General features: G+C 25.8%; 3 protein-coding genes across 3 annotated transcripts; 2 read left to right on the forward strand and 1 right to left on the reverse strand.

Annotated features, from left to right (window-relative positions):
- The first annotated feature begins 9,751 nt into the window (after positions 1 to 9,751).
- On the forward strand, positions 9,752 to 12,752 carry LOC145843003 (uncharacterized). Its single transcript, XM_082950473.1, has 8 exons — positions 9,752 to 9,835; positions 10,000 to 10,042; positions 10,256 to 10,469; positions 10,642 to 10,790; positions 11,143 to 11,326; positions 11,385 to 11,452; positions 11,625 to 11,808; positions 12,627 to 12,752. The coding sequence occupies exons 1-8, from the start codon at positions 9,778 to 9,780 to the stop codon at positions 12,750 to 12,752; spliced, it is 1,026 nt and encodes a 341-aa protein (XP_082806599.1). The 5' UTR covers positions 9,752 to 9,777.
- A 4,513-nt stretch (positions 12,753 to 17,265) lies between these two features.
- Positions 17,266 to 20,131, reverse strand: LOC145843004 (uncharacterized). Its single transcript, XM_082950474.1, has 8 exons — positions 20,048 to 20,131; positions 19,841 to 19,883; positions 19,414 to 19,627; positions 19,093 to 19,241; positions 18,557 to 18,740; positions 18,431 to 18,498; positions 18,075 to 18,258; positions 17,266 to 17,391 (listed from the first exon to the last, which is right to left on the reverse strand). The coding sequence occupies exons 1-8, from the start codon at positions 20,103 to 20,105 to the stop codon at positions 17,266 to 17,268; spliced, it is 1,026 nt and encodes a 341-aa protein (XP_082806600.1). The 5' UTR covers positions 20,106 to 20,131.
- Positions 20,132 to 30,257: 10,126 nt separating this feature from the next.
- On the forward strand, positions 30,258 to 57,908 carry LOC145842177 (uncharacterized). The gene is made up of 18 exons (XM_082949576.1): positions 30,258 to 30,380; positions 30,659 to 30,833; positions 32,519 to 32,549; positions 35,468 to 35,560; positions 36,595 to 36,681; positions 37,578 to 37,663; positions 38,274 to 38,333; positions 40,212 to 40,338; positions 40,542 to 40,629; positions 41,511 to 42,040; positions 44,464 to 44,570; positions 50,906 to 51,002; positions 52,014 to 52,205; positions 53,032 to 53,193; positions 53,752 to 53,883; positions 54,076 to 54,220; positions 54,950 to 55,097; positions 57,417 to 57,908. The coding sequence occupies exons 1-18, from the start codon at positions 30,277 to 30,279 to the stop codon at positions 57,663 to 57,665; spliced, it is 2,613 nt and encodes an 870-aa protein (XP_082805702.1). The 5' UTR covers positions 30,258 to 30,276; the 3' UTR covers positions 57,666 to 57,908.
- The last annotated feature ends 14,181 nt before the right edge of the window (positions 57,909 to 72,089 follow it).

Below are 72,089 nucleotides of genomic sequence, written 5' to 3' on the forward strand. Positions count from 1 at the left end.
AAATACTCCTGGTAGTGTTAAGGCATCACCAAACTTAATATATAACAAAACCATTGAAAATGAAGATAAGTAATGCAAAGTAAACAAAAGTAAAAGTTTAAGTAAAACTACTATAAAAATTAGTAAAATAATTAAACAATAAACGAACAAGCATATGGTTAATATAATCAGTTTCTTACTCACGCTGATGACTTTTATAGCCAATCTTAAATAAATTATACTGTAAGAGTAAAGAAAACAAAGTTATTTTTCTTCTTTAAAATTTGAGTTTTAAGTCCTTCCTAATCAAAATTTTTATAACAACGCGATAAATACTATTAGACAAAAATGAGCTTGGTTTGTTTTTAATCTCCAAACTGCACAATCTAAAGAAATTTTTGGAAGTTTGTTATCGTAGATACTTGATACTTCAGAGAATGTACGTCAAAACTTCTTCGCAACTATTTTTAGGTTTTCCTAGTTTACAGCGAACACCAAATACATTATGTCATGTTCGTTCTGTCCTGGACAAGACGTTAAAAGATGTCCGTGGTTTGCGACTCGATAACCGAAAGGTTCTTCGTGCACCAGGTTGTAGGACCAAATATTTTGAGCGTCTTTTTTGTAGTTCAACCAGCTCTATATATATATTATATAAGTAAAAATTTTGGTTAAGCCGTAGTCTTGCATCCTCTCAACATGACCAATAAAGCAAAACTTAACTTCTAAACGAATGCTTCTATGCACTATCATTATTTGTCTATGCAATGATGTTAGAACTTATCATATAACTTTAAACAATTAACACCTGGTGTTGTTAAAGACAGCATTTGTAGAAATTTATAAAGTATTTATTTACAGTTGTCAAAATATGTATGGTGTTTCAATACAAACTTAACTTGTAATGCTACCTTCAGAACTGATTAAAATTTAATGCAAGTTTCTAAAGATAAATACGAGTGTTGAAACTCTGAGATATTTTCTGCTAAGAAACAAAAGAAAGCAAGTTTCTTCGAAAACTTAAAAAATGCGTGTTTACTGACCTTTTAATTAAAACTTTTTTATCTAGCAAAAAAAATCATATCATGTACTAATTAATGATATTCCATATTTAAAAATTAGATGGATCTGATTTTGTTTTATATGGCATTTTTTTATTTAAAAAGCTACTAAGTTATATGATTACCTTTTTTTTTAAGATAAACTTATGAAATTGTTAAATTTTTTAGTTGTATTTTTGACAACAAAAACTACCTAATTTACGTTTTTAGACGTATAATCTGTAAAAATTATTGAACCTTGCGCATCTTATTTTCATAACAAAATTCGGCAAAATCTGGATCTTAGCGAAAAATAAAAGGTTATGATACATTACTAGTTTTGTTTTAAATTGTTAATTTATTTGTTTTACTATTAGTTATTCAAGTACTTATGCTTAATTTATATTTTTAATATTAATTTACGCTGTACTCTTACGAGCTAATAAAAGATACCTTAATGAGAAATTAAACCTTATGTTGAAAAAATTACCCAAAAACAATCAGCTTGTCATTTTGGGTGATTTTAGTACAAGGGTTGGATCACGGTCAACGCCTTTTAGACTTTTGTCATAAACAGAATCTCTGTAGACAGTTGGTGAAATTTTAAAAACTAAATTGCAGCATAAAGTATCTTTGAAACACCCCTGTTCTAAATACTGGCACCAACTAGACCTTATCATCATAACAAACTTCGGCAAAATCCGAACCTTAGCAAAATAAAAGAAAATGTTATAATAAATTACAAGTTTTTTTTGAATTGTTAAATGTATTTGTTTGTATATAAGTTATTCAAAAACTTTAATTTAATTTTCACTTTTAAAATTTCTACAGGTGTTGTAAACTTAAAGTTATGTTTTTGTTGTTGTAATTTATTTTCTAAAATACATATAAGTAGTAATGCTTATAAAACTTAAACAAAAATATATATCACATAATATATATTACAGTAACCTCTCGCTTATTTACGCACATTGTGTCCACAGAAAATGTGCATAAATATACGAGAGATCGTAAAGATACGAGAGGTACCAAGTATACTTACTATAATGGCTTTTTTTTTTATATTGCTTCTAGTTAAAAGCAGACTGGGGACTTTCCCACTTTTAACAATTTGTTTACTTCATTTATAAATATGAAAACAAAAGATAAAGCTATACATATAATTAAAAAAAAAGATTTAAATTTGTATAAATTAACAATATTTTTAAAAAGAATTTACTAGTTTTAATAATAAGTATATTTTATCTTTATTTATATGTGACTTGTTTGATACTTAACATTTATATTCTATTCTACTTGGCAAATTCAATTTATAATTAAGCATTTGTTTACAATTAAGAAATGGTGTGGTGTCTGTATTAAAATTTGTTTCCATAGCCTTTTACAAAAATATGAATTTGGTGCTGTAATGAATTTCTTCTTTTGAAAAAAAATGTATAAAGTATAAAAAAATGTTTAATAAAACTGTTTATGTTACTACAACTTTTTTTAATTTGACCTTTGCCCACATAAGGATAAACTTGTCTTGCATTGTATTAAAGATATATTAATGAATTTTTTGAGTAAGAATGAAATTTTATGCCATAAGAAATTTAGGAGTTGAAAATTTTATTTATTAAAAGTTATAAAAGGAGGGGTGTTAAGACACTTAAGCTATAAAGGTTAAAGCCTTTTCATTAACTAGCAAATTGAATTACACTTTCATTATTTAACACAGTCATATTTCTTTCAGAATTTTAATCTAATCTCTTATTCTTAACAAAATTTCTGATATAATGAGGTATAACTAAATGTTTATCAATTAGTCAAGAAACATAAGTTTACAAATTAAAAAGATATAGAGAGGTGAGCTAGCATTTAAAACAAATTTTAAATAAAAAATATACAATAAACCTAATTTGTGCAATATTAAAATTTTAGTTTTTGAATTTTTTAGAATTCTAAAATGCGTAACAAAACGAGAGTGCATAACGTCATAAGTGCGTAAAGATGTGAGAGATTACTGTATCTAAATGGAACCATATTTAATAAAAACAAACAAAAGTTTAAGAAGTAATTTTAAAAAAAGTTATTTCATAACAAATATTTTTCAAACAATGCTATATTTTACCTTGTTTAATATAATTACGCTAAAATTGAATGCCTTACAAACAAAACACAAATTAACAAAAAAATAAATTAGACATTTCATAATTTAATTTTTTACAAAAAAAAAAGCTTTGCACAGTAAAAAGCATTAGGATTGAGAAAATTCTAGTTTAAAGATTTATATATTAATGCTTGCTGAGTGTAGCTGAGTTTGCTTTCACTATGTGAACATAACCGGAAGACTTCTGTATTTAGCTTCACTGGGATTTTGTTTGAATTACTTAAACTTAAAAACACTTTATTAAAAAAAAAAAAAGACTAGCGTTAGACATTATTAACAATTTTTATAAAAACTATAGTTACGACTCTCAGGAATAAGTTAATTTTGGTAAATTAGAACTGCACGAACTTAGCTTAATTCAATTAAAGTATTACGTTTTGTTTTGTAAAGTTCAAGTTTTCTAATTTATAGTCAAAATTTTATAATACTTGTTATTATTTTTATAAAAAGCTCTTAACTTTTAGAAAAAATTATAATGAACGTTTAGTTTTGCTCTTTTAAATAGTTTTAAATGTATATATGTCATTTTTTTGTTTTTTGATTCTCAATTGTGAATGTTATCAAATACTAAAAAGATAAAAACAATTTATTAGTTACTAGAATAAAAATTTAACTCAACTTACACTAACCTACTACTCTTAATTTTCTATTTAAATGATTTAATTCTAGTACCAATAGTTTACACTTAAATATACAAACTTTTTTGCACAAAATGTTATCGTTAGCAGAATTGCCAATGTTTTAATTTGACTAGCAGAAAATACTTGAGCTTGACTTTTTATTTTCTGTTAAGTAAAAGTGATTTGTAAGATTTTTTAACGGAACCTCATTTAATAATATATTGTTCAATTTTAAAATTGGAAACACTATGTTGTTGGGAAAACTTGTAAACAACAAATAAACTGTTTACAAGTTTTACTAAAGGAAATTTTAAATTGGTTGCTATAATGACATGTCATCAGCTAGCTTAGTCATTTAAGCTGAAGGACTGGAGAGTGTAAACTTACTTGTTGCAGGTGGAATTGAAAAGTGAGAGTCGATTGCCATCCAGTAAACTCATCTACCTTTGTGAACAGTGTGTTGATAGTTAAAACTTTATAATAGTTTATATAAAATGTTGTTGCTTTTCTTTGAGCCTAAGTTTCGTTAGTGTAATATTTGACCAACTTCATTACTTTATCTATTTTTGATAACACTAATTTAAAATTTTATAAGAGTTTATACAAATTAATTGATTTTTAAAACCTGAGTCTTTTAGCATAATATTGGTCTAAATCAGGGGTCGGCAAACTGCGGCCCGCGGGCCAATTGTGGCCCGCGAAGGGTAAATCTGCGGCCCGTGAGCATGTTATTTTTTTGAATGGAATGCGGCCCGCAAAAGAAAATTTTGTGGCCCGCGCGCATGTAAATGTAGCCCGCTGAGCAAAATTATATTTCTACTTAAATTTTTTCGGTAGTTCGACTTAATTTGATTAGTTTGATTTCAAGTTTCTCTATAACATTCTAAAATAATTTCAAGTAATTACTGCTTTAGTTTAAAAATGTGAAAAAGACAGATTAGCGTTCTAACAGGATATGTTTCTCAGTTTCATAATTACTTCTTTTTTACAACAGTAAGTAATTATCTGGAAAAAGAGTGTCAAGAGTGCTTGGATTTAATAAGTTGGTTATATAATACCTAATGCAAATGATTTCCATTTTGTACAAAATTAATGCACAGTAATTAAGTAAAATCAACAAAATCGGCGAAAGTCTGCAGAACAAGTCCGGACTTCCGTTTGCCGTGAGACAAGCTCAAATTTAACAAAAGGGTTGATCATGCCAATTCGATCATCAGACCACAAGTTTCGGTAGACTGAGACCGGTTTCGTCCTTATTAGGACTCATCAGTCAGTCACAACCGAAAAACTTGTAGTCGTCAATCTACAAACGGTTTATCATGCTTTCGCATGAAGCAACCATTTGCTGGCAATGATTAGTGACGTCAGCATTGTCTTTGCCGTGCAACGTTTAAAACATTGTCCACTAGGCAAGACATCTGGTACGCTCGTTTTAGTACAATCAACAAAATCGGCGAAAGTCTGCAGAACAAGTCCGGACTTCCGTTTGCCGTGAGACAAGCTCAAATTTAACAAAAGGGTTGATCATGCCAATTCGATCATACGAATTGGCATGATCAACCCTTTTGTTATATTTTGTTATAGTTTTTGTTTTGTATACATTCCATTTTTCAAACATTGTTTATTTCAAGCTAAGTTAATTTTTATGCCTTGCATATCAATACACACAATTGCTGTTTTTTCGAGCTACCTATTTAATATAAACTAGATATAGGGATGGTAAATTTATAAAGTTTGTACATTGTTAATCAAAATAGTTAAATTCAAGCAAATAAACAACTAAACATTGCCACACACTCAGACTATCACTATTTGAAGACTTCAAATCTCAGGCCAACTAAGCCATTTTTTAAGTTTTTGGCTAGAATTGCTTTTTGTATACAAAAATATCAGGAATGTTTTTGTTGACTCAGACTGGCTTTTTTGCTTGAAAGAGTGGCAAATTAAACTTATGATGTATGTTTTGCTCAATCCACAGTGTTAGTTTGAGTTTTAATATATGTTAAATTTTAAGTCTTGCAGCTGAAATTAAAATATTATTTGAATTATTTTGTACATTAAAGAATGAACAATCAGTCTTGCCAAAAAAGTTGAATCCCGAAAAAGCTTTGAATTTGTGAATTTACGGTAAAAAATTCTGGAAAAAAACTTGAGTTTGAGAATTTTTGAAAAAAACCTGGAATTTCAAACAATTTTTACATTTAAAGTAATGAAATTTCGATTTGACTCAAAAAAAATTACCAAATAAATGTTTTTTTATTAAAAAATATACTATAGTAGCTTTACAGTATTTTTTATTATTGATAAATGTTTTAAGACATTTTTTTAAACTTTAACTAAACTATATACTAAAAATAAAAGAAGGAATTGTACTTCCAAAAACTCCGTATTGGTACATTGCACCTTTACTTGAAAAAATTCAACGATTGTTGTGCTTCGCGTTTGAACTAAACCAAGAAATTCTACTAATATGTCAAAGTTAGTAAAAACATCTCTAATAAAAATTCTCAGATGAGCAATAGTTTTTCTATCAGTGCTCTCATGTTAACAGTTTGATTAAAGTCCTAATTTGATTTATGAGACTTTATAACCTTAATGCATTTCCTAAACGCGACTTCATGTTGTCATTTAAGAAATAAACAAAAGTTTTTCATTACCACCAACATTAATTCTTTATAAAAGTTTTCAATTATAAACGATAACTCATTTTAGGTAATAAATTTTGCTATTCAAACTTGCCTTAACAATTTTTTCTGATTATTCTGTAGTTACTGAAGATAATAATGGGCTTTGTAGGAAATGACTTTGGTGATTTTTCTTTATTGTTTCTGGCAATAACTCCTAACTAACGTTTATTCTTGTAGCTCGTCTTCTATTTTACAATTAACTTTTTAAATGCAATATTCTTATTGCAAATAAAAAATTGCTATCATGCTTAATAAAAAAAAATTCTACTCTGCTAATGACTTAATAAAATTTTATAATTTTGTTAAACTTGTTTAAGAAACTCAATTGTACATTCCAGCTGACTTATATATTTTTGGCATGTAATTTACTTACTGTTAATAACCTTTGTTATTTCTTAATGTAGTGAACTTTATTTAAACTGGATTGCTACACAAACAGGCTATTTTAAAAGCTTGAAAACTCAGGTGTGTGTGAAGCTTATATTTCAAACACTTTAAAAAAAACTTCCAATTCTCGGAATAGTTTTTATGACTGTTGTGTAGCTTACTAATTGTATTTTTTTCTTGTTTTCTTACACTTTTTGTACTTTTTGATAATGATGATATTTTAAATAGGTATTTAAGCTTGATTAACAACTATTTATAAGCTTTTTCAAATTTTAATAAATTTTAGCTGGTTTGATACATCTCAGACATTTTTGCTTTTTAGTGGCAACCATTTAAAAGTCTAATTACTAATAAAATATTTTATTAAAGTATATGAGAATTAGTTATGTTAAATCATTTGTTTTAGCTTTTTGGAATACAAACAGGTATTAATTTTATTATGTTAACTAATTACTAAATTTCTTAATGAGTGTAAATTATTTAACTCGCAAAAACTTTTTTCGAAGTAAATATTCTTAGAAATATGAAAAAGTGTTGATGATATAACAAATGTATAAAAGTAACCCATAAATTGTCTTTCAAGTTAGGTTGTTATAGAGAGTTAGGTTGTAAGTAAAATTAAAAAAGTATTAAGTTTAACTTATTAAGTGCTTATGAAAGTACATATTTTATTAAAAATATTAGTACATAATTATTAAAGTATATTAGTCAATGTAAATCATAATCTAATGAATATTAATCTGAATAGGCATTCTATGTATAGCTAAAAGTCATTTTAAATGATAAGGTGAATAAAAGTAAAACTTTTCTCTAGTGTGACTAAAACTAAAACCATAAGATTATTCAAATGTCACTAAAACTAAAACTGCGGCCCGCGAAGACTTTGGAAACTAGAAATTTGGCCCGCGACTACCAACTACTTGCCGACCCCTGGTCTAAATCTACTATTTTATTCATTTTAAGTATTTATATTTATTTTGAGTTGGTTTACTTTTGAATTTATAGTATCTATAGTTTTCATAAACAGCATATACATTTATCCCAACTATTTTGTATTCTATACTAAACCTAATCATACTTATTATATAGTTTTTATTCAACTAAATTTTCAACTATAACAAAATAATATATCTCGTTTCGTTAGTTCAAACCTAGACAATATGATACAAACTCTAGCAAAGAGTACTCGCATTTAGGGCCAAAGATTTCTTAGCAAACGCTTAAGCCCCCTCCCCTTCTTAATAATCGTTGGAAGTTGGCGTGCCAACAACCTCTGGTTTCAATTTCTTTTTTTAGGCAACCTTATTGTCATAACTGCGCAAGGTTTGAGAAAAAAATAATTTACAGAGTTATATTTTATGAAATAACAAAACTAAAACCAAGATTAGAGTTTATATTTTTTGTTACTGCATCAAGCCTTGAAAAAATAAAAGGTTGGCTAGTTTAGTCAATACTACTATGAAAATTACTACGTGGAATAATTGACGAAACATTTTAGAGAATAGCAGTAGCCTGGTATTGAAAATTACTTTTACTTATTTCTTATGAAGCATTTTATTAAACAGAGCTTTAAGATGTTTGATGGCTAAGTCAAAGCAGTTTACTTTTTTATTTGTAACTAAAGAAAATAAACTAAGAAAAATCTAGAGGCTGCTGCAAATGATAAATCGTTTAAGATGTTTTTTGTTTTAATAAAAATTGTAAGCTCCATTAATTTTTTTTACGCAAACTTGTTTATAGCGAATAAGTGTTCAAAAATGCGAATATCTGATTATGAATATCTGCAAAACTTCAACTTACTGCTGCAAATATATATTCAAAAATATTTATAAAAACTACAAATTGTTTTTTTATTCTAAAAGAAAATATTGAAATTTTTTGGTTGATATGTTAATTGATTAAATCTTATTTTTTAATAACATTCAAGTTTTTTGAAATTTTCACTCTAGTTTTTTTCATGATAAAAATTTTTACAAGTACTTAATTTCGTATATCTATATCTTATATTTAGTGAGTTTGCTTTAAAATATAAATTTATAAAAAACACATATGAACTTAAAGACTAAAAAACCTATGTTGATAACTATTAGTCGGTTAGAAAATTATAATTGCATAAGTTTAATATAAGAAGTGTAAGAAAAAAAAATAATAGTTCTTGATTTTGATAAAAGTCAAGGTATCAAAATAAAAGTATAAAAAAAAAAATTAATGTTCTAAAAACATAGTTTAACTAGTGTTAACGTATAACGCAAACAAAAGATTCCTCAGCGTATCAAACTTGTTAATAGCCTTTGAAAAATATATTACACAGTTTAAACTTTTTTAAAGCATAAAAATTTATAAACAACAGCAAATTTTAAGCGTTAAGCTTGTATACTGTTTGTGTTTAAAGCAGGAAGTCCGGATGTATAAATCACTTTACCGGAATTGTTTTAGAGCTTAAAACGTTAAATTTTAAACTGACAGAATCAATTTCAACAACATCTGTGAGATGTTTTTAGTGTGAAGTAAAATTTAAACTTGAAGTTTTGTATTTTACTTTTACATATTAATCGTGTATGAAATTTTAGTGGTAGAAGTTTAAGGTGTCAAGTTATGTTTTACAAATATATAAATATTTTTATAACTTATAGTTTAATAAATTGTCTAATCTAATGATGTTTGACAAAAACAAAATATTTATACTTTAGAGGACTAAAAATTATGTGGATCTAGTGCTTTTTATGAGTGTTAAGCAAAATATGTTCTTGAGATTTAAAACAAGTTTGGTTGAACATTAAGTAGAGCTTTCAATATAAGTATAAAATAATTCACAAGAACAAAATTTAAAAACCTAGTTTTTTACCAATAAAATATAATAGAACCCGTTTAACAAAAACTTTTTATGCAGTATTGATAAAAATAATTAAGATACAATGTGCAACTATTTAGTGCTTATTTGTTTACTTCTGTTTACAATTTCTAATTGTCATGGTAAGTAACAAAAATTTTTAAGTATTTGAGTTTAATGAAAATTTAGACATAGTAAAATAAAGAGTGACGTTTTTGTTAAAATAGTTAGTATGATAGCTTATAAAAATTTATTATGTAAGGCTAAATTCTTACTGTTGTATTATTACAAAAAAAAATTTCTAAAGGTCAAACGATCACTGCAACTTGTGGAAACAACATCACTATAAGGTAAGCTTAGATATTTTTTGAAATAATGAGAAAAAGAACAATATATCTTTAGTACTTTTAAAATTTTGTTTATTTTAACAAAGCTAGCAGCATAACAATTCTAACACACATAGAATTACTTTTCAAAGTATGGAAGTTTATCAAAAAAGTCTTATAATTTAATAACTTAGCCTTATTATTACTTTGAAAATAATGCCTACGACAAAATTGCAGTGTGGTACCTGATGCAGATTTCCCTGTTGGAAGCATTGATGCATGGGCTAATGCATCGGGTTTAGTATTAGGGACTACACAGTATTGCGATCCCAGCGGAGTGGCACCTGCTACAGAATGCGAGTTCACTGAAAACTCAGGGACTTATGAAATTGAAATTGAGGATTTTGACTCTTGCGGTATTTCATCAGTGTATAAAAGTTCTGAAGATTATGTCAGTACAAATTAAAAATAAAACTTTTTTTATTGTAAATGTGCTATATGTACTTTTATATCAACATATATTTAAATTTAAAAATTGGTTATTATGCATTTTACTTTTAAGTTATACATTTTCTTTAGTTATTTTAAAAACTTAAAACTTGATACCATAAAAAATCTTACAGACTGAAATAACCATGCTTGTTTCAAGAGTTCCACATATGAACTCAACCGTAATTAGAAGATCAGAATGTGGAACATTTTCAGTGATTTGTCGATATAACAAGACATTAGAAAATGTCACTTACGACACTTCTGTGAATATAACTACACAGTAAGTTTACAATTAGCATAGCAAATGTTCAGTCAGAAGTTTTAGAAAAAGTTGCAAAAATGTTTTTTTCTTAAAAAGGATAGTTTTATAATTGTACTTATTCAATAACTCTTGTTTAAAATACTTATATTGTTATATTAATAACTTATAAAATTAAAATTAACGATAAGATCAATACTTTTGCTAAACATACTACATATTCATCTAATTAAGTCACAAGGTATTGTTCTTGTAGTAATATATGCTTAAGATAATTCCATTTTGTTCAAATATAGCTGCTTAAGATAAACTTTAGTACATATCTTAATACACAATGCAAAATGATCAACATATGTTTTTTTAAATTCAACAGTCCTTACGTAGGAACAAATCTAACTGAAAACGCAACAGCTGTTATTGAACTTCATTTAGTTTCTACTGCACCAGATGGTACTACCGCAACTAGCGATGTAGCTACTGGTACAGTTTACAATTTGACAGATACAATTTACGTTGAAGCAAATATAGTAAATAATACAGATAAATTTGTGGCAACGGTTAGTTTATAAAAATTAAAAAAAATTTTCAACAATATCATATTTATCCTTTTTTTAGTTGTACAACTGCTATGCATCTAAAACCGACGATTACGACGATGATTACGAGCTGATTGACAGTGCTGGGTTAGAAATAATTTTATATTTAGTTATCTTAAGTACACAAAGTCAAATTTTATTTTGAAAATGTGTTCGTGTAGTTTTGTTTTTGGTTAAAACAAAATGTTTTTTTTAAACATGATTTTAAATCTTAACTCTGTTTTCATAATCTGTAAATAACATTAATAAAAAACAACAGCTGTGCCAACGCCGCAGATGGTACAGTAGAAATTGGTGATGGTAACCTTCCAGTTACTCCTTACTCGTTTCCCTATTTTGAATTTGAGGCTTTTGTGTGGACGAGTTTGGAGCATACAATTTACCTCCAATGTGATATCGATATGTGTTTAGATGATGACACGGACTGTGAGAATGATATGACAGTAAGTTATTACTTTCAATGTGATAGACTATAGTTTTATTAAGTTCTGTACACTGCCTAACTAACTATCGGACACTAAACTGAACTTCTTTAAGATGTACCGAAAAAGAAGCAAAACATAATAAAAACTCTTAGAATAATTAATGACGTTTTTATTTAATCATTTATAACATAGTAAGAAATCTAAATTAAAACTAATATAATATTTACTTAACTTTAGCATCTTTATGTTTACAATTGACCTAAATGCGACTATCAATTGTTAAACTTGGGTCCGTTTTTGAAGCAAAAGTGTTTGCCCTAATATTTGCTAAACCATCAAATAATTTACTTTTTTTTATACTTATACCCTTAACCCTAGCCCATCTTACCCAAAATACTTTTATTTTATTTAGTTATACCCTTATTAACCCTAACATATTAAAAGCTAATTAAAACATGAAGTCTGTATAATATTTTTATGCTGACTCAGCAAATACTTTTGGATTTCTGTCACATCGACAAAAGGACTTGTAAATTTTGTCCTTTTTTGTTTAAAAATAAATTTGCAAAACTAATAAAAATATATTTTTAGTTGAAAAGTGCTTCTAATTAGGTTTTTTAAACTAGTGCTTACTAAACGGTTATCATTAAAACTAAGCTTTTATGTTTTTATTAATTTTAAATAATTTTAAAAATTTTGTTTTTGCAAATCCTTTTTTTAAATCGGACTCGCCGAATAGAGAACATGCCTACCCCAAGTAGGATTATAATTAAAATGATATTTTTAGAAACTAGGCTTTAAAAAGATCGTTAAAATATTTTTTTTTAATCTTTCAGATATGTCAGAGTAAAAAGAGGAACCGATTTAGAAGAAGAAGTAGCAGTTTAAAAACACGCACAGTAAAATCCGGACCAATCAATGTACAAAATGTGCTATCAAAAGTACAGTTTTCGGAAGAATAGATCTTGATTTTAATTACTAAGTCGCAAATATTGAAGTTATATGACAGTACTTCTAATAAACTATATATAAATCTGTTTGAACTTATGGTTTTAAAGTTATAAAATAAAAACTTTTATAAAGTTAGATAATAAATTTAACTATTTTAAGCCAACTGCATTGAGTAATCCGTACGAAAATTATTTAAACTACCGGAACAAAAAGAAGAAAAAGTTAAACGATTTATTATAAATATTTTTCAGCAAAACAAGTTATGCTTATCCGTTTTTGAAAAAAGCACAACATAGTGAGGTGTAAAGTTTAAAACAATTTGTTTTTTATAAAAGTTTTCATTCAAAGAAAAAACATAGTTTGTTTGTGAAAATAAATTTTTGAACTTAACAAGATATCATCAAAAGTATTAATTGTTTTTACGGGATCACCTACATATGCATTACAAAATATTAATAATAAATTAAATAAAAGTTTTTCACTACTTTCATAATTAAGCTCAATAAGTCGTCAGTTTTAGTTTCAATTCATGTCTTTAAGCTATATAATTTATAACATTGAAAATTTTTGGTTTAAAACTAAGCTCTATCTTTTGTGTATGTTTTGTAGCTCAAACTAAATGTACAAAAATAATGTATTTTTTTGTACATTAATTAATTTATTCTATTAAAAAACTATACTCTTAACGTTTTTTAACTTTAAAAAATTTTGTACGAATGATCACTACATCTTACGTTTTGGGCAAAGCAGTTTATTAACTTTATCTGGTAAAGTTTCGATAAATAAAGTTGAGTTAAGTATAGTAAGCTTTTCTTACTAATAAAAAAGACAATTTGAAATTTAACTTAGCATTAATATTATCATCGATAAAGTATTTCTGTGCACAAGTTTTAATAAGAAATAAATAGAAATGTACATTTTAATGTAAATACCATTTCTAAAACTTTTTTCAATAAACTTTTGTTTCATTAAAGCATTGTAATGAAACATAATATAAGTATAACAGTTTTTTGTGTTTTGAAATAAAAAGAACTAATCGTTTCTTAGTAGTTTATTCTTTTACAGAAGTAGTAAGAAAATATTTAGCAAGATTTTATTTAACAAACTTCAAAACAAAAAATATTTTTTTTAGTAAAATTTCATAAGATTTTATTCGTTATCTTAAAATTTATAAGTTATAAAACACATGAAGGCTTATTTTAAATATAAACGCTAAAAAAAGCTTGTAAATAATTTATTTTTGTTTTTAAGTTTTTAATAATTAATATGCGTATTTTTTGTTTTATAAACTAATAAGTCACAAATATGTTTAATAAATATTTGTCTCTGACATAGTTGCCGAATTTTTTAGCTATCTATTGCCTTCCCAACAACTTTATAAGGAAGTTTACGTTTAAAATATATTAACTGTTGAGTGTCGCCCAGGAACTAAGTTTAACAGTTATAGAATTTTAATGAATGATCTAGCTTACAGTTAAACAGCTACAGTATAACGCTTTTCTCACAAATTTTTACTTAATGGAAGTTAACTTTTTCATAACAAAATACTTAAAGAATAATTTTTACAACCCAGCAGAAAAAATTCTGATATTGTATTTTAGGTATTTTGATACTTAATTGAAAGTTTTTATTTTTATTTGTAAAAGTAATTTTGATTTATAAATCAATTACCGATTGGTGTACCGAATGGGTTCGCATCTATAACTTATTTCAATTTTAAGTTAAGTAAACTTTAGTTAAAGATAAGTTTGAAATTTAGTAACTGTTTTTAATTTACTGACTCTATTTTATAAACTTGAACGAAGTAAAAATAAAATACAATGTAAAAATTTTAATCATATTGAATTGTCTAATCAACAAAAAATATTCGTTAGTTCACAACTTTAGTTATATATTAATCTACAAACGTATGTAATAAATTTTAAATTTTAAAACAACAAGTAAATTACATAATTGTTTTTGAACCTTTTTTAAAAGCCTACCCCATTAAAAAATATAAAAGATAGTGTACTTAATTTTTAAAGTATAATTAATATTTTGAACTATTTTACACTAACTTTAACATGTAAAACTTTTTAATTAGTCTGCCTCTTTTGATTTTTAAAACTGGACAGTTTTTGAAAATTTGACTAACTAAAAATAGAAATTAGTTAGAAACCATTATTTTTTATTAAGCTGTTTTTAATTTTTTATTAAATATATATGGAATGTAATAACTTTTACTCAAACCAAAAAGATATTTTACTGTTTGATAAAACAGTGTATAAATCAAAACCTTTTAAAGTAATTTATTGTTATATATTCTTGTATTTATTATATAATTTTTTGTACTAACTTGAATAAACAAATGATAATAGTTTAAATAACTTAGGCTTTTATGGCTTGGATGCATTTTGGGTAATAAGGTACAGAAAATTTTTAAATTAATAAAAAAAATTCATTAGTACAAAATTTTTTAGTAGTAATGGCATATGATACATCTATTGAACAACATCGATTATTGTTTAAACCAGTGGTCGTCAAGCTAATCAAATTCTGTGTACACCAAGCTGCAAAAAATAAATCTGTGCATCCCAAGATCGAATATTAATAAGCGCCACTAGTGGTGGGACTACGTAAACACTTTTATTAGTGCATTTCTCCCTAAAAGTCATGACTCTGTTTGTATTTACATGCAAACCACTTAACAAATGAAGCTGAAACTTTTTATTAGATACTTTTTTTAATTGACCTCTTTATTTGTTTTACCTTATTTTCACAATGATATTTTAGTTATATGGCTTTGTCTTACAGACTCATTAATTGAACACTTCTTCACAATTACTAAATAATCCCCAGCTCAGTATTATTTAAGTACTTTATTTAATAATAACTACATACTTAATCTAACTCAATGTTTTTTTTTTGAAATCTCAAAATTTCGCGCACCCAAAAATGTTTTGTGTACACTAGTGTGCACCAGTGTACACCTTGACGACCACTGGATTAGACTATTCAATATGATTAAAATTTTTACATTGTATTTTGTTTTTTATTTTGTTCAAGTTTATAAAATAGAGTCAGTAAATTAAAAACCGTTACTAAATTTCAAACTTATCTTCAACTAAAGTTTACTTAACTTAAAATCGAAAGAAGTTATAGATGCGAACCCAATCAGTAAACCAATCGGTAATTGATTTATAATCAAAATTACTTTTACTTTTACAGACAAATATTTATTAAACATATTTGTGACTTATTAGTTTATAAAACAAAAAAATACGCATATTAACTATTAAAAGCTTAAAAACAAAAATAACATTATTTACAAGCTTTTTTTTAGCGTTTATATTTAAAATAAGCCTTCATGTGTTTTATAACTTATAAATTTTAAGATAACGAATAAAATCTTATGAAATTTTACTAAAAAAAATATTTTTTGCTTTGAAGTTTGTTAAATAAAATCTTGCTAAATATTTTCTTACTACTTCTGTAAAAGAATAAGCTACTAAGAAACAATTAGTTCTTTTTATTTCAAAACACAAAAAACTGTTATACTTATATTATGTTTCATTACAATGCTTTAATGAAACAAAAGTTTATTGAAAAAAGTTTTAGAAATGGTATTTACATTAAAATGTACATTTCTGTTTATTTCTTATTAAAAACTTGTGCACAGAAATACTTTATTGATGATAATATTAATGCTAAGTTAAATTTCAAATTGTCTTTTTTATTAGTAAGAAAAGCTTACTATACTCAACTCAACTTTATTTATCTAAACTTTACCAGCTAAAGTTAATAAACTGATTTGCCCAAAACGTAAGCTGTAGTGATCATTCGTACAAAATGTTTTAAAGTTAAAAAAAGTTAAGAGTATAGTATTTAATAGAATAAATTAATTAATGTACAAAAAAATACATTATTTTTGTACATTTAGTTTGAGCTACAAAACATACACAAATGATAGAGCTTAGTTTTAAACCAAAAATTTTCAATGTTATAAATTATATAGCTTAAAGACATGAATTGAAACTAAAACTGACGACTTATTGAGCTTAATTATGAAAGTAATGAAAAACTTTTATTTAATTTATTATTAATATTTTGTAATGCATATGTAGGTGATCCCGTAAAAATAGTTAATACTTTTGATGATATCTTGTTAAGTTCAAAAATTTATTTTCACAAAACAAACTATGTTTTTTCTTTGAATGAAAACTTTTATAAAAAACAAATTGTTTTAAACTTTACACCTCACTATGTTGTGCTTTTTTCAAAAACGGATAAGCATAACTTGTTTTGCTGAAAAATATTTATAATAAATCGTTTAACTTTTTCTTCTTTTTGTTCCGGTAGTTTAAATAATTTTCGTACGGATTACTCAATGCAGTTAGCTTAAAATAGTTAAATTTATTATCTAACTTTATAAAAGTTTTTATTTTATAACTTTAAAACCATAAGTTCAAACAGATTTATATATAGTTTATTAGAAGTACTGTCATATAACTTCAATATTTGCGACTTAGTAATTAAAATCAAGATCTATTCTTCCGAAAACTGTACTTTTGATAGCACATTTTGTACATTGATTGGTCCGGATTTTACTGTGCGTGTTTTTAAACTGCTACTTCTTCTTCTAAATCGGTTCCTCTTTTTACTCTGACATATCTGAAAGATTAAAAAAAATTATTTTAACGATCTTTTTAAAACCTAGTTTCTAAAAATATCATTTTAATTATAATCCTACTTGGGGTAGGCATGTTCTCTATTCGGCGAGTCCGATTCAAAAAAAGGATTTGCAATAACAAAATTTTTTAAAATTATTTAAAATTAATAAAAACATATAAGCTTAGTTTTAATGATAACCGTTTAGTAAGCACTAGTTTAAAAACCTAATTAGAAGCACTTTTCAACTAAAACTTATTTAAAACTTTATTTAGGGTTAATAAGGGTATAAATAAATAAAATAAAAGTATTTTGGGTAAGATGGGTTAGGGTTAAGGGTATAAGTATAAAAAAAAGTAAATTATTTGATGATTTAGCAAATATTAGGGCAAACACTTTTGCTTCAAAAACGGACCCAAGTTTAACAATTGATAGTCGCATTTAGGTCAATTGTAAACATAAAGATGCTAAAGTTAAGTAAATATTATATTAGTTTTAATTTAGATTTCTTACTTTGTTATAAATGATTAAATAAAAACGTCATTAATTATTCTAAGAGTTTTTATTATGTTTTGCTTCTTTTCCGGTACATCTTAAAGAAGTTCAGTTTAGTGTCCGATAGTTAGTTAGGCAGTGTACAGAACTTAATAAAACTATAGTCTATCACATTGAAAGTAATAACTTACTGTCATATCATTCTCACAGTCCGTGTCATCATCTAAACACATATCGATATCACATTGGAGGTAAATTGTATGCTCCAAACTCGTCCACACAAAAGCCTCAAATTCAAAATAGGGAAACGAGTAAGGAGTAACTGGAAGGTTACCATCACCAATTTCTACTGTACCATCTGCGGCGTTGGCACAGCTGTTGTTTTTTATTAATGTTATTTACAGATTATGAAAACAGAGTTAAGATTTAAAATCATGTTTAAAAAAAACATTTTGTTTTAACCAAAAACAAAACTACACGAACACATTTTCAAAATAAAATTTGACTTTGTGTACTTAAGATAACTCAATATAAAATTATTTCTAACCCAGCACTGTCAATCAGCTCGTAATCATCGTCGTAATCGTCGGTTTTAGATGCATAGCAGTTGTACAACTAAAAAAAGGATAAATATGATATTGTTGAAAATTTTTTTTAATTTTTATAAACTAACCGTTGCCACAAATTTATCTGTATTATTTACTATATTTGCTTCAACGTAAATTGTATCTGTCAAATTGTAAACTGTACCAGTAGCTACATCGCTAGTTGCGGTAGTACCATCTGGTGCAGTAGAAACTAAATGAAGTTCAATAACAGCTGTTGCGTTTTCAGTTAGATTTGTTCCTACGTAAGGACTGTTGAATTTAAAAAAACATATGTTGATCATTTTGCATTGTGTATTAAGATATGTACTAAAGTTTATTTTAAGCAGCTATATTTGAACAAAATGGAATTATCTTAAGCATATATTACTACAAGAACAATACCTTGTGACTTAATTAGATGAATATGTAGTATGTTTAGCAAAAGTATTGATCTTATCGTTAATTTTAATTTTATAAGTTATTAATATAACAATATAAGTATTTTAAACAAGAGTTATTGAATAAGTACAATTATAAAACTATCCTTTTTAAGAAAAAAACATTTTTGCAACTTTTTCTAAAACTTCTGACTGAACATTTGCTATGCTAATTGTAAACTTACTGTGTAGTTATATTCACAGAAGTGTCGTAAGTGACATTTTCTAATGTCTTGTTATATCGACAAATCACTGAAAATGTTCCACATTCTGATCTTCTAATTACGGTTGAGTTCATATGTGGAACTCTTGAAACAAGCATGGTTATTTCAGTCTGTAAGATTTTTTATGGTATCAAGTTTTAAGTTTTTAAAATAACTAAAGAAAATGTATAACTTAAAAGTAAAATGCATAATAACCAATTTTTAAATTTAAATATATGTTGATATAAAAGTACATATAGCACATTTACAATAAAAAAAGTTTTATTTTTAATTTGTACTGACATAATCTTCAGAACTTTTATACACTGATGAAATACCGCAAGAGTCAAAATCCTCAATTTCAATTTCATAAGTCCCTGAGTTTTCAGTGAACTCGCATTCTGTAGCAGGTGCCACTCCGCTGGGATCGCAATACTGTGTAGTCCCTAATACTAAACCCGATGCATTAGCCCATGCATCAATGCTTCCAACAGGGAAATCTGCATCAGGTACCACACTGCAATTTTGTCGTAGGCATTATTTTCAAAGTAATAATAAGGCTAAGTTATTAAATTATAAGACTTTTTTGATAAACTTCCATACTTTGAAAAGTAATTCTATGTGTGTTAGAATTGTTATGCTGCTAGCTTTGTTAAAATAAACAAAATTTTAAAAGTACTAAAGATATATTGTTCTTTTTCTCATTATTTCAAAAAATATCTAAGCTTACCTTATAGTGATGTTGTTTCCACAAGTTGCAGTGATCGTTTGACCTTTAGAAATTTTTTTTTGTAATAATACAACAGTAAGAATTTAGCCTTACATAATAAATTTTTATAAGCTATCATACTAACTATTTTAACAAAAACGTCACTCTTTATTTTACTATGTCTAAATTTTCATTAAACTCAAATACTTAAAAATTTTTGTTACTTACCATGACAATTAGAAATTGTAAACAGAAGTAAACAAATAAGCACTAAATAGTTGCACATTGTATCTTAATTATTTTTATCAATACTGCATAAAAAGTTTTTGTTAAACGGGTTCTATTATATTTTATTGGTAAAAAACTAGGTTTTTAAATTTTGTTCTTGTGAATTATTTTATACTTATATTGAAAGCTCTACTTAATGTTCAACCAAACTTGTTTTAAATCTCAAGAACATATTTTGCTTAACACTCATAAAAAGCACTAGATCCACATAATTTTTAGTCCTCTAAAGTACAAATATTTTGTTTTTGTAAAACATCATTAGATTAGACAATTTATTAAACTATAAGTTATAAAAATATTTATATATTTGTAAAACATAACTTGACACCTTAAACTTCTACCACTAAAATTTCATACACGATTAATATGTAAAAGTAAAATACAAAACTTCAAGTTTAAATTTTACTTCACACTAAAAACATCTCACAGATGTTGTTGAAATTGATTCTGTCAGTTTAAAATTTAACGTTTTAAGCTCTAAAACAATTCCGGTAAAGTGATTTATACATCCGGACTTCCTGCTTTAAACACAAACAGTATACAAGCTTAACGCTTAAAATTTGCTGTTGTTTATAAATTTTTATGCTTTAAAAAAGTTTAAACTGTGTAATATATTTTTCAAAGGCTATTAACAAGTTTGATACGCTGAGGAATCTTTTGTTTGCGTTAAACTTTAACACTAGTTAAACTAGTTTTTAGAACATTAAATTTTATTTTTTTTATACTTTTATTTTGATACCTTGACTTTTATCAAAATCAAGAACTATTATTTTTTTTTTCTTACACTTCTTATATTAAACCTATGCAATTATAATTTTCTAACCGACTAATAGTTATCAACATAGGTATTTTAGTCTTTAAGTTCATATGTGTTTTTTATAAATTTATATTTTAAAGCAAATTCACTAAATATAAGATATAGATAAACGAAATTAAGTACTTGTAAACATTTTTATCATGAAAAAAACTAGAGTGAAAATTTCAAAAAATTTGAATGTTATTAAAAAATAAGATTTAATCAATTAACATATAAACCAAAAAATTTCAATATTTTTTTTTAGAATAAAAAAACAATTTGTAGTTTTTATAAATATTTTTGAATATATATTTGCAGCAGTAAGTTGAAGTTTTGCAGATATTCATAATCAGATATTCGCATTTTTGAACACTTATTCGCTATAAACAAGTTTGCGTAAAAAATATTAATGGAGCTTACAATTTTTATTAAAACAAAAAACATCTTAAACGATTTATCATTTGCAGCAGCCTCTAGATTTTTCTTAGTTTATTTTCTTTAGTTACAAATAAAAAAGTAAACTGCTTTGACTTAGCCATCAAAAATTTTAAAGCTCTGTTTAATAAAATGCTTCATAAGAAATAAGTAAAAGTAATTTTCAATACCAGGCTACTGCTATTCTCTAAAATGTTTCGTCAATTATTCCACGTAGTAATTTTCATAGTAGTATTGACTAAACTAGCCAACCTTTTATTTTTTCAAGGCTTGATGCAGTAACAAAAAATATAAACTCTAATCTTGGTTTTAGTTTTGTTATTTCATAAAATATAACTCTGTAAATTATTTTTTTCTCAAACCTTGCGCAGTTATGACAATAAGGTTGCCTAAAAAAAGAAATTGAAACCAGAGGTTGTTGGCTCGCCAACTTCCAACGATTTATTAAGAAGGGGAGGGGGCTTAAGCGTTTGCTAAGAAATCTTTGGCCCTAAATGCGAGTACTCTTTGCTAGAGTTTGTATCATATTGTCTAGGTTTGAACTAACGAAACGAGATATATTATTTTGTTATAGTTGAAAATTTAGTTGAATAAAAACCAGGGGCGTGTTTAGACTTTTTTCAAAGGGGATTCACAATTTTTTTTGTTCTTAATTTCCCGCTTAAGTACGCATTTCTTAGGTATGCTCTACCAGTTAAGTACGCAATATTTAGCCGAAAAACTCTGTGTTTAAAATTTTTTTTTCTGCTTAAAAAAAAGACATATAATTAGTAATGTAAAGACATTATATATTTTTATTTATTATACTGTATTAAATTTAGATAAATTGAAACTAAAAGAGCCGGAAAAAATTATGTTTATAATAAAAACATTTTTTCAATTAATTTAATCTATAAAAATTGAAATTTTACTAAAAAAATGGGTAATTACCTAGGATGATGTCGCACCAATATCAAGCTGAAATTATATTAAATTCAATGTTGTTTTAAACCTTAATTTAGGCTTTAAAATATATTTTATAAATACATAAATAAGACTTACTTATCATAAATCAATAAAACTTATAAATTTAATTTCTTCTATTTTTGAAATAAAGCAAATGATACAATAACTTATATACATTTCTATACTGTAAAATAAAATCAATTAACCATTTTAGTTTTTAACAAATGAATTTAATTCTAAATATGTATTTATATAGCTTGTTTAAAACGCAGTATAATTTTAGAATAATCATATAAGGCTTAAAATATTGATTTAAAGCCTAAAATTATGGTTCAAAAAGATTTAAACACAATATAATTTCAGTTTGATATTGGTGCAACATCATCCTAGGTAATTACCAAAAAATGTTTAGACTTTTACAACAAAATAAAAATATCTCTAAATTATAATTAAATGTTTGCCTGATTGTGCAGGAATTCTAATAATGATTTTGTAATCTCTCTGAGTAAAAAAATTCAATAAATCAAGAACCAACTTTGTGGCCAACAGATATACAAAAATAAAACAACTTAAATAAAAAATATCAAAATACCATTAAATGATAAAAGAATAAATAGCCCGGTGGTCTAAAGATAATCTTAAAACTCTCCTAACTGAACTTTTCAAGGTTTAAACCCAGTTGGTTGACACATAAACAAAATATATAAATTTTAAAGTACAAAAGCTTCACACAACATTATTATATACAACCAACTTGGTAAAAAAAAACTTTAGTGATTATATTAGACATTTTTTAAGTAAAATTGTACTTACTAGTTCAAAAACACTACTGTATCAAAAGTTATTTATACTAAGTAACAAGTTATATTGGGAATTAAGAGCATCTTAGTAAAAAGTTTCCTAGAAAAAAAGTGCTACTTTAAAACTTTCACCAATTATGACGTCACAATTAAAATTTTATTTAAAATTTATTTTAGCTGGACAAAAAAGAGAATTTTTTTAAGGAAGTTTTTTATCTTTCAGTGTTATAAATTCAACATTCATTATTCAAAGTTTATCAAATAACCAAAACAAAGTCAATAAACAGAGTTTTTAGTGATATTCTAAGAATATTTTATTCTTTTTTCTTTTATTTTTCATAGGGTTCACAGGTAACAAGAAACCAGTCAAAACACGCCCCTGATAAAAACTATATAATAAGTATGATTAGGTTTAGTATAGAATACATAATAGTTGGGATAAATGTATATGCTGTTTATGAAAAAAACTGCAATAAATATAACATATTTGTAAAAGTTAATTAACATATTTTTATATACTAAAAATTCAAAAGTAAACCAACTCAAAATAAATATAAATACTTAAAATGAATAAAATAGTAGGTTTAGACAAATATCACGCTAAAAGACTCAGGTTTTAAAAATCAATTAATTTATATAAACTCTTATAAAATTTTAAATTAGTGTTATCAAAAATAGATAAAGTAATGAAGTTGGTCAAATATTACACTAACGAAACTTAGGATCAAAGAAAAGCAACAACATTTTAAATAAACTATTATAAAGTTTTAACTATCAACACACTGTTCACAAAAGTAGATGAGTTTACTGGATGGCAATCAACTCTCATTTTCCAATTCCACCTGCAACAAGTAAGTTCACACTCTCCAGTTCTCAGCTTAAATGACTAAGCTAGCTGATGACATGTCGTTATAGCAACCAATTTAAAATTTCCTTTAGTAAAATTTGTAAACAGTTTATTTGTTGTTAACAAGTTTGCCCAACAACATAGTGTTTCCAATTTTAAAATTGAACAATTTATTATCAAATGAGGTTCCGTTAAAAAATCTTACAAATCACTTTTACTTAACAGAAAATAAAAAGTCAAGCTCAAGTATTTTCTGCTAGTCAAATTAAAACAGTGGCAATTCTGCTAACGATAACATTTTGTGCAAAAAAGTTTGTATATTTTAGTGTGAACTATTGGTACTAGAATTAAATTGTTTAAATAGAAAATTAAGAGTAGTAGGTTAGTGTAAATTGAGTTAAATTTTTATTCTATTAACTAATAAATTGTTTTTATACTTTTAGTATTTGATAACATTCACAATTGAGAATCAAAAAACAAAAGAATGACATATATATATTTAAAACTATTTAAAAGAGCAAAACTAAACGTTCATTATAAATTTTTCTAAAAGTTAAGAGCTTTTTATAAAAATAATAACAAGTATTATAAAAATTTGACTATAAATTAGAAAACTTGAACTTTACAAAACAAAACGTAATACTTTAATTGAATTAAGCTAAGTTCGTGCAGTTCTAATTTACCAAAATTAACTTATTCCTGAGAGTCGTAACTATAGTTTTTATAAAAATTGTTAATAATGTCTAACGCTAGTCTATTTTTTTTTAAATAAAGTGTTTTTAAGTTTAAGTAATTCAAATAAAAATCCCAGTGAAGCTAAATACAGAAGTCTTCTGGTTATGTTCACATAGTGAAAGCAAACTCAGCTACACTCAGCAAGCATTAATATATAAATCTTTAAACTAGAATTTTCTCAATCCTAATGCTTTTTACTGTGCAAAGCTTTTTTTTTTGTAAAAAATTAAATTATGAAATGTCTAATTTATTTTTTTGTTAATTTGTGTTTTGTTTGTAAGGCATTCAATTTTAGCGTAATTATATTAAACAATGTAAAATATAGCATTGTTTGAAAAATATTTGTTATGTAATAACTTTTTTTGAAATTACTTCTTATACGTTTGTTTGTTTTTATTAAATATGGTTCCAATTCGATACAGTAATCTCTCGCATCTTTACGCACTTATGAGGTTATGCACTCTCGTTTTGTTACGCATTTTAGAATTCTAAAAAATTCAAAAACTAAAATTTGAATATTTCACAAATTAGGTTTATTGTATATTTTTTATTTAAAATTTGTTTTAAATGCTAGCTCACCTCTCTATATCTTTTGACTTTGTAAAAAGTAGATTTTATTAATTAAAATATCAACCAAAGAGTTTCAATTTTTTTTAGAATTAAATTTTTTTTTTTTTTTTTATAAACATTTTTGAATATATGTTTGCAGCAGTAAGCTGAAGTTTTGCAAATATTCAAAATCAGATATTCGCATTTTTAAACACTAATTTGCTATAAACAAGTTTGCGTAAAAAAAATTTATGGAGCTTACAATTTTTATTCAAATCAAACAAAAAAACATCTTAAACGATTTATCTTTTTTCGTAGATAACACATTTTTGGTTTATATTGAATTTAAACCTCAATTTTATTTTTATCAAAGTAAAACTAAGTTTTTTCTTGTTTATTCTATATAAAACAACTAAGTTTCGTAAAAAATTAATGAAGCTTACAGTTCTAGTTCAATTTAGACAAAAAACATCTTTAACGATTCGTCTTGCTTTGTAGATACCACATTTTTGTTTTTTTTTAGATGGAATAAAAACATAAAAACTTTTTTTTTTGATTTTAAAACTCAACTGAGTTTTTTTGGTCCTTCTATATATAACAACTAATTTTCATAAAAATATAATGGAGCTTACAGTTCTTATTAAATTCAGACAAAAAAAATCTTTAACGATTCGTTTTGCTTTGTAGATATCATATTTTTGGTTTACATTGAATAAAAATATCAACATATTTTACAAATACTTAAATGTTGAAGGTTTAAGTAGTTTGTTTAACGAAGCGTATACACATATATTGATTCAAAACGAGTGTTAAGTTAGATTGGTAAAGTTTTCAAGAATTATCTAAAAATGTCCAATTTAGATCCAATTATTTTCCTTATCTTAACAGCTAAAAGCTAAATAAGAACTTTTTATTTTAGAGAGCGGTCGTTTGTCTTAAATATACAAAAAAAAAAATCCATACAATTGGGGCTTGACTTTTAGTGTGGGGCCCCTTAGAAAAAATAAGTTTTTTTATCAATTTTACTTAGCTCAAATTAAAAACAAAAATAAATAACAACTTTTTTTTTCTTTTAATATCCATATTTTTTAGTAAATAAATTCTGTACAACACTTTTTTTCCCTAATTCTCGAATAAGGCCAAACAGTACAAAATATGAGTTTTGTTGTCAATTTTTACTTAGCTCAAATTAAAAACAAAAAAATAAGTTAAATTAGGAATTAAGAAATCTAGAAAAAGGCTAAATAGTACAAAATATTAACAGTTCGAAAAAAAAAATGTTGTACAGAATTTATTTACTAATAAATATGAATATTAAAAGAAATTTTTTTTTTTAAATATTTACAGCTAATTAAAAATTGATAAAAAACTCACTTTTTTAAGGGGCCCTACACTAAAAGTCAAGCCTTAATCTAATGATTTTTTTTTGTATATTAAAGACAAAGGACCACTCTCTAAAAAAGAAAATAATTAGCTATTAAGATAAGGAAATAATTGGATCTAAAGTTTGGGCATATTTTAAATTTCTTAAAAAAATTTACCAAGCTAACTTCACACTTGTTGATTCAAAACTATAAGAATATGCTATTGATGCACTTAATTTAAATGAGTTTTAAATTCTATGACAGTGTGGGTGTGCATCAGGCCAAGTCATGCTAAATCAGTTTTTTTGCTCAAAAATTTTAGAATTCCAGTTTATGTTATTTCAAAAGCTTGAAAACTTCTGAATAAAAAAAAAGAAATTTAGGAAACTTATTATTTTTCTTGAGTAAATCTTATTAAAGTGTGAATTTATTTCTAAATATAAATTTAATTATTAATGGCAAAATTATTCAATATTTGTTAAAACAAATGCTAAAAACCTTTTGTTGAATCTCTAAAATTATTTTAGAATCTTATTATTTTGTTTTGAATAGATTATATACTTCATAATTATGAAAATTTATAAAAAATTACAGTTTAATTCAACAGCTTAGCTGTTTACACCAGCCATGTTTTTCAGAGCTCAGTTGGTGTTTTAATTTCTAAGTACATTTATCTAGTTATAGTTTTATTGTAAAGTTTTATTTGTTAACAGTTTTTACTTTTTATAACTAGTTTCCTATTTAATTTAAAATAATTAAGTATCTTTTTATTCAAAACATTCTCAAGTATCTTTCTCTAGGATTAAAATTGTTTAAAAAAATTACTTTTAGATATAAGGATTTAAATTTTCTTAAAGGTAAAAGTTGTTTTTTATTTTTATGTTATCTTTACCTACAACTTAAGTCCTGTTGGTTACTTTTTTACACATAGAATCAAGTAGAAATCAAAGAAAAATAGTAAGTTATAACAGATTTTAGTTCTGCATACTTTTTAAGTTTTATTTCAGTTCTAGCACTTACTTCTAGGACTTAGTTCTTGTTTAGAAAAACATAATGTTTTAACTTTTTATTGCAACTTTTAAAATATCAAATAGTCATTTAATAAAATAGTTTAACAAGAATTAATAAAAGATAACATGTTCAAACTAAGAAAAAAAAATAAGTAGACTTTTTTAGATGTAAGTTTTTTTTAACTAAATAGTAACTTACTACTAAAAGTTATCAAAAAATTATGTGCTTTCAAAAACCTGGATGAAATTTGGAAAACCTGAAAATAAAAATTAAAAAACAAGTGGCAACCCTGATTAATATTTAAAAATTTTATCACTTACTAATTAAGGCCCCCCTAACACTTAAAATGACTTCTAAAGGAGATTTTCCTTACTTTAAAAAAATTTCAGGCTAATTAAAAAAAAAATTTAGCACATGAACCCTAAAAAACTTAGTTTTAAACTTCAATTTCCTATGTGAGTCAAAGCAGTAGACAAAAGATGTGAAAAACTCATCAACTTAGAGCCTAAATGACATCTTAACAATTTTGAATTAATATTTGATGTTCCAAAAGGTACATATGGTAAGAAAACTCTTTAGATTTCTAAAATTAAAAAAAAAGAGTTCAGAATATTGAAATAAAGTTTGCTTGTTTTAAATTTTGGTTTTATGCCTGAGTTGTTGTGTAACAACTCATTAAAAACTAGCAGATATGTTTTTAGCACTACAAATAGTTGATTATATGTATTAAAGTGATTAAAATGCAGCACATTTAGAAATATTAGGAAATAAATATTTATAACAGTAACAACTTAAAGATAGATAGTTAATAACATTTTTAAAACTAAATTTTCCATTAAAAAAAACATCAATGGTTCTGTTAAAAAGACATCTATTATATCAGTTAATATGTATTAAATAGTAATCTTCCTTTATTCTACCAACATATGTTTCTGTGTGCTAACGAATCAACACACTTCAACTGGGTTCTGTCAACAAACATCATTAAGAGATCCTCCAGGTACTTGCAGTGAAGTAGTGAGGAATGTATAACTGTTATTTATTTATATTCCAGTTAAGTTACTTCACTAGGATCTTTTGTTAGCAAACAATTAAACTTATACTTTGAACAGTTATGTATTACATATGTTTTTTTTTTTACATTATTATACTAAATAAGCTAAATATATAAAAAAATCTGTTGTGAAAATGATTACAATATTAAAAAGCCTCATCACCTTCTGTTGAACCATAACCAAATTAGAAAACTTTGAAAACTGTCTATTTTACAAAAAAAGGATAGATCGACTTGAGATAAAAATTAAAAGTTCCTAAAAATTCAGGACTATTTTATCATAAGAGGCAGACTATTATATGGTATATAAAACTGTGTGTATTGAATCTTATGTTATGCAATAATTTAAACAATATGTTTCAATATGAAAAGTATTTTTTAACTTGATTTATCTATTTAGATATTAAAATGAGTAATCATTCCATTTCATAAAGTTTGAAAGAAATAATAATAACAAAAAATATAATTTAAATTTAAAAGTAAGAAAAGTAAACTCTGTTTATAATATATTTTTATTAACATAGAAACAAAAAATCTTTCATGGAGCTTACTCTTTTATTTAATTAAGTGACACAGGATTGAAAAATAAATTGTTTTAAGTTTCTAAATAAAAATTAAAAAGTTTGGTTTAGCACTTTTATCCAGTTGTTAGAAACAGAATTCAATAGTTCTGAGATTCTTGAAAAGTTTTTAGAGGGTTCTAAAATATAATGTGTTCCTTTTGAAAGCAATATCCCTAATAATTTATTGGGCATATCATTGTAAAAGTATAAATATATGTAAGACTGCAACTTTATACTTATTATTAACACTTTACTGTGTATATTAGTTTTATTTTAATTAGAAGATTAAATGAAACTATCTTAGTTTTACTAATCACCAAAGCTTATTTACTTTGATATTTTCCGGGTTTGCCACATACTCAGGCTAGTATAATACTTAAGAAAAACTCAAACCAACTCAGGCTAGTGTTAAACATTTTCAAATTGTTTCAAAAAATAGGCTTTTTTAGCAGTTTTTTCAAGCTTAAGTCACTTATTTTTGACTTAAAATTTATTTTTTTCTGCACAAATAAACTTTTTTGTTTTTTATCATTGTTTAATTTTTTAGCATTCTAACCATTAGTTACAGTAAGTTTCTCAAAGACTTATGCTGACTCAGCTAAATTTATCTGAGGCTAGTTTTAAGTTATTCAGGCTGGCTTTTTGCCTCAAAAAGTGGAAACTCTGAATTGTTGTTAAACACAATAAAGTATCAGAAAGCTACCTATCTATAAAATGACAACTAATGTAAACTCTGGTATTACATTTATTTTACTTAATTGTTTATCAAAAAGTTTATTTTTATAATTTTTATAAATTTAAATGTAAAAAAGTTGAATACAATTTAAATTTAAATGTTAGTATTATTTTAAACGTTAATTCATCTAAGTTTATAAATAAGTTTTTTTATATAACAAGAAAATAATCTGTAGTTTTAGAACTATATAGAAGTATATTAGTGATTTAAATTAAGTGCTTACTACTTATACATTGGTTTAAGCATTAATACAAATTCAAAATTTCAATACAGCAGTAATCAGTGTAATAATATTTAATGGTTTTAACAGTTATTTATATTAATATTTGAAAATATGTATCAAACTAAGTCAATCAATAAAGTAGCATTTGACATGGATTTGAAAGTAAATGATGATACTTTCAAAGTGGAGTGCCTTTTTTCTCAATCATGTTCTAGGTATTTTTTAAATGAAGATTCTTTCTAACTTATAAACTTTTTGTTTGTACATAGGTTATAGTTAAACCATATTTTTATTAACTGAATAAAATACTATGAAAAGAACAATTGAAATAGATTCTTATTTAAAATAACTAATTAGATTATGCATTGTAAATTTTAATAAAGCTTTTAAATAAGTACAACAAATTTTTAGCTTACAAGTTAAACCAATTTCATTATCTAACTAAGTCTCTAATTAAAAAAAATTGACTCATTTTATGTTTAACAATTTGCAGAGATCAGTTCATTGACATATGCAGAAACGAAGCCAGATTAGTTTTGAGTGAATCTGATGGCAGTTCTGTGTGCTCGAATAAATCTGGTAAAGGATCTTTAAATTCATTATTGTCTGAGAGTAGTTTAAGTCAAGAAATAGTTGACAACAGTGTTTCAGCTGAAGAAATCGATGTTGTGAGTTATATGAAAATCTTTTAAACGTTTAAGTATACATAGTTTTGCAAACATTTTATGTATACTAGATGATGTGAAATAATTATTGTGTATTTTATGTTATTTTTTTAATCAAAATGTAACTTGGTTTAAAATAAAGCTATGACTATTTTTGTTTAGGGTGAAAAATCTCCTAGCTACAATATTTCTAAATGTTAAAATTAATAATTTTGAGTTTTGGCTATTTATTTACTTTTATCAAAAGTTTAAGCTGCATTGTACTTTAATATTATGAAATATTTTAAAACTTGTTTAATTTTTTAAGTTTAACCTAATATTTCTACATGTTGCACAATTTAAAACTCAATAAATTGTGTGATTTCTTTTAAAGAAAGAAATAGAGTACAAGTTAATGAGTTAAATTCCTTTAAATTTAAATTATTTGTATAGTTCTTGTAAAAGTGTTCTGATTCTTATAGAGTTTCTAGAAGATCCTTATTTTTTGTAGAAGTTTATTTTATTTTGTAGATTTTTTCTTTATTTCCATGTCTTTTTCAAGTATAAGAACTCTAAATTATCTATTTTAAAAGATGTTCTTTGAAAATGTAAATGAAGACAAGATTGATTAATCTAAAAAAAGTTTTTACCTTCTTTAAATATTTTCAAAACTTTTTCAATTACTTACAGTTTTGTAACATTTTGAACTTATTTTAATTAACAATTTTTATATAAATTTTAAAACATTTTAAAGAAATTTTTTCTGAAATTAAGGTGATTTGCTTATAATATTTAGCAAGAAGAAGTTTTAATCTTTATTTGTTAATATTTAAGGATTTATAAAATACTTATAAGTTTTTTTAAAACTTTTAGGTTAATGAACTATATCTAAAAAGTTTTTTGTTTTTATTTAATAAAATTTTTGTATATTAATTTTAAACAGAATCAGTTGTCTAGAGTTAAGATAAAATGTTAATTTTCGTAAAAATATTTCTTCTACATAATTAGTTTTGTAAAATTTTAAATTTAATTAAAGCTATCTTATATTATGTTCGACAGTAAATTAACTAAAATTTTACCAAGTTTTTAAGTTTACTTCAAAATAGTGGTTTTTGTAAATACAAAATATTAAAAAAAGTAGAAATAAAATAAGATCACTTTAAATAGAATACATGTTAAGTCTTTACAGGGTTGTTTAAAAATCTAGAATCCTGAATTTTGATAATATAGACAAAAAATCTGGAAAAACCTTGAATTTGTTAAATTTTGATGAAACCTGAAGTTTTAAACCAAGATCACTAAAAACCTGGAAATACTAGAAATTTTTTAACAATTTTTACATGTAACATAATAACATTTTAATTAGATACAAAAAATCTATCATATACAATATTTTTTCTATGATTTACAATTTATTCATAATAAAACACATTTAATTTGATAAAAATGAACAAAAAAACATGTTGTTTCAAAACCTAGAAGAAATTAAGAAAACCTTAAAAAAAATTCAAAAAATATTTAGCAAAGCTGGTTTAAAAACTCTTTCCTATGAGAAATCAAATTAAAGTTTTTACTGAACTTTTTAAATGTATTAATTTATAAAAAAAAAACTAATGATCTGTATTTTTTTAATGGTATAAACTGTTGTCAGTTACAAAAAAAAAGACCTATATTATTTTAGTTTAAAATAACAAAAAAAAAAATTACAGGATGGTACAAATGAAAATATTGTGAGACCAGGTAATTTTTTTTTCTTGTTTTTAGAAAATTATTGGTTTTTTGCTAATTTTCAAATAAAAAACGGTTGCCACTGAGTTACAAAAATGAGAATGAGTCAATAAAAATCTTTAAATATATATTTAAATTCAAAAGTGTTCCACGATTTGTATGTCTATAAATTCGGTTGTTGTTAGACTGTAATTTTTTTTTACTGTAGAAATTTGTAATGTATTAATTGATCTACAACTGTTATTATGATCTCGTTACATGGATTCTTAAAGATTATGCAATTTTCTACTTTACTTAAAGAGCTAGCTTATTTTGAACGTTGTAAAAACTTGCATCATATAATTTATTAAAATTTTTGTATATAAAAATTTTCATATATAAACTTTATATTTTGAAATCAACAACAAGTTAAATTATATTTTAACTATATAAATTCATATCAATATAGATAAACAGTATTTATTAGTTTGAAGTTAAAGTTTATAAAAGTAACCATACTTACAATTATGTAATTTATATCTAACCTATTTTACTAACAAAATATAGCTAATTGTAAATTATAAATTAAATGTGTTAGTATTTTTATTAACTATATTTTATTTAGAATAGCGAATGTTATAGAAAAAGAACAGGATATATTTTACAATGAAATATCCTTAAAATATTACAATATTCATCGTTATACTTCTCTAGTAGGTTGATATATAATATTATATAAAAATAAATTTACTTAAATAACACCCAGGGACAATTAAAAATACTAAAAAAAAGTATAAAATACATAGTAAAAAGTATTGAAGCTGTCATAAGATTTTTTTGGTTAAATATTAGAGAAATGAAAGTGGAAAAATAAAGAGCCAGTTTCTACAAAGTTGGTTTATGCGTTAGTAATTAACTTAATATTGCTTCCTTTGGGAAGTTTTTCTGCATCAACGATTAGCGCTCAAAAATTATAGTCTCCTTTGGAAACCTTTGCTTAAAAGTTTCTATACATTTTCAATTAGTGAGTAAATCACTAAGGTATAGTTGCACAGTAGACCAGCAAATTAAAAAAAAAGAAAAAAAAGGGAATTATTATTTGAAAATTAGTTGCAAAAATCTAAAATTCATACGCTTTAGAGCTTCAAACCATCTTTCTAAATTCTGTTTACAAGAGAAGTTTTCCAAATGGCGTGAGGCAATTTGAAGGGTTTTGCATGTAACAAGTTTTAATTTCTTTAAAAATAGAAAATAAACCGTCAAGGAAAAAGCCTTTAAAAAGTATTTGTTTTTATAGTTTAAAAAAGATATTTCAGAGTTTTGTTTGATTAGTTTAACTAGTAGTTATCAAATTTATGTTAACTGTTTTTTTTTGCGAAAATAAAAGTTAAGAAAAAAGGTTTTCATTTTTTATATTTTACCTAGTTAACCTTTAAAGATTAAAGTACTTATTGAATATTTTGGGTATATGTATGTTAAATTTAAAAATACTGTTGATAAATAAGATTTCAATACAGTTATAAAAACATTTCCAGGTAAGCCAGAAAGTATTTTTAATTTTTAGACATATTTAGCCAACCTAATCTTCAGAAAAACCCTAATAAGACTTATTTTTTGAGGTTTAAATGATTAGTTGCAGTAGAAAAATTCGTTACCATTATCAAAGCTTTTATTTAACATGTCTTTAGTATTTACAAGCTGTTGCAACACAAAAACTAATAAAATAGTAGTTTGACTCCCCTTATTTTAAGTTAAAAATTGATCTGTTTTCGATACAAAAAAAAAGTATAAGGCAAAATCGTTTAGGAGGCTTTTTTTTAAGTCTAAAAATTGTTGTTCTTATAGGAACTTTTTACTTGTTTGAACAATTAAACTGATTTAATCTTAGGCTAAATTACAAAAGAATTTTGAAATGAACTAGATTTATTATAAAATTTTACTCTATGTGTCTAGTTCAGGGCGATTCTGGTCGACTGTGAGTTGCCAGATCGGCTGTTAGCATATTTCCACCAGGATTTCAAGTTAAAACAAATAATCGTTTATAAACTTATGTGAGAATTATTAAATAATACTTCCCTGCTCTAAAGCAGAGGTCCGCAAACTACGTCCTGCCCAAGTAAAAATTCCAAGCATTTTATTAATTATATAGCTTGAAAAAAACATAATAACTTTTTTTTTTACAAATAATAAAAGTTTACTTTTTTACTAATATTTGATATGGTCGAAATTTTCCCCACTGATCCTGGTAATAAGTGAATTAGTTGATTTGCACTTATATTGTTGCTACTATTTCAGATAATAACAAAGTGTGCTCTTAGTTTTATTATCTACGTCCCAAAGCAAAAAAAACTTTTTGTAAATCTGGCTCTAATTTAAAAATTCAGCTGACCCTGTTGTAAGGTTTTTAGTTGCAACCCTAAAAGTAATTGAAAATTTAAGCTAGTATATACTAATAAATAGTTTTATAAAATAAAATAAATATTTCTTTTAATTTAGAAAGTTTCTAAAATTATTTCAGTTTCGAATAAACACCAAACTGTTTTATAACTTTATTATAAAAGACCAATGCATTTATCTGCATATTGTCACCATTTTGAAAGTAAAACAACAAAAACGGAACTATAGGATTTTATTTAACTAAAATAATAACATCTAATATATGTACACTAAAAAATTTATTATTTTATGTTTTTAGTAAACTTTATATTAATTATCTTTTTGTTTAAAACATAACTTGAGTTTCTGCTTGTGAAGAAATTAATTGATTTTATTTTTAAAATAGAAATATAAAGTATTAATTAAGTTTGAAGTTCATACTGTTTTATTTAAAAAAAATGAGTAGTAATGCAATTCAATCATTTATCAATAACTTTAAAAGGAATGATATTGACAAAAAATAATTTTTAGTGAAAGATTTTACTTACTAATTTGATTTTTGTAGTTTATTTCAGATGAAAAGGATGATGATGACGACTCGAGATTCTTCCAAGGTCCTTGTTGCGTTTCAAACTGCAGATGCCACATTGTGCTTACCACTTCAACCAGTAAGTATAACACATATGCTAATAATAGTTGTTATAATTTATTCTGGGAGCTTAAAAAATTACTCATATTGTTTCGTAAGTATTTTTATAAATAAAAAACAATTATAAAAAAAAAACAAAAATTTTTTTTTTTTTTCATATTTTGTCATAGAATTTTAATTTTTCATTTTTATTTTAGTTCTTTCCGACAGAATTTTCTAGTTATTGCAAAAAATATTTCCTAAAAGTTTGAGGTTTTTATCTTCAAAAACGTCAGAGAAGATAGTTTTTTAGTGAAATAATCTTTTTTAGCTCATTTAGTTTGCACCTCCCATAAAAAAAATTGTTACCTCCTACTTTGACCTGCTATATCTAAAAAAGTATTTTGATTTTTTAGAATCTGTTAAAAGCATCTTATAGCTTAGTTAAAACTCTATAAAATAAGATCAAACTGTGAAAAAAGGGATTATAACTCCCTATGGCTTTAAACTTGAAAACTTTAAATTTATAGAATATTAGAATTCAAACTCTTTTTTTTTTGTCAATTATTATTTAGTTTTAGATTTTTAAACTATATTTTGTAAATCATTTATTTTTAGATCATAAAAAAACATTATTTTAATTAAGCAGAAACTTTTTAAAGCTTGCTAAAACTTTTTTTTGAGGTTTAAATAATTAGTTGCAGTAGAAAAATTCGTTACCATTATCAAAGCTTTTATTTAACATGTCTTTAGTATTTACAAGCTGTTGCAACACAAAAACTAATAAAATAGTAGTTTGACTCCCCTTATTTTAAGTTAAAAATTGATCTGTTTTCGATACAAAAAAAAAGTATAAGGCAAAATCGTTTAGGAGGCTTTTTTTTAAGTCTAAAAATTGTTGTTCTTATAGGAACTTTTTACTTGTCACATTGTTTATTTTAAACAGCTAAGGATAGAAGTATAACTACTATAAATAATAAAATCAAAGGTTTTTAGATTCATCACAGACATTTAAAAAAATTTATTTATTTTTATTTTCATAAATTAATGAACAGTTTAGTTATGTATTTTTAGAGGTGACAATTGCAGAATTTAAAAGCAGTGGTCCTCTCATAGAAGAGCAGAAAAAAGACGAAAACTATTATGAAAACTACGACAAAGGTTAGATTGATTTCGTAATTACAACTTTACTAAGCCTGTGTATATCTCAAAAATAGATTACACATATCTGCTCATGAAAAAGTATTAGTGCTGTTAATATTTTCTTACATTTGACCACAAAAATTTAAGGGCATAGGGGGATTAGACATTTTTTTTTAATTAAAAATAACATTGAATCTTATATGAAACCTTGAAGTACAAACTACAAGCCAGTTTTTATAGAATTGAAAAATTATATATAACTTTTGAGATATTGTAATTTTTATAGAAAGTTTCCGATACAAACATATCGACCGCAAATTTTTAGGGGTCAATTTTCTCGAAATTAAAAAAACCACTAAAAATCTATCTTCTTCTTTATTTTTTGTGCTAAAGACCTTAAATTTTCAGGAAACGTTTCTTTTATAGTTTAGAAGACTTTGAATGTTGGAATTTAAAAATATTGAAAAATAAAATTTAAAAAAAAAAAAACAAAAAAAAAAGTGTTTTTTTTTAATGAATATTTTATTTTTCAAAATTAAATTTTTTTTGCATTCAATCTTTTTAAAATTTAATAATACACTTTCTGTGAAAATTTGGAGAAGATTGCCAAAAAATGAAGGAGGAGATAGATTTTAGTGAAGTAGTCTTTTTTCATGTTTTTAGTTTGCGCCTTCCATTAGAAACCTATTGGAGTCACCGACTTTGATCGCTTATATCTCAAAAATTACTTTGAATTTTGACAAGTGGTTAAAAATTTCTGATAGCTCAGGTAAAACCCTATAAAATAAAATCAACCTGTAAAAATAAAGGTGGACCCCCCTATGCCCTTAAATACTGTATTTATGACAATAAAAGAACATTACCAGCTTATTAAACTTTAAAAAATATGTTCAAAAATGAAAATGTTTTTGTAGACAAACAAAGAGAAGAGCTGGAACAAATGAAAATGTTGGGTTTGCCATGCTCACTAGCGTGCGGAGACTGGGAGGATAAAACTCCAGTAAGTTGCTTTAATACTTATAAAAACGTTGAGGTTTTTTTTTTATGTTTGCATTGGCTGTACAAAATTATTTAGTCACTTTACTTCAAACCACGGTTTCCAAAATTCGTTTTCATTTACACCCCCGTTGGCAGAATATGAGCACTGTTTTTGTTAGGTATCTCCACATTACTTGTTTATTACTCATTACTTTATCGTCACCTTACGAGTAGTGATAGCCAAAATTGCTAACAATAGGGCGATATCGCCCACTTTGGGAAAAGCCGATTTAAATATATGTAAACTAACCTTTTATTGTTTAATAATTTTCCAGCTGTTCAGTTTTAGTTATGTAATTTTTTTTGTTAAAGTATGTTTACTTAGCAATGAATATCTTAATTGTTTATTAAATTTTAGGAAATGTTTTCTAAGAGTAGTTTAAAATGTTGAATGTTTTTCTGTAGACTATTGACATAATACTTCATTTTTATTCTTTAATAATTTGTAAATAGCAGTTTTATACAATAAGTCACATTAATGATTATCATAACATAACTTAACAAGTAAATTTCATTTAGATACTAATTTTTTATCTTTTTTATAGTAAATAACATCAAAAATCATTATTCAGAAAAAGAAGCGTAAGGCTAGAAATAAAACACACTTAGAGGAAGGTAAAAAGGAAACAGAGGTAGGTTTTATTTATTCTAAAATTTTATGTACATCAAAAATAAGCCTCATTTTACAACAGAAGTATTTGTACCGTTCACGTAGTTTGCCGTATTGCAAAAGTTTAAAATAGGTTTAACCGGTTATGTGTTGTTTTTAATTAAAAATGCTTAAATTATTAAGCTTTTGGTTTTTATTTTAAAAACAATGTCAGAAAAAACTAAAAAAATTACAAGAGTCAGGAATAAATGGGGGTTTTTGAAAAGAAATCAGGAAATTTGACAAATAAAAAAAAAAGCCAGATTTTGTCAGTTCAATTTACAAAACTTCTTATTTTACAAAGCCTTCAAGTGATAAAAAATAAATTAAAAATCCTTTAAAGACAGACTAAAATTGCAAAGTTTTCCTAGAAATTTACAAAATTACTTAATTTCCAATGCCTTCATCTGGTAAAAATTAATAAAATATCCTTCATAAAACAACAAAATTTTCGATTAACATATTGAACAACTACCCTATTTGAACAACTAGTTTTTTTATGCTTTTTACTATTGATGATCTGTGGTAAAAACACTTCCATCGTAAAACTATGATATATACACAAAAGTTTTCTTGCATTTCTTTAGTTATGTGATATCTCTCATGCAGTCTTTTTGACATTGTACCAGAGTACCTAGCCTGTTGTTGCCTTTATGCATGAGGACATTTCGTGCTTGGTAATTAAATTGATGTGCATCATCATGAAAGACGTGATAGTTACGAACCTCAGCCTTAACCCGTTATTCAAGGTTGAATTGAATGATCAAGCTTCCCTAAAACCTGCCCTTGATCTTGGTTGTGCTGCAACCAATTTGAGGAAAAAATAACCTAGTTTAGGAAAAAAGGTCTTAAATTTTAACAAAGAATGTAGAGTATTTGTTATAAAAGCGGTTGAAAATCTCCGGAGCAGAATGGCTATTGGAAGTACATTTGTAAAAAATATTTCATGCCTAAATCCCTTAAGCCTTGAAAAATTAGGAGTCACAGTTGTTGTTAAGCGTTTTGCCAATACTGTGCACCCCTTGGTAAAAAATGTTCTCCAACTCTGAAGGTAATGCTAGCATTGAACAATTTAGAACTTTGGTAAATTGTCCAATGAATGCATTAAAGTTCAATAGCTACAAGTAAAGTGAAGATCGTTTGGACCAATTCTATAGCAAAACGTCGAAAGCTCCTGCCAAATCTTCTCATAGAAAGTTGTTGCAACCATTATTTGTGTTGCACAATGACCAGGCTGAGTTCAAAACAGGGTTTAGTGTTAAAAAAGCTCTGCTTGAAAACAGTATGAAAGGAGAAACTATCACATACAAAAGAAGAATTAAAGATTATATGTATGCATACTAAGTAGAACTATTTTAAATTAGAAAATACAAGTATTTTGCTCATAGAGCTGTTTATAGCAAATACATCAACCATACACAGAAAGTTCAAGTGATGTAATGAATGTTAGATCATTGAATTCATCAAAAAAGCTGTTGTTTAACCTGTATAAAAATAAGATTGAAAGCTTTATAGAGTTTGAAGTATTTGATTATGTTTTTTAGAATAAGTTTAAATAAAGAGTTTAAAATAAGAAAGGTCAGGAAAATTTTAGTAAAAAGTCAGAAAATTTTTCTCAGCTTGATTTGTGGCAACCATGAAAATGTAGTAACTAAAAGAAAATCTTAAAAACTGATTAAAATATGTTAAAACCTCTTTTAAATTTATTCATTAACTCAAGTTGACTTAAGAATTTATATATGTTTACACACATTTGCCTAAAACTAGTGGCAACAATTCAGTTTAAAAATAATATGTTTTGATTAACCAACAATAAAATGTTACTTGATGAATATTTATTTATTTATTTTGTATTAAACAGAGTTATGGCGTCAAATATAAAGATACAAACGAAGTTTATTATGATTATTCAAACGAAGTTCATTATGAAAATGCAAACGAAGTTTATTGTGAAAATGAAAATTTTCGAAACACCTACTATGATCCAGGTAAAAATTACTTTATTTTAATTACATTGAAATGTGAAAAAATACAACAAATAAGGTTTTTCGTAGGAAATACTAAGAAAATGACTTAAAAACTGTTAACATTGTCACTTAAAGCGTTTTTGGATTTTAAGATAACAAGGTTCAATTCACTTGTAATGAAAAGCACATTAAACTACTTTCACTATTTTTTACATTTATGTTAGATTTCGAAGAACGACTGCAGTATGATTGGAGCGTCTACTGGAACAAAAATGGCCACAACATAGTCATCGCATCCTGGAATGGACAACAGTAAGCAATATTTTACTTTTTTTTTTTTATAGTTACCATAATTAAAGAAATAGTAATACTAAACACAGGGTTCCCTTGTTAAAAATCCCTAGATTGAAGTTAATTGCTTGGTGATTAAAATTTTTGTGGTATTACAACCATTTTTTTTTTGGTTCATACATTTTATTTACATTTTAGACTTAATTAACTCCAAAAAGTATCAAATGGCTGATCCAAAAATAAGTTGAACTTAACTATACAAAATTACTATAACTGTCCAAAAACAACTCAGTCTTGCCATTTTCTTGTTCTCAATCGTCTTCAACTTAATCTTTATAAATTTTATGTTTTTAATACATTTTAGTTTTTGGTATACTTGTCAACTATATTTATATTCAGAAATTAAAAATAGAACTGAAATGTTTTTTTTTATTAGTTTAAGTTGCTAGAAAATAAACTAGGTTTTTTGATACTATTTAATGGGCCTCTTATAACTTAACTACTAAATTAATCTACTTGAATAGTTCTGCAAGTATTTTAATACAGTCCATAGCATATAATTTTCATAAGCTATAAACTATACAAAATAGACTTAAAGATTGTGAAACATCAAACTCTATTTTATAAAAGTAAACTATATAATTTTATAAAAATAGTACAGAAATATTATATAAAAAGATGTTAAAATTAAGTTAAAGATTAATATGAATCAGAAGCTTAGTACAGTTGTTCTCTAACATCATCTAATAGACAAAAATATTGATGATTTTCCCAAGAAATTTTCTATTTTTCCATGGTTTTCCCGAGCAATTTTTCTTAAGTTTTAGTGGGAACCCAGTTAACAGTGATCAAGTATTTTACCACGTTTTTTTTCAATGACCGTTTTTATGTTTTTTTTTCAGCGCTGAACAAAGCTGTGCAGAGCCAGGCATAGACGCGGGCGGAGACAGAAAAACCAACGAGGAAAATTCCACAGACAAGGACGGAGAAGTTGGCGCCAATTTCGTTGAAGATCCCCCGCAGATCGTCGTCAGGTTTCCTTTTCCCGCCTCCGCGAAGACCGACGAGGAAAAGAAGGCGTTCGAAAGCCACTGTCTGGACCAGTACGGAGTCTGGAACAACTGGTACGTTTCAGAGTGCCGGAAGGAGTATTACTGCGGCCAGCAATGCGCGGGCCAGTATCCGCACAACGGATGGGAAGCGGAGAATGCAGACCGCCAGGCAGGGTCAAAGCAAATTGAAGGTTTGAATGGTGATAATCACGTTGGTGAAAATTCCGTTGATGAAAATTATCATGGTGGAAATTACGGTGATGAGTATTACGCTTACGACAGCGAACAGGAAAGAGAAATTGACGATGAGCTCGAAAATATTGATTTTGAGACCGTCGGTCGAATTCTGGGCTACAGTATTCCGTCTGAGTATACGCAAGGTTTTTTAAAAGTTTGATTTTTGAACCAGGTGTTAAAGAAAAAAAAAATAGTACCACCTTTCTCATTTCAAAAAGTGTAAATTCACAGTCTGACTATCTCATCTGTGTTTCTTATTAAAATAAAATATCGTGGTACTGTTTTAAGTTTCAGAATTAAACAAAATGTAAATTGGTTTTACACTTTTTGAAATGAGAAAGGTGGTTGTTTTAAAAACTAACAAAAAACAGATATTGCCTTGACTATTTAAATTTTACTGGTATGGATATTTTTTTTAATAGTCTACCTATTTCACACTGCAAATATACCTGGAAGCTTTTTCTAACAAAAAGTAAATGTTCAATTTTTTGGTTATATAAAATTTTTGGCGGGAGCTTAATTAAGTTAATACTCCTTTTAGTTATTTGTCTTAATTTAAATTTCCTGTTAAATTTTATTTTTCCTATACTCCAGCTAGGTAGGTGTCAGAAAAGCACAGTGTCACTTTAGCACTGGGTGACACTTTAGCACGGAGTGACACTTTAGCACGGAGTGACATTTTGGCACGGCGACACTTTAGCACGGTGTGACATTTTTGCACATAATAATTTTTAATCTTTTAAAACGTTCATTTAAATAATGTTTGAATATCTAAAATAGTTAACTTAACAAACAAACAATTGTAAAAATTAGTTCTAACACTTCAAAAAAAACGTCTTAAAAAAGTTATAAATAATGTTTTTACTATGGGGTTGAAATGAAATAAGAAAGTTTCTATCTTTATATATCTCACTTTTTATTTAAAACTTCCGCTTAAAGTTTAGCCTGATTGAAATTAGTAAAAGCATTTAAAAAAGTTTTAATAATCTTTGTATTTGTTATAAGCTTGTATTTATTGCTAGCTTTATTAAAATATTTTTTGTCAAAAACTTTAAAGTAAAAGTATCAAAATATTTTCATCTAAAATTAAATAACAAAACAGGTAATAAAGTTTTTATATTTACTTTTATTTTATTTTTAACTAAAGCTTTTAATTTGTAACTTATTTAAAGCTTGTTAACTTTTAGTTTACGTGTTTCATAGTTCGTTTTTAGATCTTTAAACAATAGTTATTTGTCCTAATCCAATTTAAGCAAAAAAAAAAGCAAAAAAAAATTTTGTGCTATAATGTTATTCTGTGCTAAATTGACGCCGTGCTAAAGTGACATTCTGTGCTAAAGTGTCACTCCGTACTAAAGTGACCCCGTGCTAAATTGTCACTCCATGCTAAAGTGTCACTCTGTGCTAAATTGTCACTCCATGCTAAAGTGTCACTCTGTGCTAAATTGTCACTCCATGCTAAAGTGTCACCCGTGCTTTTCTGACCCGTTCCCAATCCAGCTAGTTTTAGCTAAATAAATAAATATATATATATATGTATATATATATATATATGTTATTACTATACCGAAAAAATTTCAATAATTTTATTTGATGCACCCTACTTTTTATAACATAAATTGACTAATGCTCTTTTTAATTGACTAGTTCCGGTTTTTTTTTTTTTTTGAAATCAACGAACAGACGGATCTTGAAAGTCACTAACAGTTATGATAAAAATGTATTTATCATTTAAATAGTTTATAACTTATCAATTATAAATTATTTTTATATAACGTATGTTATACATAATTGTGTCAGTTTTATTTAGAACAAAGTTCTAGGTTTTAGTGGTCAGATTCCATTTTAAAAACCGTCTATAGAAGTTTGTTTTAAAAAAAGGTATAAATTTTAACAAAGGTAGTTTAATATTTTCTACTGCTTGAGAGTATCTATAATATCACCCACCTTAGTAAAATAAATGTGTTTTCTTAGTTTTTTGTTTTAGTTTATTTTGTATTAAGTAGTTCTGTAGCTCGTTAAACTATTCTTGACTTAATTTTGTAAATTAACTACGCTCTTTGTATAAAAGTATGAAAAACTTGATATTTTTTATATTTAGCTTATAGAAAAAACTTTTTTTTTAGTTCTGATGTAAAGGATAAACTAGGGCTGGGCAACTTTTCTAGTCGGCGGGCCAGGTTTATCAAAATAATAGATTTTTGTTGGCCGGGCTTTTTGAACAAAGTTTTTGCGGGCTGCGTGGTTTTGAAAAACTAAACTATAAAAGCAATAATTTTATAGAATAATATTTTGTTTACACTGCTATGGTACTTGTAATCAAATTAACAGCACATTTTACAGAGTTTAAATGAAGTTTATCTTTTTTTTCACAAGTTGTTTTTAAATTTTAAATATTTTCCGGGCCACATATTTCTGTTTGTGGGACGTACGTTGCCCACTCCTAGCATAAACAAAAAATTAAAAGCACTGTATTCACAACCTTTTTTTTTCAAACACAAGTCATTTGAGTTCCAACAAATTGTATCTGAAGAATGGTAAAATAACAAATAACAAATTTTTGCAGCAAATAAAACGTGTAAAGTGATGAATAGTAAAGCAATTTGGATGCAGCACAAGCTGCGCAGAAGACTGAGAGGCTTCCTCAAGCGAAAACACGACGAAACTGAACAGGTTTGCAACTAAAACATGTTATTTTTATGTTTGATTTAAGATAAGGGGGTCACGGCATTGAAAATATTGGTGCTTACGTGAAATCTTTGGTTATGAACTGAAGTTCAGTTTTTATACAATGTAAACATTTCAGTTAACTTTTGAGATAAAGGAAGTTTTGTGAAGAGTTTTTAACCCAACGTTTGAACAGCAATTACTTTTTAGTCTGTTTTCTTATAAAATTAAAAGATAACTAAAAATATATGTATTTTTTTATTTTTTGAAGAAGATACCGAAAATTAAAAGAAAAATACTGTAAACATTTAAAATTGCAAGACTTTTTAATTGATCAATTTTAGATGAGATAAAAAGAAAATAAGGGTATTTTTAAAGGATTTTTTTCAAAGTTAAAAAAGTTCCTTTAGTAAAAACATTTAAATGTTAGTAATGGACTAACTGTTTAAATTTGAAGAATTTTGATTAAAAAGTAATAGAGAATGATGCTTTTTGTGATTGTCTTTTGATTTTTGGTTTGCACCTTTCAAAAACAACCTATTGAACTCACCTACTCGCATTTAGCTAGAGATAGGAAATTTCGTGTAAAATAATAATTTTTTATCTTTTCAAATATTAAGTTTTAACGTAGCCCAAGATTATTTTTATTGAAATTTTTTAACTAAACAAAATAGTTCTTAATAGAGCAAAAGCTATCGGATTTTTAATAGTAGCGCTCTGACATGTTTTTGCATAATACCTTTTTTGTTTAAAAAACTTATACTGTAGTTTTTTTTGTTTTGTAGCAGCTTGTAAACGTTTACTTGAAGTTAAGTATAGAGTTTTAATATTTAAAAAGAACACTTTTTACTAACAGTTTTCAATGAAAACTATAAAGGTAAGTTATTTTGGGTTTTTCGAAGAATACGTCGGCTAAAGCTGTCTAAAAAATCAAAAACCTTTAAAATTTAAAAACTAAGGGCTATAAAATTATATCTACTCTAACTGTTCTCAAAATACCTAAATTATTGAATGTTTACTAGAATAACGACAAAATATTTCAAAAAGTACATGTTTGTTTTACCAAAAAAAACTAGAAATATTATAATTAAATATGAAATACAAGCTAAACCAAGCTTTGAAACACAATTCTTAAAATATGAAAAATTAATAAAATGTGTTTAACTGTTCAAAATATAGGTTTAAATAGTTTTCTAATAAAAGACCCTAGTGAAGTAATTTCGGAATATAAATAAAAACAAATTGTGCAGTAAACTTCCTTTATTGCACCAACATATGTTTCTGTGTGTTAACGAATCAACACACTTCAACTGGGTTCTGTAAAAAATAATTACTGTAATGAAAGAATAGAAGCATAGAATAAAGTGGATATATACATGATTTCTACAGATAATTTATACAGATAATTTCTACAGATAATAGTTAATAATAGGTAAAATACTTAATATTAAATCCGACTGTTATAAAACTGTATAATATTTGTAATTATTAAGTCTAAAACAAGTAAAGTAAACTAAAATACACAACGAAACAACAAATCATAATATAAACAAAGTATTCACGTTTAATGGGAAAGATAACTAATTCAAATTTACTGTTGTTAATCAATGAACGAAATACATTAATAACATCTAATAATTACGTCACAATATAAATGGGGTTATTTCAACTGTTTAATTTTTATTGCAAAGTTTGTAAATTTAGTTTTTATGTTTGTAATCTGTTTTGAACAAAATAAAACATCAACCATTAGTTAGTGAATCAATAAAATTTAATAAAACTTAACAACGGCGGAGACAATAAAAATCACAGAAACTCGATGTAACATGTATGTTATATATTAAATGCTTGTAAAGATTAAATCAAAGTTATATACAATTAGGAAGCAAATTTAGTTTAAATGTAAAAATGAAAAAATTAAAGTTTAAGAAATCAAAACACAAAAAAACCAGACTTGTTATTGATCTTACAAAGTACTGACCGATAATTAAGTTGCAGCGACATACGTAAAATCACAATGACTTAAAATTACATATATATTGTGTATGATAATTAAAAAAATATAAAAAAATATATAAAAAAATAATTGGTTGATGAAGTAGCAGTCGGTTGTTTAAATTAAATATCCCATACAGGTATTTTAAATATTTAATAAGTAAACTGTGTTATATATGAAAGTTAAAATGTAAAATAACAAGGTGGTCATATGTTAAGTATAAACCTGCAGTAAAAAACCTACTAGCTCTCTTGGGCGTAGTAGGTAAAAAAGCACGGTTTATCTGTGATTTGAATACAGGCTTCCAATTAAACTTGGAACTTTACACATAAAAGTATGAATAATTATAGTAGGAGGGTAAAGCGAATATATGAAATGTCAGAGAATAGAAAGTGACTTGTGTGAAATAGATATGTAAATAGTAAATGAATAAAATTAAATATTACTTGGGATATATAATTATATTAATACTAATATATGTTAAGTGAATATGTGTGTGTTTGTGAAAGGTGAATGAAAATATGGAAGGTGAGAAAGCGCCAAGGTGTTATTTGAAGAAGAACCGTCGGTTGTGTGCACAGTTGTTTGAAATATCACGTCTTTTATTTAGTAATTGTTTACTATCTTCTGCTAAAATTGCCATTCGTTCAAGGTTGCATATTTGGCAGATCTTGCTCGCGCTACTGATGTTATTGTTGACGTGGTGAAGGATGCTCCATTCCATTTCTGGTTTGGTTCCATACCTGTCAAAATACTGCCAAACGAAATCTGACAATCTTGTGCTATTCTTTTTATTAACATGCTTAAAAGTATACTTATGCCCGGTGTACCTATCTTTAAAGTGACCTCCTGTCGAACCAATATACACTTTATCCTTATTATTATCATTAACATTATTAATACTTTTGTTATTATCTTCACTAAGCTTACATTTAACACGCACCTTATACACAACATTTTTAATTAAGCAGTTACCATGTAGCGGACAGTTTATTTTATTCGACTTACGACAGTTACAATTTTTACTTACATTGTACTTGAATTTTAAACCACATTTAATTACTTCATTGTTATAAATATTACTGATATTGATATTATTCTGGTTACTACAGTTATTATTACTATTGTTATTATTATTTTTATTATTATTATTAATATTATTATTATCATTATTATTATTATCATTATTAATATTACTATTATTGTTAATACCATTGGTTATGTCGTTGTTATAAATACTATTATCATTATTATTATTAATATGGTTACTACTATTACCCTTATTACCACTATTATTATTTGTATTATTAATATTTTTATTAATATTATTAGAACATAAATCATTAGGTACAATTGAGTTTATATTTTTAGTTAGGTTTTTAGTGATACTTCTAGTTATAGGTCCATTATAATTGTATTAGGATCATTATTGCTTATATTAACCTTGTTATTTTTACAATTATTATCGTTTCTATCTAAAGTAATATTAATTACGTGTGTATTATCTGAATAGTTGCTATTATCTTTATTAGTGATATGTTTATTATTGTTTTTATTAATTTGTGCTGTCGATTCATTATATTTAGATAAAACAAAATTATTATGTGATTATATCATTGACTTTACATTATTCATACAACTATAAGAAATTTTTAAAGTTTTTCTATTAAATATTTTACGGTAACAATGGTTATTTTGGAAATGTTTATCTACTAATCTTAAAAATTCTTTACCCAAGTTTATGTTAATACTAGAACAGTATGGTGGGTTATACCACAACACACGGCTATTACGAGACTTATTACTTTTTTGCGTTTTAATATAGTTTTCACTAGTGATGCTGTTATTATTAATATCATTATTATATTTAGTGTTATTATTATTATTACTACATTTACTGTTATTAGTGTTATTGTTACTACTAAAATTTTTACAATATTATTAATGTTGTAATCATTACTACTGTTACTTTTAAAACTATTATTATTATCGTTATTATAATTATTATTACAATTATTGTTATTATTATTGTTAATGATGCAGCTATTATTTTTATTATTGTCATTACTATATTTATTATCGTTATTACCGTTAGAAATATCATTATTATTGCTATTACTATTGTTATTGTTTGTTTTCATCTATATTAAGTTACACTTAAAACCACTTTTTTTAATACATTTTCATATGGAACTTTTATTTCATTAAATATTTCTTCACTGGATGATAATGAGCTTAAGCATTTCTGGGTCATTATTGGGATAGCTTTCTTTATATGTCGGGGGTGGTCGGAATTTGAATTGATAAAATTAATTAAACAATTTGGTTTTCGGTAAGGGCGAAAAGTACCATCAGATAGGCTCAAGGTGACGTCTAAAAAATCAGTCACTTGATTACCCAGATCTAAAGTAATTTTGAAACCTATATCTGAGATTACCTTAAACACTTGTTTCCTTGTTCTGTCGTATACGACAGGTTTTGCTAGATCTATGACACCTAACCCATCGTCTCTATACAAACCACAGTTACTGAAAACATTTCCCAGTTTACTGAGGATATATAGTCCGACAAGGTCACAAATCTCTGCACCATGGAAGCTTCCCATAGGCACATCAAAAAAAGTTTCGTTATTTTTCTTTTTCCAAACATTGTTGTCTGAAAAAAGTAAGGAATCGCATGCATGTAAAATAATTTTTTTATCGGAATCGGCGAATTTTGAATACATAGAAGCATAATTTAAAGAATTTAAAAGGTGTTGTTTGGTGATAGAAGGATAGAATTCAACTATATCAAAACTGAAAAAACGCTTATTACTCTTATCATCCAATGACAAAAACCATTTTAACAGCTCACTAGTATTTTTCCATTGGATCGAACCGGTGGCGGCTCTTACATCATTAATAATGCTTGCTAAAATAACTTTGGATATTTTACCAATATCTGTTTTACTTGTATTAGTTAATCTACATTTTATAGTTGCTGGGAAGTTGTCCTTGTGATCTTTTATAGTAATATACGATTTAGAATTAGTTAACTTACGGATACGTTTGTCAGATATATTATTCTTTATTAATAGTTCTTGAGCACTAGAGTTTATTCGGTCGACGGAGTTTTTATTACATTTCTTGTAATCTTTTGTAATGGAATTGTTTAATAACTTGTAATAATTTTTAGGTCCGATTTTATATAAATTGTTTGTTTTGTCTGCAAAATCTATTAATTTGTTAGATTTTTTTATAGAATTAATTTGATTGCGTAGATTTGTTTGAAAATTATTTAATTTGTGTTTAAAGTTAATGCTATTAATTAATTCAAACAATTCCGATTCAAAAGGCAACAAATTAGGACACACCGGGGCACATTTATTGGTAGTGAATGGTAATCTACCAACTATGTTAAGTTTACTACTATTTAAGCAATCATTACTTCTTATATTGTTGTTATTAGGCAGTTCATTGGCTAAATATTTTTCAAAATAAAATGCTCACCATCTCATTTTTTGGATGAGAGCATTTGTAAAATGAAACAATGTAAATGAAACAATGTAATTGTAAAATGTGTTTATATGAAAATAGTTTTTTTAACAGTTTTTTTTTTTCTTGACCATATTGATTTTCTATTTTTAAAGACATCAAAACTTTGTCAAATAATAAGCAAAAGCCCTCCAAATAATAAAAATGTCATAACTTTAAATGTAGACGGATTTTTTCATTTGTATTGAAAATCTAAATACGCTAGAATCTTGGCTTTCTTGCCAAAATTTTTCAAACAATTTTTTTTTCCAGTTGCGGGCCCCACTGTGCAATTTTGATACCTTATATCTCAAAAGCTACTCTACCTTTTACAAGCTGTAGAACTTAAGTAAGATAAAACTTTACAAAATAAAAATACGGCCATAGGGAGGAGAGATAAAATGCTTTTTATCAGTTTTATTTCTTGCTTTGAAAACTAATCTACCAGTTGATTTGATTTTTTTGTTCAAGTTAATTTTTGAAATATAATTGTTTAAGGTTTGATAATTTAATAGGTTCCCGTACAAAGCACAAACTAAGTATTTTGGATCTCAATTGTGAATTTTGAATTTTTTAAACGGTTAAAAGCCACTGGTAGCTGAATAAATGAAAATAAAAAAAATATAAAGATTAAAAAACGTTGTTTAGCCATCGGCCTTATGAAAATATAATACTTTTACATAGTTAGTTTGTTCAAATAAGTTAAAGCTGTTTCAAATGTAATTCAATAGAAACGAAACAGTTGAATTAGAGTTATTTATGTAATCTAAGATTTTTAAACTTTTTTTTTTGTGTTAACTCCTAAAATGTGCTAGTAATTACAATTGTTGTAGGATAACGTAACTGATGAAGAAATAGAGCCTTCAAGTGAACTTACTTCTAAAGTGCAAAGTTTTCTTGAGAGTGCAAATCACTTTGATGAAATTAAATGTAAGTTATATTTTTAGTTTATAATTATTTTATTATAAGTTTAGAATTTATTGGTATACTAAAGTGTATTCTAAAAATAGTTTCTTACATGGAAGCATATAAATAATTGAATAACTGTTTTTGTTCTGGAAAATTTTGTTATAATTATTGTATATTTTTTTATTATTCTTTAATAAAAAAAAACTTTTGTAAGCATATGTACATTTAAATCAAAAAGAAAGTTTAACTTTTTATTTTCCTAGCGAAAGAAATACACGTTGCCAAAAAACCTGGAATCATGGAAAAACCTTGAATTTGAGAAATTTTGAAAAAATCAAAACGAGAAAAATCTTGAATTCCGAACAAAAATCACTAAAAATCCTGGATATTCAAACATTAATACATGTAAAGTAGTAAAATTTTGATTTGAAACAAAAATTTATCACATAGATAAAACAAATTGTCATTATCAAAAATTTTGTTAACACATTTAAAGTAGCTTTACAGTATCTTTTCAATGTTTTTTACCTTAAACTTAACTTTAAACTAAAAATAGACCCAAAAGTGTGTTTTTTTTAAATCCTGGAAAAAATTTGAAAACCTGGAGAAAATTTGCCGAAAACATTTGGCAACCCTAAATATAGTTAAAAGTTGTATAAATATATATCCTAATAAAAAAAAGTTGTGCTGTCAAAAAGTTTTTACTTATTTTTTTTACTCCAAAGCTCGCACACTTTCAGTTTTCTACAAATATAAGTTGGATATAAAGTTATTTATAGTTAACAGTTTGTAATGTCTTTTTTAATGATTAAATATGTACAATTTTTAGTTTGGTACTAAAAACTAAGTTAGTTTATTTAACTTCTAATGTTTGAAAAATTACTTTTAGAAATAGCTATTTATTAAAATGCACCTGATAGCTTCAGTTAAAATATTCAAACTATCTGATGCGCTGAGTACTTTTGATTTAAATTATACCATTACATTACAACTAAAAACACTGGAATTATATCTAGCAAATTTGAATCACAGCAGCTGAAGACAGTAATTCGCTTGAAAAGGGTGATGAAGACAATGGTGAAACAAGTTCGGTTTGTAAGGAAGAAAAAGTTAAAACAAGTTCGGGTTGTGATGAAGAAATTATTGATACGAGTTCGGGTTGTGAAAGCGCAGCAGGTTCTGTCAGTCAACAAAGTCTCAAGTCGTCAAGTCTAGGAAGCAGCAGTTAGTTTTGTTTATTAGCAGTATAAAATAGTATTTTACTGGGATTAAAATCATCTAGTTAGAATGATAAATGCTAAGATGGTATGTAAAGGTATTCAATTTCAAACTTGAACACATTAATATTTACTATAGTAGCAATGTTTATAGTTTACCAAAAATAATAGGTATGAGGTGTAATTATCTATGTAGTAAATTGTATTCTACGAAAGGGTGTAATTGTTAAATTGGTTAATTTTAAAACATTAATGAATGCTCTGTTATGCAAACTACACTATTATGATGCGTATTTATAACATAAAACTAAAAAAACTTTTTAGTAAAATCAAATTTTGTCTTGAGTATAATGTCCTTGGAAACTATAAGTATTTTAATTATAAGTATTTTGTCTGTGGAAAACTTATTTAATTTTTAATAATATTTTTATAAATAGATATAAAACGTTACAGTGTGAAAAATATTAAAAAAATTTAAATTAAATAAATAAATAAAAAAGTGGGTAAGAAAAAATTTAAAAGTTTTTAAGTTTGCTGAAATAATGTAGAAGAAACAATTAGACTTTAAAAAAAGTTATCTTTGTTTCCATTTTTTATCTTGCTCATTCCATGAAAGTCCTATTTATCTTTCCAACTTTGACTTCAATGTCTCAAAAATATATCTTCAAATTTTAGTATTAATACTTAAGTTTTAAATTGATAAAAGGGTGTTTTTAGATTAGATTGAACCTAAATATCTGCTCCTAAACCATAGTTTGAAAAAAAATACATGCCTTAGAAGTTTACAACTTATAATGCCTAATAGTTTACAACATTTTAAATAAAATTCACAGTACAATCAGCATCAGATTTGAACCAAAAGAAGAGAAAACGAAAGAACAAAAAGAAAAAGCAGAAAATACCTGAAATTGAAGTTGACCCTGAAATTAGAAAATACTACGCTCAGAGATACCGACTGTTTTCAAAATTCGACGAAGGAATCAAGCTTGACAAGGGTAGGTTAAATTTTTTCATTTAGCTTCTAAATTGTAAAGTAGTTTGTGTTACTAATGTAATTGTTTTTGTTAAGCATTTTCAAAGCTATTTACTACTATTTAACTGCCCCACTAAAAGTAACTGCTGTTTTAACTATCTACTTTCAGTGATTTTTTCGACTGTTTTAAAAAATATAGCTCAGTGCTTATTAAACTGTTCAAACTTATGCACATGTTTTTTATGTGTGGTGATACGTTTTAAAATAAATATTTCGTTATATTTCATTTTTAAAATCCTTTTTGTACCCATGCATAAAAATAGACTTTGTGCGAAACTATAGCTACCTATTTACCTGGTGTGTATACAACTTATTTTTATTAATATTATATGCACATTAACAAATTTGAAAACTACTATTTAAGGTTTTGTGTAAGTATATTTTATTGGTAGTTAATAACAAATCTAGTAAATAAAATCAACATTATTTTATATATCAGCGTTAAGTTTTGTTGTTTTGCATTATAAAGATGTTAGTCTTAATTTTGATAAATTAAGTGACGAATAACAATGTTGAACAGAGTCTTGGTTCTCAGTGACACCGGAAAAGATAGCGGAGCACATCGCAGGTAGAGTTCAGTGTGACGTCATAATAGACGCGTTTTGCGGCTGCGGAGGAAACGCGATACAGTTTGCACTTTGTTGTGAAAAAGGTTTGACACTGGTAGTTTTATTCATCAAAATTATATGCCACTAAAAAATAAAACTTTACTGTTAACAAATGTAAATCAATGTGCTGAAATTAATTTGTTACTGAAAATATTTTTTTAATTTAAATTAACTATTTAATTTAAGATTTATTACTTTATCTATAAAGAGCAAAAAATATATAAAAAACAAAACAGTAATTGCCATCGACATCGACCCGGTGAAGCTGGAGTATGCGAGGCACAACGCGCAAATATACGGGGTGGCCGACAGGATAGATTTCATTTGCGCCGACTTTTTCACAATTTGCCACACTTTGAAAGCCGACGTAGTTTTTATGAGGTAATTAGCTTGGGAACATTTGTACGCACAAACAACGTACTTTATTTTTAGATTCCGCTTCAAATTTTTATATCAAGTCTTATTGAATAGTGTTTTTTTTTTTTTGCAATTCAAAATTTTAAACTGTATCTAATAATTAATACTGTTTTGTAATCTATAAAACAGTTGTTTTTTTGTGGAACATTATGTAAAATATGTTTGATTAATATTTTATTTGATACCTTGTGTTTATAAGTCATGGTAACCAAGAAGTCCTTGAATGTGATACATGTCCTTTATTTCAAGTTTTTTCATTCTGGAAAAAAATCGTTAAATATATTGTTGTTTTTTGATTAGCATTATAAATGTCTATTAAGTTTATTCTTAGTAAAAGGTAATTTTGTAATATATAATTGCTACTTTTTAAAACTAGACTGTCAAGTGTACTTCTATCTCAGCCTTTACAATTTTTTTATCATCAATTTTATTCTTGCAAAAATATTTTAATTTTCAAATTTAGAATGATTTAAACATTTTTACATTGTACACAATAGTCCGTGCAATCATTGATTAAAGTGCACAAAAGCTATTTAAAATATTAAATAAGCCTTCTTGGGTATTTGATCTTGAAAAGCGTGGCAGATTCGAAATTAGGCATAAAATGAAATAAGTACTTTCCAGTCAATATTTTCAGCTTTAAATTTATGAAAAAGTTTTTAAAAATATGTGTTTTTTGTACTACGTATACAGCCCGCCGTGGGGAGGTCCATCGTACCTGAACAGCGAAACGTTCAAAGTTTCAGATTTGGGTAGGTTCGGCAAGGAGGCGTTCGACCTGGCCAAGAAGATCACCGACGCCGTGGTCATGTTTCTGCCCAGGAACACCGATATTGACGGGGTTTGTGTGGAAATTTTGTGTTTTAAGTTGTTTTTGTTACAATGAAAAGCTTTTGTTATAACTTTTTCATAGACTAATAATTCTATTTCAATTTAAACAAAGCTTCTACAAAGGTTTTAGTTTTATTTAAAATTAGAATTAAAATCCTTTCAAACAATATAAATAAGACTCAATTTTTCAGAACAAAATATATTTCATGCTTCTTTCGTCCAGGGTTGCCACTTTACCTGGAAACCTTGAAAAACCTGGAATTCGACAATTTAGGCAAAAATAACCTGGAAAAACCTGGAATTTGAGTAATTTTGAAAAAAAACCTGGAAAAACCTGGAATTTTGATCAAAAAACCTGGAATTTTTAATAATTTTAACATTTTCAGTACTAAAATTTCAATTTGACACAAATATCTATCATATAAATAAGATTTTTTTGTCATCATCAAAAAATTTTTTTATTTAAAAACACATTTAAAGTAACTTTACAGCATCTTTTAAATGTTTTTGTACTATTTAACACAGTTTCTATTATAGAAATTAACTTAAAACTAAAAATAGACCTAAAAATGTTTACTTTTAAAAACCTGGAAGAAATTTGGAAAACCTGGAAAAAAATTTTTTTAAACGAGTGGCAACCCTGTTCGTCAGTTGTATACTAAGCAATAAAAATAAAATTCCAAATCTAGCTCATATAGTGAAAATGCAATCAACGTAATTAATAATAAAACAAAGAGTAAATAACAATACATAAGTACTTCTAATTACAATGCAACTAAAAAAATTAATAAAACAGAGCAACAACTTATAAAACAATTTAAGAAAACAACGAAACAGTATAATCAAAATCTTTATGTTTATACAACTTAAGTTTTCTTAACAAAATACAAATAGCTTCAAGTTTAATTAAATCAGAAATGCAAAAACAATTTTAAACCTTTTTAAATTGTAATTACTAGCTCAATCAAGGTTATTTACTAAGTGTTCAGCAATAGCAGATCTTTTTGAAGCATTTATTACTCTAATAGATTAAGTTTTCTTATTACTCATACAAAATTCATCGATACTTTTTGAGTATGTTCCTTTATTCTTTTGCCAAATTGTCTTGAGGTCATCCCGACATTTTTATTTTTATTGCTTAGTATACAACTGACGAAAGAAGCATGAAATATATTTTGTTCTGAAAAACTGAGTCTTATTTATATTGCAGGGTTCGTGCGCGTCAGGCTAAATCAGTTTTTTTGAAAAAAGTTGAAAAACGTCAGGCTAAATCAGTTTTTATGTTTAAAAATTTGAGAATCTCAGTTTTTGTCAGTTCAAATGCATGAAATTTTTTTAATTAAGATCAAATTGAGATGTGAATTTATTTCTAAATAAAGATTTAGTTATTAAAGACAAAATCAGTCAGTATTTGTAAAAATAAGTGCTTAAAACCTTTTGTTGAATCTCTAAAATATATTTAAGAATCTTCATTATTTTGTTTTTAGTAGATTATATACGTCATAATTATAAAAATTCATAAAAAAGTACAGTTTAAACATTACAGTTTAGTTCAACAACTTAGCTGTTTGTCTGAATTTGTTTACATGAGCTTTGTTTTTCAGAGCTTAGTTGGTTAAACTGTTTTAATTTCTAATATAAAGGCTTTATACCAAAAACTTTTTAGATTAATACTCTTAGCAGTTTGTTAAGTCACATTTCTGTTTTAATAAAAGCTTCTCGTCCAGTCATGTAACTTATAGTTGACGAATTCAAGTACTAATTGACACGAACCCTGTATATGGGTGATAAGTGGTGGATGTAACTAAGCCCCAAAATTTAATAAATGTATGAATTCGTTGAAGCAGAAATTATAATGACCAGTTAAAAATATTCAAGTTGCTGGGTAAGCGATTGATAGATGTTGAAAAATAATTCATTTGAATTTTTATTTTCTTTAGAAGTAGTTTTGTGAATACTTTTATTGCGTTAATTTGCTAATTAAGACCCCCGATACCCAAAATGCCATCTGAAGGTGATTTTTTCTACTTTGAAAAAATGTCAGGCTAAATAGGTCTCTGTCAGGCTAAATGAAAAGGAATTTCGCGCACGAACCCTGATATTGTTTGAAAGAATTTATTATAGTGTCAAAAAAAAATTTAATTATGTAAAATTAAAAATTACACACATGCATGTTTTTCATAGTTAAGTATCTAATTTTTTCTTTGCTTGTTTTTGTTTTTATTATAAAATACTGAAAAATTATAAACTGTATAATATTCAAGGCTGAACAATGTACCGATTTCGTACATCACACTAAACCCACCAAAAACAAAATTTTACCCGACAGCTGCACGTGCTCCTGGGACCGGACGGCGGGAAGATCGAGATCGAGCAGAACTCCATTTTCGGCAAGGTGAAGACCCTGACGTGCTACTTCGGCGACTACCTGTACAACCACGGCGAGGATCTGGTGGTGGAGTACGACAGCAACGCGGCGTACAGCGCAGACTGCTCCAACGACCAAACCGAAAGCGAACATTCCGCGAACGTTTTCAGCGAGGTTTACGACGACAATGAGCTTGAGACCTTCGGTTGAGATTATTGTTGGGAATCGACATTTTTAATTATAAATAGATAAGTATCAGAATCATATTTTTAAGTTTTGTTAAAAATAGTGCTCACATTTAAGAAGTTGATTGCATTTTACCAACTTTTTTTAATATTCTAGTCAAGGCAAAATTAGGTCAAAGTGTTATAGACAAACAGTTTTAAATTATGTTACTTGCTTTCGACACCTTTTTAGTTTCAACTTGTTTGTTTCAACTACTTTTTGTTCCACAATAAAATAACTCTATGCTTTAAAATATAGCAAATAGAGTAAAACGAAATGGAAGTGTTAAATTTCTTTTTTATTAAGTAAGTTTTTTATATAACGTTACTAATTGTACTTTTTACCATTTTTACTTTTTATCTTAAAATATGCAATTATTTTACTTTACGATGAAGGTATGAAATTTTAAGTTGACAGTTTATTAAAAATAACTGATTAGAGGTTGGAGTATATTATTATTTTCAACGTTATTTATATAACATTTTTAGTAAATTAAATAGTTTTCCTTGTTATGGTTATGTTTTATTGTAGTGTTTTTTGTGGCAAATACCACAAAAACATCCTGGGCAAAGTTTTAGGTGGTTTAAAGAAACTTTCACCTTGGCAGAATTCGATTTTCTAAAAACCACCCAAATGCAAACTGTATGGGACCCTAAAATTCAAACTTAGAGTTTTTAGCTGGAATTTTTTTAACATGTGGCAATTATCACAAAAAAAACATTGTGCACAAGTTAAGAAGATTTAAAGAATTTTTTATGGTGCACTTAGTAATTTGAAATAAAAAAGGAAATTCAAGAAAAATTACAAAAAGTGATAGAAACTGTATAAAATAAAGGATTGCCTCCACAAAACTTTTTCAAATCGTCTTAAATTGTGCTTAATGTTTTTTTTTGTGATAATTGCCACATGTAGAAAACAATCCAGCTATAAACTCCAATACAGTTTGCATTGGGCATGTTTTAAGAAAAATATATTTCTGCCAAGGTGAAAGTTTCTTCAAATCATCTAATACTTTGCAAAGGGTGTTTTTGTGGTATTTGCTAAGTGTAAAAAATGATTAGCTGATATCTCAAAAAGCGCTGTATTTATAAGCACCATGTATACTTATTTATTTCATAAAGTTTGATTTATATCTTGATTTATGGCAACATTCTCTTCATTTAAATTTTTGCAAAGTAAAATGTTAAATTGTTTAGTGAAAAAAAAAGTGTTCCTTTATCTATATTTTCAAAATGTAAACATATGACGTTGCCAAACTTGAAGTGACATCATTTTTGTAGTTTTAAAAAGTTCAATTGTCACATAAGAATTACTTTTATCACGTTTTTATAGCAAATTTTAAGTATTTCAAAGAAGAACTTTTTTAAATTTGCAAATCAATAACTAAAACAACTTTTTAACATTTTTGAGTTGAAGCTTAACAACTTATGACTTTTTCATCAATATATGTGCTAGGCATAAGAAAAAAATAGTCTATATACATAAAACTATTCCTTTGAGTAGTTATTAAGTCCCATAATATTTTAAAACTTCTATAATACGCCGTACTGACAACGCAGAGTTTACAGCTGGGTTGTTAAAATATATGTTCTTTATGAAGTTTCTGAATCATGTTTTACAATACAGACCTCTAAAAGAGCTCGTTGTAGAATGCGCGTAATAGTTGTTTTTTCACTGGAAAAAATCAGACAAAGCGCTTTAAAAAAAAGAAAAACTTTTTTTTATAAAAACAGTTTAAATTTTGCAGACAGTTATGAACCCGTTTGTTTTTTATTGTTCTAACTATTGTATTAATATTTCACAATAGTCTGAACTTATCCTTAAAAAACGCCTATATTTGCTTTTTCAAAGTAAAGATCATTACCCAAAGCACTCTAACACAAGTTATTCTTAATTAAAACATCTCAAATTTTGCAGACATGTTTTTAAATGTACAGTTATGAACTCGTTTGTTTTAACTATATTGTATTTAACATTTCACGACAGTTTGAACTTACCTTAAAACACACTTGTTTTTGTCCATTGAAAAAACTATATTGCACGTATCATGACTCTGTGCAGAAAAAGTTTTTACATTCTATAATAAAAGTTGTTTTATAATTAAAAACTGTGTTTTCTTAGTTTTCATTTAGTTTTGTTATGTAGTTGTGTAGAAACAAATACAACTAACTAATAGTAGTAGCTGTATTTATTAAAATAAAGCTTACTATAGTGCACATATTTTTGTAAAATAGTTTTCTATGCACGGCTTACAAATAGTTAGAGAACTACTACAGTGTTTTACGGATCTTTAAAATATATCTATCTAATTTGTAAATCTTTAACAAATTGCGGTGTTCTTATTAAAATATTATTCTAATTAGTACAAGAGAAAATGTAATTTGTATATATAGGGGAAGGGTCAAATATGCACGAAGGGACACTTTTTTCAAAAACTTTTTTCACCAACGGACATATTAGCACGAAGGGTCATTTTTGGAGGAGTGTAATAATTAAAATTATTTTAAAAAAAAAGATAAATTAATAAAAAAGAAGAAGAAACAAGTTACCGACTGAGCATAAGGATTAGGGACTATAGTGATAGTAAAAAAAATAGCTAAGAAAAACTATAAAAAATTAACTAAGAAAAATATTTAATCAATAAAAATAAATTAAAAAACAAATTAATGAAAAATAAGAAAAAAAGCTACCGACCGAGGGTTAGGCTAATGTTTATAGTAAAAAGAAAAATAACTAGTATAAATTATTTACAAAAAACAAACAAGAAAAAAAATAATTAAAAAGAAAACAAAAAGAAGAGTAAAAGTTACTGATGGTTAGGGGTAACAGTGATAATAAAAATAAAATTTATAATAATTTAAAATAATTCAACCGGTGCAAAAGTGAACCCTCATGCAAAAATTTCCCTTGGTGCATATTTAATAATACCCGACCCGTTTATATAGATAGATAATAAGTGCTTTTTGTAAATTTCATTGAAACTTTTTCTAGTATTTCAAAAAGTAGGTAAAATCAAAAATGTTTCAAATTGCAGTTTTTAAGAGGTTTCAAATAAGTATAATATAATAAGATAACTATCAGTCTGCTACCGTTGAAATTTAAAGTAATGTAATTAGTTATGACTTAATAGTTTTTGAAGTTAGTGATGAAAAATGTTATAGTTATTCTTAGCTCATGGGTTAGCACGTTGAACGTGTCAGATTTATCGAAAAAAATGCTTTTCTGGCCACATTTGAAAGAAAAGTCTTAGGCGGAACATAGTACAGTAACCTGCCACCTAGGTACGCACTTTTAGCCAAAAATGCTGTTGTAACGCCTCTGGCTAAATAAAATAAACTGTTCAATATTGCAAACATTAGAGGGTTTTTTATATTGTTTTGCCGCCAAACAAACAAAAGTAGTCAGTTGAATTTTTACTCTGATATGTTAAATTGTTAGTGCATGAGCTTACTGAATATTGTGTTTTTTCCTCTTGGAGTTTTTTAAATTGGATTTTTTTTTTGATAGAATCTTGCATAGAGGTGGACTATAAAACACAGTGAGTATATTTAATATTGTTTTGGTATTGTTTTTGCAGTAAATTTCGTGTTATAATAAATTCTTTGATTTTTTTATATATGGTGGTTGCTACATTCACAGTATTAGTTTAAAGTTTTTGCTAAAAATTTAATAAAAATTGTAAACAGTTTTGCTTTTCTTAAAAGTGATCTCAGTCAAGATTAGTTCTAAGAGTTAAAAAATAATTGAATTATTTTAGTAAAATATTCTCATAAACAACTGTTAGTTAATTTATATTTGGTTGCTGCTATAATTAAATAAGTTTTAGTTTTTGCTACCATTATTCATAAGTTTCTAAGTTTACAAGCAGTCTCTCTAACTTATTAACATTTTTTTATCAAACTAAGTTATATCGGTTTGATACCGGCGGTTCAGGAGTGTGGCTTAATACCCCTATACCCTGTTTAAATAATATCATCAGTGTAATTCAATAGCGTGGCTTTAGCTCCCCTATTCCCTAAATAACTTACATCATGGCTAGTAATACCACTAATAATGAGAGTGAGCTTAACTTTACAAGACGTGACCGACTGTTAGAGCAAGGCGTCGAGCTCCGGCCTATTGACCCGCAATGCTCTGCACTCCGCGGCAGGTCTTGTCCCACTGGACATGTATCGTCCTCGAGTGTACGACACTGTGTTAAAATGCAATTTCTTTTTTACTTTGAAATTAAAAAAACAAACCTAAAACTATTAATGTTTTATTAGTTAAATGTATTAATGCAAAAGTAGTAAATTTGAAAACAAATTTAATTGTATTAGTTTTTTTCTCAAATCCATTGCTGCCAATATTGACTATAGAAACCACAGTATAATATGAGCACCACATCACTTCGTCCTAAAAGCACCACAACATTTTAACCTTTACTGTTGTGTTTTCTACCAAGACAACTAGTTAAAGTACAAAAAAAACTTAATTATAAGTGGATAGGAGTGAAATTTTTAACATATAAAAATAATATAAAATAACATACTTTTTTAACAAACACAAATAAATAAAGGCTTAATCGATGTTTTTATAAATTTTTGTTTATTTAAAATTAGTAAATAGTTGTATGTACTTTATAAATTTTAAACCTATTTTAAAATAAATTAACTTTGTTATTTAAATACGATAACTAAATACATACAAAAATGTACATAAATATAGATGGTTACATAAAAAAAGTACTCAAGAGTTCTAATAAACATACATACTTTCAATAAATATATTTTGTTTTTATGTTTAAAGCTTTTATTTTAGAGGATTTTGGTGTAATAGTCATTTGTAAAATTTAATATCTTTTAAAATGTTTATAATAAGTTTAAAGTAGGTAATTAAAAACCAAAATTTCTTAAACACGCGCTGCCTGTATGGAACGCACTTTTGCGCTGTGTTCAAAGTGCGTACTTAGGTGACAGGTAACTTTTTTTTTTTTTTGGAAAATACTAAATTTAATTTTCAGCATAGTTTACTAATAACAAAAAAAAAATTTTTTGAAATGTTTTAATACAAAAAAAAATTCAATCAAAAAACACCATGAGATTCAGAATACTTTGCTTCGTGTGCTTTAGTTTAACGGCCCCTGTTCTAGACTAATTGAAATAATTAGATGTGTATATGTAGCATTGATTTGTAATGAATTTAAAGTGTATATATGGTAGGGTGCTTGTAAATACGGCGACCCTTGAGTTTTCAGAAAAAGATTTTTACATTTAGCAAATATAACAAAACACCATGTGTAGTATTTGAGAAACTTTCACCTTAGCATCATTAGAATTTTTTAAAACCACCCCGGTGTAAACTGTATGGGACCAAAGAAATTCGACATTCGAGTTTTAAGTTTGAATTTTTTCTTATATGTTACAATTGTCACAGCTGAATTTAAGAAGATTTAAAGAAAGTTCTATGAAAGCACTTCTTGATTTTTTTTACAAAAAATCAATAAATTACTCTGCAAAAGTGTCCCTTATATTTAAGCACCCTAATATGTAGTCATATCTAGAAATATTAATAACAAATACTAAATGGTAGTTTTTGTAAAGTAGTTAAACAATGTCAAGAATACTGTTTTAAAAGTTGTTTACAATACTTAAAACTAATGTAAAGATTGATAATGATGACTATTTACAAGATTAGATTTTTTTAATAAAATAATAATCATTTTGGCAGGAGCTATATTTATAACTACAGATAGAACCAACAATTAATTTGTTTAAAATATTATACGAAAAACCTGCTGAATTATAACAACAAAACTTAATAATCGAAATGAATGTTTTAACCCAATTTTTTCTAATCTTATTTCTTACTTTTTATTTTTCTATAAAGAACTAGATCTTATTTTCACAGTTGTTCTGTTTTGTAAAGTTTTCAAAACACAAAAAACTCTTAGTGCTACTGAATTTTATTTAGATCATAATTTTAGTAAATGTAGTTGAAGATAATAAAATAATCTTATTATAGATCAAGATTTTTTAATAGTAGGACTAGGTATTCAGTTTCTAATTATTCAAACTACAATTCTTCTTATGCTTCTGTTCTATTCTCATTATGCTTTAATTATAGTCCGTTGTAATTTAGAGGAAGAGAGGAGATTTTGATTATTTATGAAAATGTATGTAATTTCCTCTGATCTTGAACGTAATCAATAATACAACTTATCATTTATTTTGTGTATAATCTTACGGGTAGAGAAGCTTGTTTAACTAGACAAAAATCTTAAATTAAAATAAAAGTTAAATAATTCCAAACTTAATAACTCTCAGTGATAAGAAAGATTTTTTTTTAACTAACAAAAATTAATGTTTGTTTAGAATCATCTCAACAAGTTTAGTTTAAGTTTTAAATACTTTTTGAAATTTTTTTTTTAAAGATCTACCTCGAATTTTATATCTGATTTATTTTGCAGACAAAATTTGTTTAACAAGTTATCATCAGGTGTAATTCGTAGCAATTTATGTAGCGTTGCTAGAATATTTATATATTTTTATAATTGAAAAAAATATTAGAAACAAAAATTTGTTGTGCGTTTAAATACTATTTTTTGTTGTTAAAAGTTTGTTTTTAAAACAATATACTTTATGTATAAAATAAAACCTTGAACGCTGTTATTAGCTAGTCTGTATGTACCTTATTTTTGTCAAAAACTCTAAAAAAAAATTCTTTGACAATCTAAAATAAACCAAAGGATAAATTTCAATAACAAAAAAAATACAATAATTTTTTTTTTTTGCATATACGCTGACTTTTCATAATGGTATATAAAGTTTTAAATAGCAATTTTATGAATAGAAATGTTAGACTTTCTAGACATCGAATTAAACTTACCCAACAGAACATACATTCCATTTAGAAAACCGAATTCGGATATCCTATATGTGAGCAACCAATCAAACCACCTTAATCAAATATTACAACAATTATCTATAACGATTAACGAAAGACTAAACAATTTATCAAGAATCGTTTAACCGTATAAAACATAATTATCAATCAGCACTAAAATCCGCCAACTATAAATTCAATCTAACATACTGAAAAGCAAATAATACAACAAAAAATCAAATAAAAATAAAAAAATATTTTATTCAACCCACCTTTTTCCCTAACTGTAGCCACTAAAATAGGCAAAGAATTCTCAAACTTGGTAAAAAAAAACACTTTGACACAAACCACCCATACCACAAAATTTTAAAAGAAACACACTCAATATTTATTATAGCTGCATGAAATTTCAAAACAAAATTCTTAAACATAATAAAAAAATATTAAGTAACCTAAACCTCAAACAACAAGAAAAAACCTCTAACTGCAGGAAAGAAAAATGCCCCTTAAACAATAACTGCCTATCAAAAAATATAATCTACCGAGCTATTATAAAAACAAACAATATAACAAAATTTTACGTGAGTTCAACAAGCACAACAAGTGTTTAAAAACAGATATAGCAACCATAAAACAAGCTTTAATAACAAATTAAAAAGACCCAATACCAAATTATCGAACTATACATGGGAGTTAAAAGACGCAAACAAAGACTATAATTGAAAATGGGAAATACTCTGCAGAACTAACACAAAACCGAAAAATAACAAGACATGCTTACTATGTAGCTTAGAAAAGTACGAAATCGAAAAAACTAAAAAAGAGTTATAATTAAATAAAAGAAAAGAAATGTAGCAACCCTGTCTTCACAATCAAAATATGTATTTTCAAAGACCAAAAAACACTATTCAATAACAGAAACAGAGTAAAACCAAAAACAAACCAAACACAGCAAAAAATAAGTTAACTTGTATGTAAGTTGTTTTTAAGATAAGCTTATTAAGATTATTCAATTTTATTTGAAACTTCATGATGTGTTTTTTTGTGATTCTTTAAGAATTTTGCTATGTACTTTATATTGTTCTGATGAAACGTGTTAGACGTTGAAACTTAGTAAACAATACTTAGTTGTTTTTTGTATTTTAAATATAGAAATGTGTATATAATATTAAAACTATTGAAAGCATCTCATTTTTAACTTAAGTTTACTTTAGTCCAAAAAGTTACATTATTTATTACATTATATAAAGGAACTTATAAAGTTAATTAGCTAACTTCTTATTGTTATTAGTTTAAAAGCTCAGCACAATTACTCATTTAAATATAGATTCTTAGCACACAAAGTAAATTTAGTTTACACTTTTACTAAAGAATAAAAATAACATAAGTTTTTTTTTGTAAGTTTTTATGTAAAATACATTTAAATTTATCAAAATCTAAAAAAAATAAAAATTTAAGTTAAAGTAGAACCATATATTTATCTATCAATAAATACTATAAAATACTTCTGAAAAACTATGTGTACAATAAAGGCACTACTGGCTTGTTTGAGAATTAGTGCTCTAAGTTTTGACAATTTTTTAAAACAAGATATTGTCTACATTGAAAAGGTATTTTAATTGAATATAAGTTCAAAGGTTATTTTTTTTTAAAGGAAATATAAATATGTTTCATTTTTCAGCCATTTCACTTTCTGCTTTTATAATTTTTAGCTACTCTAGACCAGGGTATCCCAAAGTGGGCGGTACCACCTCCTTGAGGCGATTTTAGTTAGTCGGGGGGCAATTACTAGTAAAGGGGCAAAAGAGGGGGTGGCAATTTTAAAATTCTGGGCAGTCATAAAATGTTCACTTTTTAGCTTGCTATTTTACTAATTGTAGCTTGCTATTGAATATTTGATCCTGAGGTAAAACTTAAACAAAAAAAGTCCATTTTGTTTATGTAAAATATAAGATCTTTGTTTATGTGACGAAAATCCCCGAATATTTGCTGAGTCAGCATAAATAAAATTTATAAATTTGATGTTTTAATTAGTTTTAAAAAGGTTTAGATAAGGTGAATTAGGGTTAAGGGTATAAATATTAAAAAATAATAATAATTTACAATTTAGCAAATATTAGGGTAAACACCTTTGCTTTAAAATCGGATCCGTAAAATATATTTCAAAAAAATAAGTGCTTGAAACTACTATTTTAATGCAAATTACATACTTTTACTCATATATTTTCTAATTTAACAACTACATACGTCATAGATTAATGGAATCCCTCTCACCATTTCATAATCTTAAATATATGCTATTAGGGATCATAAATTGTTTGTAAGAATCTATGTTATCTATTATAAACTATCACCTCATGATTTTTCCAATTGTTTTATGAAAAGTCACTTAGTTAGACTTAAAATTAAAAATTAAGATATATTTTGTAAGTTATGTTTTGAAATCAATATTTTGTTTTTGAGCTTGCACTACTAAATTAAAAAAAGTAACTTTTGATTATCATAAACTAACATGGTAATCAAACAATTTAAGAATAGGTAGTGTGGGTATCTGTCAAATTTGCACAAGGGGACAAAATTGCACGAGTGCACAAAATTTCACGAAGATACTTTTGCACGAGCAGACAATTTTGCACAGAGACATTTTGCAAGGTTTGAATTCTTTTTTTTTTTTTTTTTACTATCTTTGTTGACCCTAACCCTTACCTTCGGTCGGTAACTTTTATCTAATTTTTTTTATCACTATTACCCCTAACCCTCGGTCGGCAGCTTTTTTTTTTGTTTTTTAAATTATTTTTTTATTTTTTACTTTTTTTCTGTTGTTTTTAATCTCGTGCAAAAATTTAACTGGTGCAAAACTTTCTTCGTGCAATTTTGTGCACTCATAGAATTTCGTTCTTGTTCAATTTAGTCCCCTCGTGCAATTTAGTAACCTCGTGCAATTTTGACCCTATCTCAGGTAGTGTATATGCAAACTAGTCATTATTTTAATTATTTGATAATCACAACAATTTAAGTATATTGTGCGGCTTAAATAAGCTACTTAGCATTAACTATTAAATGTGCGAAATTTTTTGTATTAGAGATTATTATAATGTCAGGTTGCACTTAAGATTTCATATGGGTAACGTACGGTACAGATCCAGTCAAATTTTGGCCTGCTAAGTAACTTGAAAACTATTTGTGAAAAAATAAATAAAATTTAGTTTTCGATACTTAATATTTTGAAATACACTTTCAATTTGGTTTTCAGTTCACAGTAGCACTTCCTAGGTCACAATAATACTAGATCATATTATTACAATTTTGCTCGAGTTTTTTAAGTTTCTTATACGTTAGATTTTTGAATAACGCAGCCCACAAATACATATTTTTAACAAGTCGACACGATAAAAAATTTTTTAGTAAATGTGACCTGTTGACTAGTAAGTTTTTCCATCACTGACCTAAAAGGTTCATTAATTTTAAAACAATTCATATTTGAACAGAATTGATTACAGAAAACAGAAGGCTTTTTAATATTTAAGTATTTTAAAACACTTTACCAGGCTTATAATAAAATAACTGCAAATTATTTTCTCAAGCCCTGTAAATTACTTCAAACACAGCCTAAAAGTGCGTGCCTTAGAAATTCTAGTCTAAACTACATTTCAAACACAACTATTTTTGCTCAAAAGTGCGTACTCAAGAGACAAATTACTGTATAAAATCATGGGGGGCGATTTTTTTAAATTTTTGAAAAGGGGACGATTTAGTAAATGAGTTTGGGAAACTTAATAGCTTAAGTTATTATCAATTTTTTTATTGTAAAATAAAAATAGCATGGCGTTTTGTAAAATATTTTTAGGTACATTAACAACTTCAACTGCTTATATTTTGTTTTAATTAAGTAATGAACTTCGTAAATTAATCAAAAAAAAATCTTTTTACTTTTTTAACTATATGTATATATACTACATCTAAGAACTTTTTATTTCAACAATTAATTTAATTGTCTATTAAAACTTTATTTTTAACTTTACTTCAAATAAAAGAAAAATTTATCTTGAACTATGTTTTTTTACTAAACTGGAACCATTTATAAATTATATATTCCTATGTAAGTATATATTTGTATAAAGTACAACTAGCTTATACTAAAAAACTTTTAAAAAGACATTTTTATTCTCTTTTTTTAGTTTTTAAGAGTTAGGAATTTTTCACAAACTTTAATAAACTAGCAGTATTTGTATAAATAAAAGTTTATTGATAAAAATTATTTTTACTTAATTAAATTATATCAAAAACTGTAGTGTTATTTTTATCTCAATTTTATAAAGATTTTTATTTAGTCAAATTTGGTATGATTTAACCTCAACTTAAATTTCTTTTTATTAAATTATAGACGTAAATAAAACGTAGTTGGATAAAACTTGAATCTTTTTCTTTATTTTAAATACCTAAAGTACTTTTGTGTAACTACTAATTTTTACCATTTTCAATATATTTGATAAATTTTTGTCACGAAACAGTATAACTTGTTTATAAACTCAAAGTTTTATCTTGTTTTTAATAACTGCTAACTTGAAAAAAGGTACCGAGGCTTTAAAATTATAATAACTTGAGACAGAATGTCATATAAATTTGTAACAAACAACTTTTATATGTGCTCTAGCCTAGGAAAATATAAGCTAATAACTCCCAAAAGCTTTTTGAGTTAAATGACCGTCAATGAACTCTTTAATTTTCATGCATAACCGATAAGTTTTCGAAAACAATAAACAAAATAAAGTAACTATCAACAATGCTAACCTTTCATAAAAACTCTAAACCATATTTAACAAAGTATTTTTTTTAAATCCATATGTAAATGCATCTCAAGTATTTTTGTGTAGTTTTATAACGAAATAAATTAGTGGTTAACTATGCAATATTATTTGGTGATTTATGACTAGAAAAAAGGCAAAAAAAGCCGCACTTTAACTTATATAACTTTTGAAATATTTTGATCAGAAATTAAAAAAAAATATATATAAAAATTTCAATTATATCAACTATGTATAACACTTTGTTTGATTTTCTACTCAGTAAAAATGTTAATGTTCGCTTTTCAGCCTACAATGAACTTGTACTTATACATTAAAAAAATTTTTGCTGAAAGTCAGTTGAATTACACATAAATATTACTAAAGTAATAAAAAGGTACCGAATTCTAACCCTTAATTTAAGGTTTTACTTCTAAATTATACAATTCTGTTCACTTTCCTATATTTGTTTGTTTAATTAGTCTATGTTTTGCTCAGCAAAAAAAAAACTTTTATTGGTACTTTAACTTTAACTTATTTAACTTCTAACTTTGTACTTTCTATGTTTAAAACTTCTATAAATTGTTATTTTTTTATTTTTTCGTTTAAAAGGTTGCTTTACTTTTTATTTTAAATGCCAAGTAAAAACTAACGATAGCAATAAAATCATTTTTGAAGTAGAAATAAAACTGCTTGAATACTGTAAATACTTTGTTTAATAAGTTTACTTTTGTTTTATAAAAAAAGAAGGTGGTCTATTCTAATAAAATAAATATTTAAAAACTATTAAAAATCATAATAAGTCTGTTATAAAAGTAAAGCTTAACTTTAAGTTTTTACAACATAAATGTCCACATAAAAACTAAGGCTACAGCTAAGTTTACTTACAAGGATTTTTTTCAATTTGTCATGAGTAAACTCAGTATACAAAACAATAATAACTCAAATTAAACAACCTACGTACTAAACAAGGTATATATAGAATAAAAACATACTTAATAGTCGAAACAGTTATGATTTTAATTTATTTATGCTTTTAGTAGTTGTAAAAGAAAAAAATAAGAAGATTTAGACATATCTAAGAATTAAGTTTATTTTTGTTTTAATCAAAATCTTAATTTCATACCTTTAAAATGAACAAATAGTAGTTGTTATTTTGGTATATTATACTTGGCGTTAAATACATTATATATAGTCGTTAAAAGTTTTGGTTAAACTAAATATTCTGTAGTAAAAAAATGGAAATGTAAAAAATTTTTAACAATTTTGTGCAACGGTAGTTATAAAACGTAAGTATAAAACATCAAACACAGTAAAATTGACTAGAATATTTTAATCTCTTTCCTCCGACAACCTATTGCTTTGGCTACATTCTTCGATTTCGTAGTCTCTAGAACTAAACACCAGGTACGCAATCAATGACGTGAAAAGGCAGGTGAATATCGGAACTCCGTGGCTTATGAACGAAAAATGCTCCACGTAGTTGTCGTTGTATGATGTCATGTTTTTTAGGACAGCATAGTATAACAGTTTTAAAAAATGTTTTACAAAAAATTTATCTTCAAAAAATAAGTTATTGTACACTAAATAAATGAAAAAAATATATAATATATTTTCATAAGCTAATTAATAAACATATACCTTAGAAAACGAAGAGAGTTACAAGTTAACTTTAATTTTATACAGTTTAGTCTATTCAACCAAATACTTTTGCATTACTAGTATTTAAAAACAGCTAGTTTTTAAGTTTTTTGAATCAAAAGTCAGTTATTGCCTAAATACCTCTACAGTTTTTTATCAGACAAATTATATTTCAATTGAACAATAAGAAATGCGTTTTCAAATAAACTTTAAAATAAGAAAAACGTGTTGTGTTCACCAATCGGTCAAAAAAAAAAAACTGACCAGAAAAAGATTTATAAAAACGATAGTCTAAAGAAAGCTATATTTAATTGAAAAATACTTTGTTTGTTCAATAATTTATATATAATTTTATATAATAACACTTTAAAACTTTTGAAGAATTGACAATAAATTTTAAAAACAGTCTTTGTTAGTATTAGATCAAACTTTCAAACAAAGATAACCAACACTTTTTTTGATTGATTTAATTACTATTTAAAAATTGTTCAAAACGTACATAAACTTATGAAAGTGTACAAACAATTTTAGGTTTTATTTATAATCTATTTTTAATTTTGTTTATTTGTTTAAGCTTGACTTTCCTTTTAAATTAGGTTTCGACTGTTTGCATTAATTTCTTAGCAAACAAAAAACTATGGTGCAATTTATTTAAACAAATAGTGAAAAAAATAAAAATAAATAGCTTTTGCATATTATTTAAGCATACAAAAAATATATTCAAAACTTATTTTGAATAAGATGAAGCAACAGACACATATCAACAGTGTTTATAAATAATAAGTCTGCTTTATTATTTACTTAATGTTAAAAGTTGTAGACTAATGATTTACTTTAATAAATACTATTAAATTTGTATTAGCTACAAGTCTAAAAAATATTTTTTGTACTTAAGTAAATTTTTTAAGGGTAGTGTTAATAAGCAGTTTAAAATCAACTTCGTTAAATAAAGAAAAGTAAATTATAAACTACCTACACTATCATATTTACTTTAAAACTTTTACTCTGAATATAACAATTGTTTAAAAAAAGCTCTGTACTGACTCAAAAAAAAATATTTTGTGTTATAGCTGTAAGTTATTTTTACAAACAAAAACAAGTGTAACACTGCTGGCTGTTT

This window comes from Thalia democratica, chromosome 8 (assembly GCF_965202585.1).
Source record: "Thalia democratica chromosome 8, ktThaDemo2.hap1.1, whole genome shotgun sequence".
NCBI classification, from domain to species: domain Eukaryota; kingdom Metazoa; phylum Chordata; class Thaliacea; order Salpida; family Salpidae; genus Thalia; species Thalia democratica.

Coding starts and splice junctions, on each gene's coding strand:
- LOC145843003 (XM_082950473.1), top strand. CDS start 9,778: ATGTGCAACTATTTAGTGCTTATTTGTTTACTTCTGTTTACAATTTCT. Junction 10,043..10,255: donor GGAAACAACATCACTATAAG/GTAAGCTTAGAT, acceptor ACAAAATTGCAG/TGTGGTACCTGATGCAGATT. Junction 10,791..11,142: donor TCTGTGAATATAACTACACA/GTAAGTTTACAA, acceptor TAAATTCAACAG/TCCTTACGTAGGAACAAATC.
- LOC145843004 (XM_082950474.1), bottom strand. CDS start 20,105: ATGTGCAACTATTTAGTGCTTATTTGTTTACTTCTGTTTACAATTTCT. Junction 19,628..19,840: donor GGAAACAACATCACTATAAG/GTAAGCTTAGAT, acceptor ACAAAATTGCAG/TGTGGTACCTGATGCAGATT. Junction 18,499..18,556: donor CAGATAAATTTGTGGCAACG/GTTAGTTTATAA, acceptor TCCTTTTTTTAG/TTGTACAACTGCTATGCATC.
- LOC145842177 (XM_082949576.1), top strand. CDS start 30,277: ATGTATCAAACTAAGTCAATCAATAAAGTAGCATTTGACATGGATTTG. Junction 52,206..53,031: donor GTCAAGTCTAGGAAGCAGCA/GTTAGTTTTGTT, acceptor TAAAATTCACAG/TACAATCAGCATCAGATTTG. Junction 55,098..57,416: donor GGAACACCGATATTGACGGG/GTTTGTGTGGAA, acceptor TTTACCCGACAG/CTGCACGTGCTCCTGGGACC.